Source organism: Lathyrus oleraceus, chromosome 3 (genome assembly GCF_024323335.1).
Source record: "Lathyrus oleraceus cultivar Zhongwan6 chromosome 3, CAAS_Psat_ZW6_1.0, whole genome shotgun sequence".
Lineage (NCBI taxonomy): Eukaryota > Viridiplantae > Streptophyta > Magnoliopsida > Fabales > Fabaceae > Lathyrus > Lathyrus oleraceus.
In genome coordinates this window covers 220,103,156-220,175,244 of record NC_066581.1, presented here as the reverse complement: position 1 = coordinate 220,175,244, position 72,089 = coordinate 220,103,156, and positions in this window count along the sequence as shown.

The following is a 72,089-nucleotide window of genomic DNA, read 5'->3' as shown; positions in this document are numbered from 1 at the left end:
AATGCGACAGCTGGCGACTCTGCTGGGGCTTATAGAGAAGTTGACCTCTTGCTGGTCCATCTTCCCTAAGGGAGTCTCTCCTAGCGCTCTCTAGGTTAGGGTTAGGTTGCTTTTGCTGTTTCATTTATTGCATTCATTTATTTATTGTTTGCATTTATGTTTGCATTCATTCATTTTCATCTGTTCATCTGGCTGTGCTGTGTTGTCTCTCTGTTGGGGTGGGAGTTACAAGAGGTAAAAGGCCCAATACCCAGGCTATGAGTGAACTCTAGGATACCTAGGAATAGAGTGATTCCTGGGAAGCGGGTGGTATTGCGCCACTTAGCGGAACTTGATATCACAAGCAGTTCAGATCCTGATGGGGTATTATCGTTACATACATCTGGTGTGTACATGATGATATTCCATGAAAGGGTTATTTATCTTGCGTTTCTCTTGACCTTACCCTGGCCTAGATGACACCCGTGAGTGGGGAGGGGTTGAATCATTTGCAGGTACTGATGGTGACTATGGTTCAGATGGACTTATGGATATCTATATCTGACACGCCGGAGTTCTGTCCGTGATATCTATTAGCGGGTTCCGTTTATTTCGGATCCCCGGGTTGAATTTGAGGATACTTGTTCAGAGGATCTGGTTGTCATCCGTTCAGTGGATGTTCCTGTGATGATAGTGCTATATTCCCCGGTTCCGTTTATTTCGGAACTCCCTAAGTTGGATTTATGGTTACTCGGGCCCTCAGATGATTGTAATTGGTTCAGAAACCGGTCCAGCACAGTTGATCCTCAGATGACTAGGAAGATGGCACAGTGACCTGCCTGCATGCATTTGCATCATTCCCATTTCGCATTCATCTGCATTTAACCCATGTCTATCCGTACTCAGGGTCCATTTTTTTGATTGAGATTCTGGTCGAGAGACATCCGGATGTCAGAATGTTGTTGTTGAAATATTATCCGTCTCAATGAAGCTAGAATCAAAGGACATTCCTCATACGGATAGACATTGCATGTGTGAGTCATATTAACCTGTTTGCTGTTTTGTAGGTGTCAGTATCTAACCGGTGCGCATAGCTCTTCCGTTCAGATATTTGGTCAGACTCAACAAATCCAAGCTGATGGATCCATCCAACGCCGACATTCTCGAATTGAAAGAGATGATGGGGGAGTTGTTTAAAGTCGTGCAAGGGCTCGCCTTGGGGCAGAAAGCCATGGCTGAGAGATTGGAAAGGATTGAAGGCTGGATGATAAAGGAGAGAGTTCAGGGAAAGGCTCCGTCATCCGCAGTACAGAAACCCTCTGGCAATGGTCAGCTCAAGAAGGTCGAATCAGGTGGTGTGCCTACCCGAAAGGAACACGGTAAGGATCGTTACCACCCCTATGCTGCCACTGTAACAACTCTTGTTGGTGATCCATCGGTACAACAGCAACAACCACTACCTCAACAGAAAGCACCGAAAGCTAAAGGCCAAGTGAAGAAAGGGAAGACGGATCGTCAGTTCGATAAGACGCCTGTGACTTATACCCTTCTGTTCAAAAGGTTGAGGGATCTGGGTTAGATCGGCCAAGGATATTGATTCCTGTAGAACCGCATCGGAGACCTGCAAATTACGATGAGAATGCCATGTGCGAGTTCCATTCTGGGGCACCAGGACATAATATTGAGGGTTGTAGAGCTTTTAAGCACGTCGTACAGGACATGGTGGATTCTAAGGCCATCAGCTTGGCGCTAACATTGAATGTTAACCCTAACCCCGTGCCAGGTCCCGTGGGAGTGAAAGTGGTGTCAAAAGACAAGAGGGGAATAGAAGTGACCAAGGGGGATCAGCTAAAAGCTCCCATGTCTGTGGTCCCGAAACATCTGATGAAGAGTTGAGCATTCCCTAGTGTTGATAACTGTTGTGCGGCTGTTGCCACAAACGGGTGTGTAGTGATGGGGGAAACGATCCAGAGAATGACGGAAGTAGAAATGAATGGTGGAAAATTTGAAACACCAAGTCAGGCTGTTGAAACCATCGAGGCTGAGAAAGAGAAGAAGCTGTCCATTTCTTCTTACAAATAGGCCATGGAAGTGGTGAAGAACGGAGAAGCCCTAGGCTGGGGGAAGATCATAGACATTGTGGTGAAAGAGGATATGTTCGGGGTTGGCTATCAACCAGACCCAGAGTCATCTAGACAAAGCAGAGGACGTCGTCTACCGTTCATATTCGTCAGTGCCGGAATGTTGGATCCAGGTCACGCCTATACAGTGCGTGAAGAGATTTACCATGACCGCGAGCTCGAGTCGTGGATAAGATCGTGCGTACCAGGAAACTGGAAGGCCTCCAAAAGCATCACTGTCGCTCATCCTGAAGAGTAGTATTTCTGTTTTTCAATTCTGTTTGCATGAAAGCCATACGTTTTGCCCGAAACATAATGGTCCATTGTAAGGGCCATCTCATGTGTTTCATTGTGCAACTTTTTGCATCATTAATAAATGGATGTTTTTGTGATTAAAAGCGGTGTTCCCTGTCTTTCATTTATTTTTGCAGTTTAAAAAAATAAAAATGGCAATGTTTATTTTCATTTTTCTTTCCTTTTGATTTGTATTGTTCCGACCTCAAAAGTGATTATCCTCCTGATCTCATTGATAACAATTCGGTTACACCTCTGTATGACTTCGAAAATCTGATCTATCATGCCAAAGAAGAAGGCGGAGAAGATTGTGATCTGCTGGAATTAGCCAGGTTGTTAAGACAAGAGGAGAAGGTGATTCAGCTGCACGAGGAGCGATTCAAGATTGTTATTCCAGGCACCGCAGAGGTCCGAAAGGAAGTGAAAATTGGGGCCGCTTCAGAGGCGTGTCGAGAGCAGAATGGTAGCCCTGTTAAAAGAGCATGTGGATACCTTCGCCTGGTTGTATCAGGATATGCCAGGGTCGGATACCGATGTCGTTGTGCACAAGCTACCATGGAGAGAAGACTGTCCTCTAGAGAGACAGGACGCCGGAGCCACGTATCAGAGTGACTTTGTTTCATGATATGATTCATCGTGGAATCAAATGATATGTTGATGACATGATAGCAAAGTCCCAAGCAGAAAAAGGGCATCTGGTGGATCCGGGGCAAGTCGTTTGACCGGGTTGAGACAACTGAGACTGAGGTTGAGTCCGAATCAGTGCACTTGTGGAGTGCTGTCCGGTAAACTGCTGAGGTTTATTATGAGCGGATAAGAGGAATCGAGGTCGATCCTGCTAAAAAAAATGATGAAAGAAAGAAAAGAAAGAAAAGAAAGAAAAGAAAGAAAAGAAAGAAAAAAAAAAGGAAAAAAGCGACACAAGAAATGCCTGAACCGAGAAGAAAAAAGAGGTCAAAAGGTCAGGTGGAATAAGGATTGCCAAGGGGCATTGAAAGATAAAAAAAAATAAGTTTCAGGAACCTCTGATTCTGATGCCTCCCGTGGAAGGAACAACTCTTAATCTGGTACTTGACAGCCCTCGAGGGGTCTATGAGGTGCGTATTGTGTCAGCATGACGAGTCTTGTCGAAAAGAGCATGCAATTTACCTGAGCAAAAAGTTTATCAACTGTGAAACAATACACTCACTGTTTGAGAAAACTTGCTGTACTTTGGTATATGCTGCTCGCCGACTGAGACAGTATATGCTGGTTCATACCACTTTGTGGATTTCGAGATGGATCTGATCAAGTATATGTTTGAGAAGTTAGCATCGACCGGACGGGTTGCGAGATGGAAAATAATTCTGACTAATTCGTGATATACAGTAACCCATTGAGGATTATCAACCAAGGAAGTTTGAGTTCCCTGATGAGGACATCTTGAGGTGCTCAAATCGAAAGATTGTGAGGAACCGATCCCGGAGGAGGGGCCTGACCCTGAATCCGAACGGATTCTGATGTCTGATGGGGAGGTTAATGTGGATGAGTTAGTGTCGTTTTGGTTACGCCGAAAAGATCCCACGTTCCTTTTGTTGCCCGGTTAGCATTTGAATGCACCAAAAATGGTGGCTGAGTACGAAGCTTGTATCCTGGGTATCGATCTTCGGTGCGTACGTCTACTGGGGCAACGCCGCGCTCGCTCGTGTATGGGATAGAAGTGGTATTACCTACTAAAGTCTAGATCCCATTGTGGAGAGTCCTGATGGATGAGAAATTAGAGAAGGCTGAGTGGATAAGGACTCAGTATGGCACGCTGAGCCTGATTGAGGAAAAGAGGCTGGCAGTTACTTGTCATGGGGCAGTTGTACCCAATGAATGAAGCGTATTGTTAACCGAAAAGGGTGACCTCGTGCGTACCACGTGGGAGAGCTGGTATTGAAAAGGATCCTTCCTCCTCAACGATCGTAGGGGCAAGTGGACATACAGTTATGGATCCCATTCGTGGTCAAGAAGGCGTTCTCTGACAGAGCCTTGTTGCTGACGACCATGGACGGTGAGGATTTTCCATCCCTTGTGAATACGGACGCAGTTAAAAGATACTTCGTAAAAGAGACCCGCTGGACGAAAAGAATAAAAGAGTCCAGGCAAAAATGGGCATCCCGGCGAACCAAAGAAGAAAAGAAAAGGTTCGGGCAAAAATTAGGGATAAAAGAAAAAAACTGTACACCCGGCAAGTCGAAAACCCCACAAGGGTGACTTGGGCAAAAAAGGGTATCCCGGTGGACTGAAAACCCGAAAGGGAGGTCCAGGAAAAAGAGGGAATGAAACGAACAACTGCGTCTAGCATGGTCGTTCGTGCTTCAGATATGACTTGAGTAATCCCCGACAGAGATCGATCGGAAGCGTCTTGTTCAGAAAACAGAAAGTGCGGAAAGTCTGGAGGACATATGGGGTGTAACCGAGTTGGAACTCGATGAGATCACAGTTCCACATTGCCATTAGGATAGATTTTTCCTTTTGTGCGCAATCACCTCTTTCCAAGGTTTGCTTCCTGTGTGTTGCTCGGTTCTGAGCCACCTTTTTCAGTCAATAAATGCGTGTTCAGTCAAACAATTTTGTTTTTGTCTTCATTACCGCTTTGGTTGCAAAAACATCAGTTTATTTTTTATAAGAATATTTGCATTTTGAAACATAGAGGTCCCTTCCGATGCATGCTTACAAGATTGAAATCTGGAAATCTTATTCGGAAGTTTGAGTGACCTAGGTGTTGAAATGTTGGCACGCCTGGGGCACGCTTTTATCTAACGATCTCTTGTGCAAGTGCTGTTAGATATCTTCATTCACTTGCGGGCTGTGATGTGAAGCCATTTGAACAAAAGAGATCCCCGCAGAGTCCAATCAGAGGCAAGGGATAGAAGAACGGCGAAAAGACGGCGAAAGAAGGACGACGATCCTGGAGGGTTAATCAAGAAGACTCTTCAAAATCTGAAGACTGGAAAGTTTGTATGAATCCCAGGAGTTCGATCTCCGTGGAGTACGAAAGAGTCGGGAATACAAGGTGATGAATCAGAAAAGTCCAGACGAGTCTGGGAGTTCTCAAAAGTGGAAAGTCGACACTGTGGTTGGATGATGAATGCCAGTGTTCGACGAATCGACATGTGTTCCGTGTTAAATAAGCCGTATCTCCCCAGTGGGTTTGAGAGTGTCATCTCCCTGGTAGATTCGAGATCAGTGTCTCCTCAGCAAGTCTGAAGGTTACTGTCTTCCCAGCAGAGGTTGTGTTGATGGTTTTCTCCCAGCAAGGTCCCCAAGTAGTTCGGGTTCGGTGAAAATTATCCCCAGTAGAGATAAGCATTGGTGTTTTCCCCTAGCAGGGTAATCCCCAAGCAGTTCGGGTTCGATGGAGGTCATCCCCAGCAAGGGTTGTTTTTCCCCAGCAGGGTGGAAATTGACGTGCTATGGAAATCCTCAGCATAGTTCCTGGAGCTCCCCGGTGTTGTCTCTGAAGGAGACGTGTTTTTATGCATTCATCATTTAGATAAGCATAGCATATTGCATCAGTAGTGCGTAACATTTCCATGATCATGGGGCATTGCGCTAAAAAAAAAACTCATGCATCAGCATTGCAAACATATCCATTAGCCCTAGGCCATGGTGACCATCCGAGAATGGGTTATCGGAAAGAGTTTAGCATCGCGCCATTGGATCGATTTCAGAATTGGGTTCCCCAGCATGGTTGAGAGGCTGGTGTTTTCCCAACAAGTGACTCCTTAGTTGAGTGGGTATCCCCAGCAATGCAATTCCCCACAAAACTGGTAGCATCTTGCAAGCCTGGATCAATTCCCCAAGCAGATGCGGATGTGTCTGATCTCTCCATGTAGAGTCGACCCTTTAGGCAGAAAGTGTCTACCACTTCCTTCTGCACTCCCCACTGAGATATTTCCTCGTGGATGACGGTTGTTTCCGTTCCCTCCCTGCACACATAACGGGATGGGTTTTCCCTATTGAGTTCTTTCCTCATTAGGATGAGTCTTGATTCAGTCTGCCTTTTTGGATCGATCCTAAATTGGCTTCTTATTGGCTGTCTCTTGTGCCTCCCTGTGGTATAAATGAATCGTGGCTCACTAACCGGCACTCATTCATCTTATCCTCAGCGGAAGTTGTTGGCCTCTACCTACTACCCGGTAGTTGTAAGCCCTATCTTTGCGGTTTTCTACCTACTAACCGGTAGATGTAATCCCCTCTTTGCGGTTATCATTATCCAGTTTTCGGTATTGATATTCCTTTCTCCTTTCAGATATTTGCTTTGATTGAGCAACTTTATCCCCAGCGGGTTTTCCCTTCCTTTCGGATATTTGCTCCGAGTAAGCGATTTTATCCTCAGCGGGTCCTCTTTCATTCACCGTTTGTCGGTAATGTTTGTTGTTTCCCCTTGTGATTGGTCATCTTTACATACCTAGTCTCGGTATCCCGATGCCTTTCTTTTTCGGTCGATCTATCCATTTTACAACCTACAAACCGGTTATGGATAATCTTCCATGCGAGTATATTATCTACGTTTTGACGGCTATAGATAATATATCTCATGCGCTCTTTGGTTGAACCCTTTGTTTGTTTCCCCAACTGAGTAAGATTCGTATTCCTTGTGGAATCGAATGTCCGTCCTCTAACAAGATTGCTTTTCTAGCCCTCTTCAGGATGATGAGTGTTTTGGAACAAAAACCAATTCACGTTTTGGTCGGCCACCTGTTTCATGCCTACAACCTGGTATCCTTGGTGTTCCTTCCTGTCTGCTCCCTGTCGTGACCTTGATCCCCAGTGAGCTACCTCTCCGTTGGTTTCGATAAACGTCGAGTTTTTCCTAGTTGTCCGTTGACATCTAGATGTATCTCTTTCCCTAGTAGGTTCTCCTCTCCGTTGGTGTCGATAAACGTCGAGTTTTTCCAAGTTGTCCGTTGACATCTAGTTGTATTTCCCCAGGTCATCCGTTGATGTTTGTTCACCTCTCCGTTGGTTTCGATAAACGTCGAGTTTTTCCTAGTTGTCCGTTGACATCTAGTTGTATTTTCCCCAGGTCATCCATTGATGTCTGGTCACCTCTCCGTTGGTGTCGATAAACGTCGAGCTTCTCCCGTTCGTCCGTTGACGTCTGGTCGAGTCTTCCCATTCATCCGTTGATGTCTGGTCACCTCTCCGTTGGTGTCGATAAACGTCGAGTTTTTCCTAGTTGTCCGTTGACATCTAGTTGTATTTCCCCCCACAGTTCATCCGTTGATGTCTGTTCACCTCTCCGTTGGTTTCGATAAACGTTGAGTTTTTCCCAATCGTCCATTGACGTTTGGTTGTGATTAGCTTTTCCCCAGTAGGTTTACCTCTCCGTTGGTTTCGATAAACGTCGAGTTTTTCCTATTTGTCCGTTGACATCTAGATGTATTTCTTTCCCATTCATCCGTTGATGTCTGGTCTCCTTCTCCGTTGGTGTCGATAAACGTCGAGCTTCTCCCTTTCTTCCGTTGACGTCTGGTCGAGTCTTCCCAGTCATCCGATGACGTCTAGTCTCCTTCTCCGTTAGTGTCGCTAAAAGTCGAGCTTCTCCCGTTTGTCTGTTGACGTCTGGTCGAGTCTTTCCCATTCATCCGATGATGTCTGGTCTCCTCCTCCGTTGGTGTCGATAAACGTCGAGCTTCTCCCGTTCGTCCGATGACGTCTGGTCGAGTCTTTCCCATTCATCCGTTGATGTCTGGTCACCTTTCTCCGTTGGTTTCGATAAACGTTGAGTTTTTCCTATTCGTCCGTTGACGTCTAGTTGTGATTTCTTCGTTCCCATTCATCGTCCTTCGATGTCTGGATGTGGTTTCTTTTTTCTAAAAAAAATCAATCAAAATTAAAATCCCCAGAAGTCGTTGGTGGACAGTCCTTTCTTGGATCCCCGCAGAGTGCAAATTTCTACGGTTCTTTGGTATTCAATCCCTGTGTACCCTGAAGGTCTGACATCCGTTGCTCTCATCCATTCGGGTTCCTAGTTGATTGAATAGGGGCAGCTGTAGCACCTCAAATTTGTACCTCCCATTTGTACATACATTTTCATTTTAGGTCATTAACATTTGCATTGTCCATTACATAGTTCATCAAGTCATCAGTCAAGACTGGTCAGGAGGTTCAGTTGTGCAAGCAAGCAAGTGCATTTTCCATGGAATCAAAGCCCTAGGGTTGGTTCAATGAGTTCATATGATTCAAGGATCATTTTGAAGTGGTTTGGTCAAGCATTGGATGTTCAAAGCTCATCAGTCAATGATCATCTCATCTGAAACCCTAGAAAGTCAACCAAAGTCAACTGTCAATTCAATCATGGATTTGAAGGTGTGAGATGGTTAGAGAGGCCTCATTCATGTCCATACAAGTCTCATTTGACATTTCAAACATCAACATTGAAGAATTTGAGGTCAGATGAAAACTTTCCAAAAATAGTAAGTGACCTGTAATTTGAATTTGCCAAAAATGGAAAGGTTTTCTCCTCAAGATTACATCATCAATAAAGCTTCAAATGAAATTTTGTCCAACATGAAAGTTGAAGATCTTGCTCTCCCATTTCCAAAACGTCCAAGATCATGAATTTCGCATGTATGGTTGAAGAGATATGGATCAATCATGGCCAAGTGAACATGGAATTTTAAACATGCATAACTTTCAAACCAAAAGGCCAAATGGAGTGGTTCTTTATGCAACATTCATGTATTGACATATACTATCCAAATTATGCATCACAAGCCATGCATTCTCATCACATAATCATTTGGTTTTTCATTTGAATTTTGGAGGGAATTTTCAAATTTAAAAGTGATGCATTGTTTACACATGGCAACACTTCTGTTGGCTTCCAAACAGAATTCCAAGTGGATTTAGCCCTAATTCGTGCATTGTTCCATTGCTTTTCTCATGCATAAGGTGAAATAGTAATTTTGCATCCACACTCTCATTTCCTTAATCCAATTACCAAATGGCCTAAGCATGATTAAGGGATGATTAACACATCATATATATAGTAAATCATAACTGTTTTTCTGCTAACAACATCAGAATTCAGATCTAGATCTAGTTTCTCACACTTTTGCTCTCACTTTTTTCTTCAATTTTCTCCAACCACATTGCATTGTTCTTGATTCATTCTTCACCTGGAAGCATTGTGGAGCATTATTGAAGCAAGAACCAGCAGAAATCGTGCAGTTGGAAGCAGCTTAAAGCTTGAAGCTCATCCATGGAAGTTGAGAATTCTGGAAGGATCGTGTACATCTAAGCCTCAAGCATTCATCTATTCATCCATACAAACACTTTGGAGCATTTGTTTGTGCATTTCATGGCCTGAATCAAGTTGTTCCACTTCTGCATCTTCATCAAGGTTAGAAATCGATTTCCTTAATTCATGAAATTGTTATGTGCTTGTTGTAGATCGTGCATTGCTGATTAATCTGAGCTTTAGATCATTAAATTTCATGTAGAATTGAAGTAGATATAGTGATTTAAAGATTGACATGTGAAACTTCATTTGATCGATTTGCTTGATATATGTTGATTCATGTTAAGCCATGCTTGGATTAGTGATGAGTGATGAGAGATGAACGAGTTGATGTGTTTATTTTGTGAATCTGAGAAAAATGATCATGATCCATGAAGAACACGATGAAGATGGTTGAATATTTTCCAGAAATGCATGTTTGATCCATTCAAGTGTGATATTCGCGTGCTGCATGTGTTTTTAAGATGCTGAACATGTATTGGTCCAGTTGGCGCTTACAGGGAAAATTGATTGGTCATGGTTGATGCGCCTTTCCACGTCCGTTTAGTGAAACGGTGCATTTCACTCTGAAGCGCGCCTCATTTCAAATGTTGCATCACTTCGAATCCGGCTGGCAACATAAATTCAAACGCCTTCAACATTTTTCCTTTTCCCTCCATACCACATTCATACATACTTCACATGTTTTTTTAATTTTTCTTTCACTTAATTTTCCCAACAAGTGACTCTCCCATTTTCCCTAATTTGTGCATGGCTGGAAATTAATTGGTGCTAGGGATTGTGAACATACATGTTTTTTATACCTTGCTTGCCATATTTCTTGTGAAATGATGAGTTTTAATCCAATGCCTATGAAATTTTGTATGCTTAAACTAGACTCATAGCTTGACATTTTGGTGTTGAGTTCGGATTTTTATCATTTGTGGTTGTTGAGATATGATCTTGTGAATGTAGGTGTGACAATGTGTGTCACACCTTTGCTTGTCCAACATTATTTATTTATTTGCCATGCCAAATGAATTCCAAATGCCTTGATTTTTTGTATGATGCTTCTTATGGATTTTGTGAATGCTCATGATATTTTGTGGAATTTTTGGGTTGAATTCTGATTTGATTGAGATTTTTCTTTCTGGATGGTCATTTGTGCACTTTTGAATGGTCTTGAATTTCAATTGCTTGTGAAATGCTTATGGTTTATCCTATGGATGTGAAATTTTGCAAATTGTTTCTAGACATGTTGAAGGTTGTTTTGGCTTTGGTTTGAGGTCTTTACCATGTTTCTTTCTATTTTAGACTTGTGCTAAGTTGATGTGTCATTTGGGGTCCTATTTGAGCTTGTTTTGATTGCCTTGCCTTATACAATTTGATTACCATGCCTAATCATGTCCAATTGCCCTAATTTTTTGTGTGTTGATCATGTTGTGGGTTCTATTTAGCCATGATTTTTGTGGAGATTAATTGATTCATTTTTGAATTAATGTGCATTTGTTCATTCTGTTGTCTCAATGTGCTTTCAACTTGCATACCTTGCCATGATTGGTTTATGAAATGAATTTGGTGAATGCTATTGACATGAGACCTTTTGGATTGTGTTCTTAATTGATTGAGGTTGATTCTTGTTGAATTTCATGTTCTGTTTTGAATTTTTTCTCCCTCTTTGACCCTAGGCCTTGACCTAGTGGTTTGCCTCTCATGTTTGAGCTTTGATTTCAGGTTAAGAAGCACATGGCCATAATGGGATTGATTCACTTGCTTGAGTTGATTAATTGGTTTATATTGGTTAATCTTGAGATGTTTTGTAGGTGGATTTTAGCTCATTTGAGTTGAGCTTGTGGCTTGCACCTTGTTGCATTGCTTGCTTGACTGTTTGACTATTAATGTTGACTATGGGTTGTCTGTTTGACTTTTTGACTTGTATACTGATTGAGTTAGATTGTTTTCAGGTACATAAGTTGCTTAAGTTCTTTTGAACTTGATTTTGCTTTGCTTGGTTGCTTAACCATTTGAGGTATAACTCTCTGACTTCATGTAGTCTGGAAGACCTGTCCTATTACTTGGGCAGGCACCTGTCTGAAGCCCTCCTTAAGAGGCAATGCTTGTGTTTGTTTACTTTTGTGCCAAGCAGGAAAAGAACTTTGATAAGGCAATTGGCAGATAAAAGAGATGTGTAATCCATCTCCTGCTAGTCAGTGTGTCATCCACTTTGCTCACACACCTTGTGTTGATGCATTGTGGATAATAGCCCAAGATCTATGTTGTGTCAGTCATATGTGGATAGAAGAGTTCCTACTTTCTGAACTCCCACACCTTCTATTTGAGTCAAGCTCTCCTAGGCCAGGGATAAGAGCTGTGAGGTCTTACCCTCACTTCCCATTTCATCTGCTTCACCCTAACTCTCAATGTTAGGGTTAAGAGCTAACTCCACCCGATTCCAGTTGGCTTGTGTTTCACAGCCTAACCTTGTGTGAGCCCACTTTGTTTGTATATAGTGTGTGCTAATTGTGTGGATGTTTGCTTTGCCTGTGCTATCTAGGATAGCTTGCTCCCTGTGCAAGTTAGGTAGAAACCTCAACCTAGGACCATGGTGAATTCGCATGACAACTATTAGGCTCGAGTTAGTCTCCCGTCTAGTATGTCATTTCTCAGTCTCTGGTTAGGTTAGAAGTTCTTTCCCTGCGTAGGGGAACTACGTCGCCCTGATCCTCATACCAGATGAGGTACGTAGGCAGGAGATGAGCTGATCTCTCCGGGCGCCCGTTTTCTTTTGCAACCCCTTTGTGTGTGCTGGAGTCTGACGTAAGTCCAGCGATTGGCAGTCGGTTTCCTGTGTGTGTGTGTTTGTTGGTTCGGAGTTTGACGTAAGTCCAGCGATTGGCATTCGGTTTCCATGTTTACCTGTTTGTGTTGGAGTCTGACGTAAGTCCAGCGATTGGCAGTCGGCTTCCTGTGTGGGTTTTGTTTGGCGTGCGTTAGCCGAGCTACGAGTGCTCTGATTCTTCTCTAGTCAGAGAAGATACGTATGCATAGGACACGACATCCTAGCGAGCACGTTTCCCCCTGTCCCGAACTACGTCGACTCTGATGTCTGTGCCTGACAGACTACGTAGGCCCAGGATGCGATATCCTGCCGAGTTAGTTTCTTTTGTCTTTCCTGTGTCTCTTTTCAGCCAGTGTTTGATGTTTGAGCAGTTTTAGCATCCTTTATCCTTCCTTTTGTGCGTGGATCCCGTTGAGTACGACGGATGCGTAGGGGTGCTAATACCTTCCCTTCGCATAACCGACTCCCGATCCCATCTCTCCCTGGTCGCGAGACCATGTCTTTTCCAGGTTTACTTCGAGCGTTTCCTTTCCCTCTTTTGGGATAAATAACGCAAGGTGGCGGCTCTGTTGTTTCGTTTTCCCGCCGGTTTTTCGCGTAATGCGATAGGTGGGAGTTACAAGAGGTAAAAGGCCCAATACCCAGGCTATGAGTGAACTTTAGGACACTTAGGAATAGAGTGATTCATGGGAAACGGGTGGTATGGCGCCACTTAGTGGAACATGATATCACGAGCAGTTCAGATTCTGATGGGGTATTATCGTTGCATACATCTGGTATGCATATGATGATATTCTTGAAAGGATTGTTTATCCTGCGTTTCTCTTGACCTTACCCTGGCCTAGATGACACCCGTGAGTGTGGAGGGAATGAATCATTTACAGGTACTGTTGGTGACTTGATCTGTTGGTGACTTGATCTGTTGGTGATCGTGTCCTGTTGGTGACTTCTGTTTGGTTCTTGTTGGTGACTTGGTTCAGAAATATGGGTTCCAAATGACCTTGATCTGTGGTTTCTGATGTCGAGTTCATGCCGAAGCTATCATCCCGTGCCTCGTGATACACAGCCAACCAGTCATGGTCTCATCATTTGCATCATAGCATATTTATTTTTTTTTAAAAAATAATGCAAAAAAAAAGAGAAGAAAAAGCTAACTTGCATGCATATCATTTCTCAGGTTCATTCAGGAGTCTGTTCACAGTGAGAGATGGCAGCCATTCCAGAGTTAAAGAGGAAGATTTGCACCTACAGTTTCTACCGTGAGCCGTTGACATCTTTGGAAGAATTGAGTAATCTTGTGACCGGTTGTAATCAGAAGGTGTTTGATGATTAGTATGGGGATATTCTGACATTGTTGAAGATGGTCGTTGATCCGGTACCTTTGCAGACTCTCTTACAGTTCTATGATCCGGAGCTCCGTTGCTTTACCTTTCAAGACTATCAGTTGGCTCCTACTCTTGAAGAGTATTCCATCCTTATGAATGTCCTGATCAGATACCAAGTACCTTTCCTAGATGTGCCAAAGGAGGTTGATTTCAGAGTTGTTACTAAGGCTCTCTATTTGAGTATTAAGGAGGTGAATGATAATTGGAAACCAAGTGGTGACATTGCGGGTTTGTCCTTGAAGTACCTGGTGAGGATGGCTAAGGAAGAAGCAAAGAAGGGAAATTGGGAAGCTTTCAACTCTCAGTTGGCCGTCATGATTTATGGAGTTGTTCTGTTCCCTAGTATGCCTAATTTTGTGGACCTTGCAGCGATCACTGTTTTCATTGGAGGAAACCCGGTGCCTACCTTGTTAGCTGACACTTACTATGCTATACACAGTAGGCATGGTAAGGGTGGAGCTATCAGGTGTTGTCTCCCATTGCTACTCAAATGGTTCTTGTCCTTTCTGCCAACCAGTGGACCTTTTGTGGATACTCAAAATACTCATAAGTGGACTTAGAGGATTATGTCACTCACCTCCTATGATATCAAGTGGCAAGCTTACAGGATGAATGTGCGCAATGTCATTATGAGTTGTGGAAGGTTTCGGAATGTTCCACTCATAGGAACTAAGGGTTGCATCAAGTATAACCCGATTCTTTCTCTCCGTCAGTTGGGTTTTGTCCTGAATGAAAGGCCACTAGATGCTGAAATAGTTGATAGTGTGTACTTTGAGAAGCGGAGTGACCCAGCTAGATTGGAGCAATTGGGAAAAGCTTGGGAGAGTATTGGTGTCAAGGATGGATCTGTTTTAGGGAAGAAGTTTGCAATTGCTATGCCTGCCTACATTGAGTGGGTCAAGGATAGAGTTGAGACCTTGTTGCTACCCTATGACAGGATGGAACCATTGCAAGAGCAACCACCATTATACATTCTGAGAATGTACCTGCTGAGTATTACAAACGAGCCTTAATGGAGAACCGCCAGTTGAAAGAAAAGGAACAAGAGATCCAAATGGAGCTTTACAAAGCCAAAACTGTTAAGCTGAACTTGGCTCACAAACTCAAAGGAGTGCAAGGTGAAAGTGCTAGTAGATTGGGAATCAAAAAGAGGTCCTATGATGAGATAGAGACAATGTTGAATGAAGAACACCATGAACGCTTGAGGTTGCAAAAAGCGGAAGCCAATTACCAAAAGAAGATACGAGACTTGGAAAGCCAGCTTAAGGACAAAGATGCTCAGTTGAAGAAAGAGATAGATCTAAGGCATGCATCAGAGAACCAGCTCAGAGAGGAAGTTGTGGAACTCAAAGTGCAACTGAAGGAGAAGCTCACTTCTTTACCTGAGTGTTCAGAGTGTGACCGGTTGATTGATCAGTGCCAGTACCTGAAGACTCTCATTCCTGGGGGACGACGTTCTTAGTTTGTCTTGTTGTTTATTTTGAGAATCACCTCCAGGATTGTTGGATGGGATTCCTTGTTTCTATTCTGATGAACTGAATCTTGGCTTGAACCATGTTGTATGATTCTTATTGATCATGATTATAGATGAGATTGTTGATGTTTCCCTTGTACTCATCATCTTGTGTAGGTTGCTTCTTTGATGTTTATGTTGCAGGTTGCCATTTTTCAGAAGATGGACGAGACTCTTGAATGCCTGAGAAATGAACATAGCATATGCATCATACACATATCATTCTTGCATTACAGGTGTTCTTTACAAGGTTTCTCATTCTGGTTCCTGTTTTAGGCAGGATTGCTGATCGTCGTCCGCACCGCTACGCGACAAGACTGAATCAACAGAGAAACATGGATCAATTTCAGGCTGAATTGGCAGAGATGAGGGCTAACATGGCCCAATTTATGAATATGATGTAAGGGGTTAAACAAGGGCAAGAGGAGCTCCGAGCCTTGGCCCAAAGACAGGAAGCTGTGATTCCACCTGTTAACCGTAGTTCGCCAGAGGGAGTCCCTGTTAATGACAATGTTGCTGTTACCATTCCCGTTAATAACTATGTTGTGGGTGATGAATTGAGGGGTATCAGAATCAACGGACAACCCATCGCTGCAGAGACTACTAATACCAGAGGGGCCCGTGCTCCAGCTCGCCATCCTGCTCCATTGGTTGATAGACAAGAGGATATGTTCACGCTCCTCAGTGATGACGATGAAGTGGGAAGGACTGAAGAGAGGGATAGAAAAGTTGATGCCCTGGTTGAGAAAATCCGTGCCATGGAATGTCAGAATTCCTTGGGCTTTGATGTCACGAATATGGGCTTGGTTGATGGACTGAGAATCCCTTACAAATTCAAGGCGCCATCCTTTGACAAATACAATGGCACTTCTTGTCCTCGCACCCATGTGCAGGCATATTACAGAAAGATCTCCGCATACACTGATGATGAGAAGATGTGGATATATTTTTTCCAAGACAGCTTGTCTGGAGCGTCTTTGGGCTGGTACATGGACCTGAGGAGAGAATCCATTAGAAGTTGGAGAGATTTGGGTGAAGCCTTCTTGAGGAAGTATAAGCACAATATGGATATGGCTCCGAGCAGAACCCAACTGCAGAGCTTGTGTCAGAAGACTGGTGAAAGCTTCAAAGAGTACGCCCAGAGGTGGCGTGAACTAGCTGCAAGGGTGCAACCTCCGATGTTGGAGAGAGAGCTGACTGATATGTTTATTGGAACGCTGCAGGGTGTGTTTATGGACCGTGTGGGAAGTTGCCCATTCGGTAGCTTTTCTGATGTTGTTATCTGCGGAGAGAGGACTGAGAGTCTCATCAAAGCAGGTAAGATTCAAGATTCTGGTTCTTCATCTTCAAGTTCGAAGAAACCATTTTCTGGGGCGCCCAGAAGAAGGGAGGGTGAAACAAATGTTGTGCACAGTCGGAGAAGTGTGAACAGAGGACAGTATCGCCAGGTTACCGCTGTGACTATCCCAGCACCCCAACCTCAATCTCAACAACAACATCCCAGACAACAACAACAACAGAAACACCCATTCCAACCTAGACAGAGAATGCCAGAGCATCAGTTTGACCCGTTGCCCATGACATATGCTGAGTTGCTTCCTGAACTGCTCAGGTTGAAATTTGTTGAGCTTCGCACTATGGCTCCGTTGACAAGGATACCTTCTGGGTATGATGCTAATGCCCGTTGTGACTTTCATTCCGGTGCACCGGGGCATCACATTGAGAACTGTCGGGCTTTCCATCATAAGGTCCAGGATTTGATTGATGCTAAGACAATCAACTTTGCTCCTGTTCCGAATGTTGTGAATAATCCTATGCCTCAACATGGTGGGCCGAGGGTGAACAATATGGAAGATGGGGAAGCTGTAGATTTGGTGGTTGATGTTGATGATGTTCAAACTTCGCTGCTTGTGGTGAAAGAGCGTATGTTGAAAGGGGGAGTGTTCCCGGGCTGTGATGAAGGCTGTTTAGATTGTGTTGATCAAGAGAATGGTTGTGAAGAGTTAAAAAGAGGTATCCAGGGTTTGATGGATGGTGGTTGCCTACAGTTTAGTCGGGCTGTGAAAATCGTGGGATGGTATCAACTGTCACCATTTACTTCAAACCGTCTGAGGGTCCTGGACGTGCGCCAAGAACTGTTAATGCACCCGTAACTGTTGGTACTCCGGTAACCATATATGCACCAGTGACGGTTGGTACTCCTGTCACCATTGTTGCTTCTGGTGGAAGACCTGTTGAGAACAGTAGGGCAGTTCCTTGGAAGTATGATAATGCTTTCCGCAGTAACAGAAGGTCAGAGAATCATATCAAACCGGTAAATCAGGCTCCAGTGACCATTGGCATGCCAAATAGAACTCCTGTAACTGTTGGTCCGGCTGTGGACAATGTGGGAGGACCTGGAGGGTTCACAAGGAGTGGTCGTCTATTTGCACCACAAACTCTGAGGGATAGCAATGCTGAGGCTCTTGCTAAAGCAAAAGGTAAACAAGTTGTGGTTGAAGAAGGACCTGTGCAGAAGGAAGTGCCTGAGGGTTCTTTTGAGAAAGATATAGAGGAGTTCATGAAAATCATCAAGAAAAGTGATTATAAGATTATGGATCAACTGAACCAAACTTCGTCGAAAATCTCTATTCTTTCTCTGTTGTTGTGTTCTGAGATACACCGTAATGCCTTGCTGAAAATGTTGAATTTGGCTTACGTACCTCAAGAGATTTCGGTCAACCAGCTCGAGGGTGTTATTGCAAATTTAAGTACGAAACATGGTTTGGGGTTCACAGATCTGGATCTGACGCCTGAGGGTCGCAATCACAACAGATCCCTACATATCACTATGGAGTGCAAGGGCGCGGTGTTGTCGCATGTGTTGATTGATACCGGCTCTTCCTTGAACATGTTACCCAAGAAGGCTCTGATTAAGCTTGATGTTGAAGGGGTTGTCCTCACCCCAAGTGATCTTGTGGTCCGTGCTTTCGATGGATCCAAGCGATCTGTTTTCGGGGAAGTCACATTGCCCGTGAAGATTGGCCCAGAGGTATTTGATATTATCTTCTATGTGATGGATATTCAACCAGCATATAGTTGTCTATTGGGGCATCCCTGGATACATGGGGCTGGGGCAGTTTCGTCAACTCTCCATCAAAAGCTGAAGTATGTGTGGAATGGTTAGGTCGTGACTGTGTGCGGCGAGGAGGACATTTTCGTGAGTCATCTATCCTCTTTCAAATATGTGGAGATGGATGGCGAGATTCATGAAACTCTGTGCCAAGCTTTCGAGACCATTAAGATTGAGAAGGTAGCTTTTGTCGAGCAGGAGAAGCTAAGTGCCTCAATTACGTCATACAAGCAGACTTTGGAGCTTGTCAACTCCGGTAATGCAGAAGGCTGGGGCAAGATGGTTGACATGCCCGTGAAGGAAGACAAATTTGGCATTGGCTATCAGCCTCTTCAGGCAGAGCAGGGTGTTCAGAAAGGGCCATGTACCTTCACCAGCGCTGGATTGATGAATCATGGTGACGTCTTTGCAACCGGTAGTGAAGACGATGACAGTGATTGTGATCTGGACAACTGGGTGCGCCCGTGTGCTCCAGGGGAGATGGTGAACAATTAGACAGTCAAAGAAATAGTCCAAGTTACTCTTCAGACAGAGTAATTTTCTTTTGTTTTTAATTTTGCACAAAAACCCTGCGCTTTGCCCGAGGCGTAGTGGTTCATTGTAGGGCCACATCATGTTTTGAAATAATTATCATTAATAAAGGACGTTTTGCAAACAAATTTGTGCTCACTGTCTTTCTGTCTTTATTTTCTTTTTTTTCAAACAATAAAATGGCAATGTTTTTTGTTTTTGTGACTTTCTTGAACTCTTTTCTAAAACAAAACATTAAACATCGTTCATGCAGAATCGATCTCGTGGACTCCACTAAAAACAGTTCTGTTATAGCTCAGTATGATTTCGATAATCCCATTTACCAAGCCGAAGAGGAGAGTGAGGAAGGTGAATCCCCAAAGAATTGGTCAGATTATTGAAGCAGGAGGAAAGGGTCATCCAACCTCATCAGGAAGAGTTGGAGATTGTTAACCTTGGTACTGAGGACGCCAGGAAAGAGATCAAGATCGGGGATGCTCTGAAGGAAAATGTCAAGAGAGGGCTGATTGAGATGCTGAGAGACTATGTGGAGATATTCGCATGGTCGTATCAAGATATGCCTGGTTTGAATACAGATATTGTGGTGCACAGGCTACCTCTCAGAGAAGATTGTCCTTTGGTAAAGCAGAAGCTTCGCAGAACTAGTCCTGATATGGCTGTTAAGATTAAAGAGGAGGTTCAGAAACAGTTGGATGCGGGTTTTCTGGCAGTTACCAATTATCCCCCGTGGGTGGCCAACATTTTACCCGTACCGAAGAAGGATGGTAAAGTCAGGATGTGTGTCGATTACCGGGATTTAAACAGAGCCAGTCCGAAAGATGACTTCCCATTACCTCACATTGATGTATTGGTTGATAACACTGCTCAATCCTCGGTTTTCTCTTTCATGGATGGATTTTCTGGCTATAACCAGATCAAGATGGCGCCAGAAGACATGGAAAAAACGAAATTCATTACACCTTGGGGCATGTTCTGCTATAAGGTAATGCCATTTGGGCTGAAGAATTCCGGTGCTACCTATCAGAGGGCTATGACGACTCTTTTTCATGACATGATGCACAAAGAGATTGAAGTGTACGTGGATGATATGATTGCGAAGTCTCAGACAGAAGAGGAACACTTGGTGAACTTGCAGAAGTTGTTTGAAAGGCTGAGAAAGTTCAAACTGAGGCTGAATCCAAACAAGTGTACGTTTGGAGTGAGATCCGGGAAGCTGTTAGGTTTCATTGTCAGTGAGAAGGGAATCGAGGTTGATCCAGCGAAAGTAAAAGCTATTCAAGAAATGCCTGAACCAAGGACGGAAAAGCAGGTTCCTGGGTTTTTAGGGAGGTTAAACTACATTGCGCGGTTTGTATCTCACCTAACTGTCACGTGTGAACCGATTTTCAAATTGCTAAGAAAAGATCAAGCAATCAGGTGGAACAATGATTGTCAGAAAGCTTTTGATAAGATAAAAGAATATTTGCAGAAACCTCCAATCCTTATACCTCCAGTTCCTGGGAGGCCTCTGATAATGTACCTTTCAGTGACCGAGAATTCGATGGGGTGTGTATTGGGACAGCATGACGAGTCTGGTCGAAAAGAGCATGCAATATACTACCTTAGAAAAACGTTTACCGACTGTGAAACAAGATATTCACTACTTGAGAAAACTTGCTATGCTTTGGCATGGGTTGCTCGCCGACTGAGACAGTATATGTTGAACCATACTACCTTGTTGATTTCTAAGATGGATCCAGTGAAATATATCTTTGAGAAGCCGGCTCTCACCGGGCGTGTGGCTCGTTTGCAGATGATTTTAATAGAGTATGACATCCAGTACACGTCGCAGAAGGCCATCAAAGGTAGTATTCTGTCTGACTACCTTGCCGAGCAACCGATTGATGACTATCAGCCAATGATGTTTGAATTCCCTGATGAAGACATCATGTATCTAAAGATGAAATATTGTGAAGAGCCTCTTGTCGAGGAAGGACCGGATCCTGATGACAAGTGGACACTGATGTTTGATGGGGCGGTTAATATGAATGGAAACGACGTTGGGGCAGTGCTCATCAATCCTAAAGGGGCACACTTACCTTTTTCTGCCAGATTGACGTTTGAGGTAACCAACAATTAGGCTGAGTATGAGGCTTGTATCATGGGGATTGAAGAAGCCATCGATCTAAGGATCAAAACTCTGGAAATCTATGGAGATTCCGCTCCAGTGATTAACCAAGTCAATGGAGACTGGAATACTCATCAGCAACATTTGATTCCTTATCGAGACTACACCAGAAGGATCCTGACTTTCTTTAAGACAGTGAAGTTTTATCATGTACCCCACGATGAAAATCAGATGGCTGATGCCTTGGCCACACTGTCTTCTATGATCAAAGTCCATTGGCATAATCATGTGCCACACGTTGCTGTGAATCGACTCGAGAGGCCTGCGTATGTGTTTGCAGCCGAGTCTGTTGTTGATGAGAAGCCGTGGTACTATGATATTAATAATTTCCTCAAATGCCAGGAGTATCCTGAAGGAGCGTCGAAGAATGACAAGTGTCGCATTACGCGAAAAACCGGCGGGAAAAAGAAGAAACAACAGAGCCGCCACCGTGCGTTATTTATCCCAAAAGAGGGAAAGGAAACGCTCAGAGTAAACCTGGAAAGAACATGGTCTCGCGACCAAAGAGAATGGGTTCGGGAGTCGGTTATGCGAAGGGAAGGTATTAGCACCCCTACGCATCCGTCGTACTCGACGGGATCCACGCACAAAAGGAAGGAAAAATGGTTGCTAAACACTGCTCAAACTCACACACACTGGCTGAAAAGAGACAAAAGAAACTGACTGAAACTGACTCGGCAGGATGTCGCATCCTGGGCCTACTTAGTCTATCAGGCATAAACATCAGAGTCGAAGTAGTTCGGACTGGGGAAACGACACATGCTCGCTAGGATATCGCATCTTATGCATACGTATCTTCTCGGACGAGAGAAGAATCAGAGCATTCGTAGCTCGGCTGACACGCACACAAACAAACACAGGCAAAGGCAAACGTGGAGCCTGAATGCCAATCACTGGACTTACATCAGCATCCGAACCAAAACACACGCACACTGGAACCCAAATGCCACTCGAGGGACTTACATCGGCTTCCAAGCACACAACAACACAACAAGTTAATAGGGAGTCGGGGACTCGAGCCTATAACTGTCAAGCACACACAAAAGAAAAGAAAAGGCGCCCGGAGAGATCAGCTCAATCTCCTGCCTACATACTTCATCTGGTATGAAGATCAGGGCGATGTAGTTCCCCTACGCAGGGATAAAGGATCTAGCCTAACCAGATAACAGAGGGAGATACAACTCTAGGGAGACTACGACTCGAGCCTAGATGTTGTCATGTAAAGTCAACCCTAAGTTAAGGTTTCTAGCTAAATGGCACAAGGGCCAACCTATCCTAGACATGACTTGCACAGGAAGCAAGCCACACCTAACCTAACTTGCACAGGAAGCAAGGGTCTCGATTGCAACTAGGGCAAGAGAAAGGGGAGGTCTCAATCGCAACGAGGGCGAGAGAAAAGAATTAGCGTTAGTTGTTAGTCAAACTCGACAAGACATCGCATCTCGTGCCTACGTATCTCATCTGAATATGAGAATCAGAGTTGCCGTAGTTCGGCTACGGAGGGCCAAAGGTCTCGATTGCAACTAGGGCAAGAGGAAGGGAAAGTCTCGATCGCAACGAGGGCGAGAGAAAGGAAAAGGCTCGATCGCAACGAGGGCGAGAGAAAGGAAAAGGCTCGATCGCAACGAGGGCGAGAGAACAAGGATTAGTCTAAACTAAACCTAACTTGCACAGGAAGCAAGTCAAACAAACATACAAGCACAGGTAGCACACACTATATACACACAAGGGGCTCACACAAGGGTTAGGTTTTAGTCGAGGGGTCATATCAACCTCAACAAACAAACCTCTGGAAATGGGTGATGATGCTCTTAACCTTGCCATTAAGGGGCTAAGGTGAAGCAGATGAAAGGTGAGTGAAGATAAGACTTCACAGCTCTTATCCCTGGCCTGGGAGAGCTTAAGACAAGAATGTGTGGGTTCAGAAGGTGGGAACCCTTCTACACATTTGATACTGACTCAACTGTACAATTGTACAAGATCTTGGGTTTGTATCTGCAATGCATCAACACAGTGGTGTGAGCAAAACAGAAGACACACAGAATAGCAGGGGATAGGTTGCTTATCCCTTGGTTCTGCCAATTGCCTCTTCACTTAGGAGGTCTTTGACTCTGTACAAGGACAAATTAAACATACACAAACATTGCCTCTTAAGGAGGACTTCAGACAGTTGCCTGGCCAAGTAACAGGCTAGGTCTTCCAGACTACATGAAGAAAAAGGAATTATACCTCAAGCAAGTTGCTAAATAGCAAAGCAAAGCAAGTTCAAAGAACTTAAGCAACTAATGGTACCTGAAATAGTCAAACCAATCAGTTCACAGTTCACAAACAAAACAAAAGGAAACAGACATCAATAGGTAATCAGAAGCAAAGGAATGTGCAAGGCACAAGACTTAGGCATGTGAGCCAAGTCACCTACAAAACAAACAAAGTTAAACAATGCTATTCAAGCAAGCTCAATCAAAAGAAATTGATCTCATTGGTCATTTGGTGTTCAACCTGAAAACACAAGCTCAAAAGTGAGTACCAGGACCACTAGGGCAAGCCTAGGGTCAAAAGAGAATGAAAAAGTCAAAACAGCAAATGAAAGTCAACCAAAGTCAAGTTCAAACATTTAAGAAGCAAGCTCAATTGGTCTCAAGTTTATATCATGCATCATCATCAATTCACAAGCAAAAGAAGTCAAAGCATGGCAAGGGAGGGCTCAAAGAAGTCAACAGAATGACTTGCCTCAAAAGTCAACTCAAACATTTTCAAAAATCACCAGATAAATCATGATCAATCCTAACACCTAGCATGGTAAGCATGTAAAATTTCATCACATTTGGACAAGTGGAAGGCAGTCAATGAAAATCATAAAGTCAAAGCAAATTTGAACATGCTCAATGAAGTCAACAGCAAGACTTAGCTCAAAACCAAACAGAATCAATTCCAAAAATCATCAAATAATTCATGCTCAAACAAAATCCATAACATGACATGCATATGAAATTTCAGCTCAATTGGATCATGGGAAGATGGTCAATTAAAATCAGAAAGTCAAAACCAATTCAAGCAAGCACAAAGAAGTCAAACAAACATGTATCAACTTCAAAAAATCATAACTAAATGAAACCAGATGAGAAATGAATGGGATTAACACCAATGAAAAGCTTAAGATGTCTAGTATGCACATGTGAAATTTCATGATCATCCAATAAGATATGAGCATTTCCCAAATGGAATGGCAAGATGTGTCACACAAAGTCAACATTTGACTAGACAGGGGAGAAAAATCTCAAACAATTAGGAAATGGCATAATTAATTCCAAGAAAAATCAGGTGCAAACTAGACATATAAGAGAAGGTTCATGCAAAATTTGAGGTCAATTGGAGGTCAGGAGGCATGTCATCAAAAATCAACAAATTGCACATCCATGGTGTGACACAAGTTGTCACACCCTACTTCAAAAATTCACAACTCTCAAACCACATAAGCTAAAATCATGATCTTTACATCAAAATAAACATGGATGAGTGTAGATTAAGCACAAAAAATTTCAGATCAAATGGATGTATCATCACAATTTCACAATTGAATTGGTAAGATGTACAAAATATGCATACATGAGCAAAACCCTAATGCCATTAAAAATCCAGCCATCCAAAAAATCAGAAAAAATCATGATAAAAAAGTAGACATTCATATGAACATGATGCAAAAATTTTCATGAATTTTGGATTTGAAATGCACGAGTTATGATTTTTGTAAGATGAGTAACACAATGAAATGATTATTAAAAAAAATAAATGAAATAACACATGATTAATTAAAAATATTAGGGCACGATGGCAATACTGTAATTAGGTTGCCATTTAAATGAAACGGTGAGTATTGATTTGGGGATGTGGCACGCTACAACTGGACACGGCAATGGAACAGGAACCATCTCATGCAGAACACGCAGGAAAAAACAAATTCTGGAAGAAACACAATGAACTAGGGTTTCTACAGTAAACCCTCACCCTCTTCAGCAATCGAGCAAAAAATTTCACCCAGAAACAGAAATTGATTATACCATCGTGATCATCAAACAACACACATACATATTCCGACATTCATAATCATTAAATCGAGCAAAATAACACGAATCATGCAAGAACAATAATGAACAACAAACTTTAAACTCAGATTTCTCCCAGCACAGTTAACCATTTTCAATAATTCAAGGTTCATTGGAATCATCAAAGCATAACCTATCTAAAGCATGGCATGATTTTAAAAAGTAAGAGATGCGAAAACTGACCAATATTGAAGCTCAGTGATGATTTGGATGTTGTTTGCTTGCAAATCCTCAAAACAGATGTACATGAAGCTTCTAAAAGAAGAATGGTTGGAGAGTTTTAGCTTAGCAATGCTTGAAATGGTCCGAAACGAAATCTGCCATTGTTGGAGCTTTGGATGAAACAGAACTCGAAATGTGGTTACAGCTAGTGTTTTGTGCTTGGAATGAGCTCAATATTGATGGTGGATGATGACACAACCAAGCTAGCTCGTGGTTCTTGAGGTTTTGTGGAAAAAGATTCAACAATGCACAAAATGAGGGAATGAGAGAAAGAGTTTTTCTGTGTTAGAATGTGGGCTGCTAGGGTTCAATTGATGACACAACCAAACTTGGACTTTTTGGAAATGGGAGAACACGATCTTCAACTTTCATGTTGGGCAAAAATTCATTTGAAGCTTGTATCATGATGTAAGTTTGGAATCAAGAAGTTTCCATTTTTGGCAGTTAAAATTACAGGTCCAGTTTCTATTTTTGGAAATTTTCTGATTGGCTTCAAATTCTTCAATGATGTTGATTGCCATGATATATGAGGCCTATTGGGACATGAATAAGCTCTCTCAAACCAAATCCATCCATCAAAACCATAAAATCAACCACAGTTGACCAAGTTTGACTTTCTAGGGTTTTTGACTGATTGTGCATGAACTGATGACTTCTGAACATCCAACCCTTGACTTAAACACTTCAAATGGACCCCCAAGTCATGTGAACATGATGGACCAACCCTAGGGCCTTGGCTCCTTGAGAAACACACTTGCTTGCTTGGTTGACTGATCTCCTGATCAGTTTGACCTAACTTCTTGCTTGGCTTACACTTGAGGCAACTGGGACAATGCAATGCTATGCAATGGACCATGATATGCTATGACCTAATATGAGAATGTATGTACAAAGGTAGGTGCAAATTTGAGGTGCTACAACAAGAAGACCCTGAGAAGGCTAGCTGGAAGCTTTTATTTGAATCAGGATGATGTGTTGTACAAGAGGGACTTTGACATGGTTCTGCTCAGATGCGTGGATAGACACGAAGCAGACATGTTAATGCAAGAAGTGCACGAGGGGTCTTTCGGTACCCATGCTGGTGGTCATGCAATGTCCAAGAAGTTGTTAAAAGCCGGTTATTACTGGATAACCATGGAATCCGATTGTTTCAAATACTCTCGGAAGTGCCACAAATGTCAGATCTATGCAGATAAAGTGCATGTACCACCAAGCCCTCTGAATGTCATGAATTCTCCTTGGCCATTCGCGATGTGGGGCATAGATATGATTGGGAAGATTGAACCTACTGCTTCCAATGGACATCGCTTCATCCTGGTTGCGATTGATTACTTCACCAAGTGGGTGGAAGCAGCTTCCTATGCCAATGTTACCAAGCAAGTGGTTGCCCGATTCAGCAAGAAGGAGATTATCTGTCGTTATGGGGTTCCTGAGAGAATCATTACTGACAATGGGTCAAATCTCAATAACAAGATGATGAAAGAGCTTTGTAGAGATTTCAAGATCGAACACCATAATTCTTCTCCTTACAGACCAAAGATGAATGGTGCTGTAGAGGCGGCAAACAAGAACATTAAGAAGATTGTGCAGAAGATGGTCGTGACGTACAAGGATTGGCATGAGATGTTGCCTTTCGCTTTGCATGGGTACCGTACCTCAGTACGTACGTAGACCGGGGAAACCCCTTACTCTCTTGTGTATGGTATGGAGGCAGTCCTACCTGTTGAAGTGGAGATTTTTTCTCTGAGAGTCCTGCTGGACATCAAGTTAGACGAAGCTGAGTGGATTCGGACAAGGTTCAATGAGTTGAGCCTTATCGAAGAAAAGCGGTTGGCAGCCGTGTGCCATGCGCAACTGTATTAGAGAAGGATGAAGAAAGCCTTCGATCAGAAAGTGCATCCTCGAAGCTATCAGACAGGTGATTTAGTGTTGAAGAGGATCCTTCCTCCCGATACAGATAATGGGCAAGTGGGCCCCGAATTATGAAGGTCCATATGTTGTTAAAAAGGTCTTCTCCGGTGGAGCCTTGATGCAAACAACTATGGATGGTGAAGATTTTCTGTCCCCTGTGAACTCAGATGTAGTCAAAAAATACTTTGCATAAATTGACCCGCTGGATGAAAAGAATAAAAGAGTCCAGGCAAAACGGGGCATCCCGGCGGACCGAAAAATGAAAAAAGGTTCGGGCAAAAGTTAGGGATAAAGAATAAAAAAGAATATGTACACCCGGTAAGTCGAAAACCTGCAAAGGCGGCTTAGGCAAAAATGGGTATCCCGGTGGATTGAAAACCTGAATAGGCGATCCAGGCAAAAGAGGGATTAAACGAAGACTACAGTCTGAGTCATCTATACTTCATCGCGCTTCAACGTCTACCATCTAGAAGGATATGACCGGTCCAATCATTCTTCTCAGAAAGCAGGGAATTTGGGGGAAATTGAGGATCTGTGAGTCATAACAGAATTGGAAAATAGTGGATGCCGTGTTCACATTGCCAATAGGATAGTTTATTTCCTTGTTTTGGCGCAATTACCTCTTCCTAGGAATTGCTTCCTGATGTATTTGCCTTTATAGGCCATTTTCAATCAATAAAAGTCGTTATTCAGTTAAATTGCTCTCTTGTTTTTATTTTACTGTTTTGTTTGCAAAAACGTCTGAATTTTTGATAAACATTGCATATAAAAAACATGAAGGCTAGACAATAACGTGCAGAAAGATAAAACATGTGAAAATCATTTTGAATGTTGAGTACACTTGGGTGTACTTTGTCCATACAATCCCTTGGGGCATGTATGTCTTGCTGTTTTGCAGGTTACTATCTTTGATTACTGGCTAAAGCAGATAAGCCACAGGTTGTTCAAAGGTGTTTCAGCACTGTCCAGTAGTGTGAGAAGTTGGGTTGTCCAAAGCAAGACAGGGCTTGTCTCCCCAGCAGATTCGAGAGCGATATTCCTCAGCGGCCGAGCCTGAAGATTGCTGTAACCCCCAGCAGGGTTGAGAATGTCTTTCCCCAGCAAGTCTGAGGACTGTTAGTTCCCCAGCGAGCCAGAAGATTGTTATTTCCCCAGCGGAGGTGCCCGTGGGTAATTCTTTCCTTAGCAACCAGGTCTGAAGTGTTGTAATCCCCAGCGGGGTTGATAATTTTATGTCCCTAGCACGTCTGTACGTTGTTGTTTCCCCAGCGGAGGTGCGCATTGATGTTATTTCCCCGGCAAAATCCTCAAGCGGATCGGGTTCAGTGGAGGTCGTCCCCAGTGAGGATTATCCTTTCCCCAGCAGCAGTGTTATTCCCCAATGTGATCGAGAGGTTGGTGTTTTCCCAACAAGTGTCTCCCCAGTTGAGTTGGTTTCTCTGCCGTTTCGAGAATGTCAGATCAGTGAGTATCCTCAGCAGGATTGTTGTGTCTCCCCACAGAGTTGGAAGGTCGAATCAGAGTCGTGTGCTCAGCAAGTGATCGTTCGCTTTCCCAGCGGGAGTTCCTCCCTTTGCATCTTGCATATAGTAATCATCATTTGCATTTGCATCCTCAGAATGCGTAGCATTTCGATCCAATATGGAGCATTACGCCATAGAAAACTCAAACATATGCATACATGTGTTAAACCGGATTGGACCATATCCCCAACAGAGATGGACCTTTTTTCAACATCCGTAGTGCACGTTTGTAGCGGTTACTCTTGACAGCATACAGAATTGATGATCCCCAGAGAGGTTTATTTCCTCACCCGTCCGTGGAAGGAAAGCTTGACTCCCCAGCGTAGTCCCCAGGGAGCGTCTGCCTTGTTTTGGCATATGTAGATGTCATCCTTACGATGCCAGTAGGTGTCGTGTTGATCCCCGTGTGGGTCTCCTTTCTCTTGGTGTCAATAGACATCATCTTTCGATGTCCGTAACATCGAGTCTCTTCCCATTCGTCCGTTGGCGTTTGGTCGTGGTTTCTCTTCCCATTCGTCCGTTGGCGTCTGGTCGTGGTTTCTCTTTCCCATTCGTCCGTTGGCGTCTGGTCGTGGTTTCTCTTCCCATTCATCTGTTGATGTTTGGTCGTGGTTTCTCTTCCCATTCATTTGTTGATGTTTGGTCGTGGTTTCTCTTCCCATTCGTCCGTTGGCGTCTGGTCGTGGTTTCTCTTCCCATTGATCTGTTGATGTCTGGTCGTGGTTTCTCTTCCCATTCATCTGTTGATGTCTGGTTGTGGTTTCTCTTCCCATCCGTTCGTTGGCGTCTGGTCGTGGTTTCTCTTCCCATTCATCTGTTGATGTCTGGTCGTGGTTTCTCTTCCAATTCATCTGTTAATGTCTGGTCGTGGTTTCTCTTCCCATTCGTCCGTTGGTGTCTGGTCGTGGTTTCTCTTCCCATTCGTCCATTGGCGTCTGATCGTGGTTTCTATTCCCATCATTTGTTGATGTCTGTTCCTGGTTTCTTTTCGCATTCGTCCGTTGGCGTCTGGTCGTGGTTTCTCTTCCCATTCGTCCGTTGGCGTCTGGTCGTGGTGTAAGACCCCAATTTTGGGCCCTAAGATCCCTCATGGCCCATATCATTCATATCATAACCTCAAGGATCATTGCATGCCTTTGCTTTCCTCTTAGTGGATAGATTGCCTTGTGGGTTTGTTTCTTGATCACCAAGCATGTCTTGCATTTGTATATTCTTGCTTTTCATATGTTTATCATTCAAAAAGTACAAAAATATTGTCAGTCTAACCTTGTTGCTTGCAGTTGAAGCAATCATCAGAAATTAGGTCAAACTCAGTCATTGATCAGTCAAAGCAGTGGATGGTGGCCATTCTTGTAGAATTTGGGCACCATGATCAATAATCAAAAGTTCATACAACTTGAGACATCATTTGAAAACAAGTTCTCAAGGAATTAGGGTTTGGAATTCATCAGAAGAAGTTCAGTCAGTCCAAAACCCTAGAAAAGTCAAAACTTGGTCAACTGAGGATTTAATCAGGGATTTGATGGATAGAATTGATCTGAAGGAGTTCATTCATGCTTGTATAAGCCTCATCTATCATGTCAAACCTCATCATGGAAGAAAATCAAGTGAAATCAGAAATTTTCCAGAAATAGAAAGTGGACCTGTAATTTCAACTGCCAAAAATGGAAACTTCTTGATCTTAAACTTACATCATGATACAAGCTTCAAATGAATTTTTGCCCAACATGAAAGTTGAAGATCTTGTTCTCCCATTTTCAAAAGGTCCGAGAACATCAAAATCCCATGTGTGGTTGTCAAGATATGATCAAATCATTTTCACCAATTTTTGAACTTCAACAAGCCATAACTCTCAAACCATAAGGCCAAATTTGGTGGGTTTTTTTCCTACAAACCACATTTTTCATCCTCTTTCCAAAATATAAATTTCATGACCTAAAAACTTACCATTCAAAATGGCATTTTTGGACCTTTTTCATTTAAAATCAAAGTTTGACCAAACTTTGACTTTTTGTTTCTTTGACTTTTTCTTGATTTTGCCAATTGGGAAAGGTTTAAAATCACATTTGAAACTTGCCTCAAGTCCTAATTCATGCACATTCCATCACCATACCACAATTTTGGACAAAAATGCAAAATTGACAAAATTGGCAAGAAGCTTCACATAAGTAAAACCAGTACAGCATTTTCTGTACAACCAAAAACAGCATTTGGGTGGTCCTTGACAGCCTGTTTAGAGCCCATCTGAGCCGCCTTGCACCTCCCATTTCCCACTTTGTCCATAATTAGCAACTTTGCAAATGAAGGCATTTGCACTAAACTAGCTTACCACTTGATTAACAAATGCTAAACAGACCCTTATAAGCTTTCTTCTGTCACATTTTTGCCCTAGTTTTGCAGCAGCCACACAACCAGAAAACACTCTCTCCTCTCACTCTCATATTGCATTTTTTGGCAAAAAGGAAAATTCTGCAAAACCCTCGAAAACCCTTAAGCCTTTCCATTTTGTTCCTTCATCTGAGCACCATTTGGAGCTCTTTTCAAGCAAAGAACATCAACTGTAATGGTAGCTTCATGTCCTGTTCTTCAAAGCACACAATAATGGCAGTTGGAGCTACTGAGTGTTCCAAGCATTTTTGAACCTACCTTCTTCAAGTATTCAGCATTGCAAAGCACAAGGGTCATCTTTTCAAGTATAGCAACCTCAAAATACCACTGTTTCATCCATTTCTTCATAACCAAGTAAAAATCTCGATCTCTTCTTTCTTTATGCCATGATATGCTTTAGATAGATTACATAATGCTGATTCTAATGAGTGTTCATTTGCTTGAAATGGTTGGTTATGCTGAGAGAAACATGGTTTTCATTTTTTATGCTTGAAGTTATTTTCCTTCGATTTGCTCACATGGTTGTGATTTCATGAAAACCCTTGCCATATGATGCTTGTATGTAGCTTGATGAAGCTATTGATATGCATATGGTTGATTTCTGGGCATGTTGATTTTTGGTGATTTTGCATGTTGAATGGTGTATACTGCTGTTAAACTACCTGTCCTGTCCAGATTTTTGATTGGATGTTGTATTGGTGTGTTGTTGAATGATGTTGCTATACCAATACAATGTTGTTTGTGTGGTTTGGTCGAGTCATTTTGTTTGATGTTGGTGACAACATGAGTATGCTGGCTGTTATTGTGTGATGTTGCTTATGAGCTGAACAGGTTAGCCACGCTGTTGTTTGGTTGCTTGTTGGTTGGAACTTCAATTAATGATGATTTTGATGAACACATTATGTCATGCTAATTATACCATGCTGATATGCTAAAACCCTGCTGTTATGATGCTTTGCTGTTGTTTAAACATGACCATGACCAGAATTTCCTATGGTTAATGATTGTTTTGTTGTGGTTATTGTTGCATGAGGATAGTTTGGCATGACTATTGTGTGATTGTTTATTGTGGATGCTGTTGTTATGATGAGCACATGATGATGAATACTGCTGCTGTTGTCTGTTTTAATTGCATGAGCCACTACCACTTGCTATGCCATATACCTTGCTGTTCACCATGTATTTTTTTGAATTTTCGACTGATGAAAACATGTGGATGTTGTTGTTGCTGCTGTTTGCAACCTGCCTTGCCCAGAAATTTGCATGAGTTTGTGCTTCACTTGTTTGTGCTTTGAGGTTGCATGATGTTAGTTGTTGACATGCTGTTGTGATTGTTGTTCGAAACTTATTGGATGATTGATGAACCATACTGCTAAACCATGCTGCTACAACCAAACCATGCCCATAACTTTTCCTGCTTGTGTTTGCCTTGTTGTTCATGTCATGATTAACCTTGTTACCACCTTAATGTTTGCATGATGGTTGCATGATAATGTATGGACCTACTGCAATGCCAATGTTGCTGTTATTGAACCCTGCTGCTGTCCTGTCCAGACTTTGGTTGTAATGTTGGTTGTTGGTGTTGGCTTCCATTGCCTTGCTGTTTCTAAAACCCTAGTGGCTGCCCAGATTTTTGAATGCTATGCTGCTATGTGCTTTTGTTCATGTGTTGGGTGATTTAAATAATGAACATGATGCTGCTAGTTAAACCCTGCTGTTGTTATTTAAACCAGACATCATGACCAGAAAATCCATGAAACATGTTGTTGCTGTTGTTTGTTTTGTTTGATATGATGATTGATGAACATGATGCTATGCCAGGTTGTTGTGATAAACCCTCATGTTTTTTCCAGAACTCCAATTCATGTTGTTTTGGTTGCTATTTGTCACATATGTGTATGCTGTTGTGATTGCTTAAATAAACTTGGTTTGATAATTACATGATGATGAAACTGAAGGATGAAATACTGCTACTATTGATGAACCCTGCCATGCTGTTAAACCTCAAACTGTCCAGTAATTTTTTCTTGCTGTTGGTCTGTTGGTGCATGAGTCGTGCTCATGTGATTTGTCAATGTTATGCTGTTGTTTGTTTGGTTTGATGATAATGAAGTTGAATGCTGAATACCATGGCCCTGCTGCTCGACTGTCTAGAACTCCCATGATTATGCTTGTGTATTGCTGAATGATGATGCTGTTACCATACTATGGAAATATCGATTGATTGTTGAATGTTAGTGATGATGTTGCTACTGCTGTTACATGAACTATAACTCTGCCCAAAACTTGCATGTTTATTGTGTTGGTTCGTAGATGCTTGATCATGGTTTGATGGTTATGTTGCATGCTGCTGTTAGTTGATTTTGTTTTGTTGGATTGCTTGAACATAAGTTGCCTTTGCCATGTATGCTGTAAAACCCTAAGGGTTTTATGTGAAAAAACAGAATTTGAATTCCATTGGCCAAGTTTACTGTTCTATTGGTGAGGACCAATAAGAACATTTCCCGTGTCCTGCTTAAGCTGTGTCGTTTTGTTAAGTAATGCTGAATATTACACTAATGCCATCCGTTGACTCATTGTTTGACCATTTGCCATGTCATCTTGTTCATACTTCATTCAATTATTCATCAACTTCCACAATTCATTTTAAATTCATTTTAACTCCAAAAAATTGTGAGATTTTTTGCATTAAACTCATGAATGTGTCTAGTATTTTATGGTGAATTTTAATTAATTTTTCATGTTCTGGATTTTTAATGATAAATGATTTTTCAACATGTGTGCATAAATGATACATTGTGCCATTCCTTTTGTGAAATTGTCATATTGCATCCAATGCCTTTGAAATTTTTTGTGGTGAAACTAGACACATTGATCTTCATTTCCATATAGAGTTTGTGCATTTATCATTTGTGGATTGAGAGTTATGATTTTCTGAAGTTATGTGTTACATTTGGTGCTATACCATGATCATGCATTTTCCCAATTTTTGTTCACATGCTTCCTCTCATCCAAATGACTCCAAATTTTGCATGAATGATCCCTTGTATGTCTAATTGATGTATGAATTTTCTTGGAATTAATCTTGCTGTTTTCCATTTGATTGAGAATTTTCTTCCATACTTGGTCATTTGTTGACTTTTTGTGCTATGCCTTGCCAAATCTTTTGTGAAATTCTCAAATCTTATTGTATGACCATGAAATTTCATATATGATAACTAGACATCTCAAGCTTTGCATTGGTGTTAATCTCACTCATTTCTCTTCTGTTTCCAAATTGATATGATTTTTTGAAGTTGACCCATGTTTGTTGACTTTCACCATGCTTACTTGAACTTGGCTTGACTTCATGATTTTACTTGACTGCCTTCCTCTCATCCAAATGCCATGAAATTTGACATGTTTGCTTTGTTAGATGTTAGGATTGAGTGTGATTTATTTCATAATTTTTGAGATTGCTTGAGTTGACTTTTGAATGAAGTCTTTGCTGTTGACTTTTGTATGCTTCTCTTGCCATGCTTTGCATCCTTTTGCATATGAAATGACCATGATGCATGATATAATTATGAATCCATTTGAGAATGCTTCTTGAATGTTTAGACTTAGTTTGGGTTGACTTTTCCTTGCTGCCTTGACTTTTTCTTTCATCTTTGACCCTAGGCTAGCCCTAGTGGTCTTCTAAGCTTATGTTGAGTTCATCTGTTTCAGGTTGAGCACCAATGCCCCAAAGACCTTTCATTTTTGATTGAGTTGGTTTGTTTATCATGTGCTAACATTTGTTTTGTAGGTGACTCATATGCTTGAGTCTTTGTGCCTTGCACAATTGGTCCCTCTGTGGTTGACTTTTGTTTATCAATTTGCCTTTGATTTTGACTGTTGAACTGTTTGCTAATAAGTTTGACTTTTTCAGGTACTTTAGTTGCTTAAGTTCTTTGAACTTGCTTGCTTTGCTTTTTAGCATTTGCTTTGAGGTATAATTACTTCTTCTTCATGTAGTCTGGAGACCCGGTCTGTTATTTGACCGGGCAAACTGTCTGAAGTCCTCCTTAAGAGGCAATGCCTGTGTTTGTTTATATTTGTCCCAAGCAGGAAAAGTCCTTCAAGTAAGGCAATTGGTGGAAGGTAGGGATAAGTAATCTATCCCCCACTATTCAGTGTGTCCTCTCTTTGCTCCCATTCCATGGTCGAAGCATTGAGACAAATACCCAAGATCTAATCGAGTCAATAATGTGGAGAGAGTTCCTACTTTCTGAACTCCCACACTTTCTTTGATGCTCTCTCTGATTTGAGATAGAAGCAATGAGGCACACCCCTCATCTCCTATTCATCTGCTTCACCTGAGCCCCTCAATGGCCAGGTTAAGAGCGACATTCACCCATTACAGTGGACTTTCAAAGTCAAACCCTCTTGTGTGAGCCCCCATTGTTTTGGCTATAGAGTGTGCTGTTTGATATTCATTGTTTGATTGATTGCTTCATGTGCACTTGTTTGCTTGTATGTTATGCATTCATCATCATCATCAATTGCCATTAATGCGTGATCATCTCATCTGTTTTGTGATGTTATCATTGTTGTTTGCCCATTGAGGACAATTGTAAGTCCATTGCTTTGGCATTTGCTCCTGTGATATGGAAGGATAGAGTGTAAGACCTCATTGGTCACTCATATCTTCTGTTTTATCTGTTTGTGTGAGAGGATACAGTTATAAGTCCCTGTAAGTTGGCATCTGCTTTCCTGTGATCATAGTTTGTTTCATCTGTTTGTATGAGAGGTTGCAATTATAAGTCCCTGTAAGTTGGCATTTGCATTCCTGTGATCATGTTGTTGCTTTTGTTCTTGTATGTGAGGATCCATTGTAAGTCCCTGTGATGTGGCATTGGATTTCCTGTGAGCATACTGTGAAGTTAACCTAAGTCCAGATAGATTGGCAGTTGACTTCCATATTCCATCTTTGTTTTTCTTTTGAGGAGATTAGTGTAAGTACATTGAGTGGCATCTGATATCCTGTTCTATTTTAGGAGACTGGTGTAAATCCATTTATTGGTACCCGGTATCCGCTTTTTATTTCTTTGCCTGTGGAGATTAGTGTAAGACCATTGAGTGGCTTCTGATATCCCCTTTCTGTTTTAGGAGATTGGTATAAGACCAGTGATTGGCATCCGACATCCGCTTTTGCTCGCTTTGCTTGTTTGTTATTATTAATTGCTATTCCAAAGGACACACTTGAATCATCTGCTATATGATTTCAAGAAGTGAACCTTCTAAGAAGTTTTACTATCCATCCTTCATTCATTCATCACTCATTATGTCCTAAACCTTTTCACACTTCATCTTTCAAACTTGACATAAGTGTTGTGCAAACATTTTCATGTTTTCTAATTAAAAACCTGGACTCAAGTCCTTGACTTTTTTTTAAAACTCCATTTCATAATACTTATTTGAATTGATCTTAATTATACTTTGACTCCATTTTCATAATCATAATCAGTAACTTCACCCATTCACTTGTTTTGGCTTTGTCCATTAATGCTTTCATACATGAGCTATAGGTTTGATTTATCTTAGTGGTTGATGTTAATCTCACCTTCTGTCTTTAGTGATTGAATTGTAAGTCTTCCTTGCCTATTATAGGGTTAACCCCTCTCTGGCAAGTTGAAGCTGTTCTCACATGGTGGACGTTGTTGTTTGTATAAGGTTGAGTTTTCTCCCGTGGATAACGTAAGACCTAGGGTTTGTGTTTAAAATTGAACCTAACCCACTTTTGGAAATCTTTTAGCCGAACTACGGCGTTCTGATCCTTACCTTTGATGGAAGGTACGTAGGCAACGGGTTCATCCGTTCGAACCCAATAACCCAATAATCCAATAAAAAATGTATATTCTTTTCTCATCATCCCAATCATGTTTGCACAATACTTTTGTCATAACAAATAATAATTTAGCATAACAAGTGTGAAAAGGGCTCCCTAGGAGTACCTAGGACGTAGTGGGTGCCTAACACCTTCCCATTGCGTAATTTACCCCTTACCCAGACTCTCTGATCTTTTTATTAGTTTTCTACGTGTAAAACTTCTTAGGCTTTTGTTCGCTTTTTAGCCAATCCTTTGGATAAATAAAAGTGCGGTGGCGACTCGAAATTGAATGTATCTCTTAGCTTATGGTTTAACCAATAGATCATATAGCGACGAATACACCGTCACAGAAAAGTGGCGACTCTGCTGGGGAAACCTAGAATCTCTGGTTGTATTGCCTACTTTTCACCCTTTGTTGTGCTATATTGTTATCTGTTATTTGACATATTTTTGTACAATTTGGGATGACTGTATTGATTGTAATGTGTGAATTGCTTGATATACATTTGTTGTTTGCTTTGGTGATCTGTGAGATGAGTTCTATACCCGAACTCGAGTGCTCTCTAGGATATGAGAATGGCATAGTCTTGTTGACTGGTGTGGAGTAGTCCTTAGCCAGTTGACTTGCGAGTCCATTCACTTGGTGGAGGTCATGTTGAACTAATAATGTCACACAAGTTATTTGTGGTTAGGCATTATTCTTTCAATCATGTTCCGCAGAAGCCAAGGACCTTAGTTTACCAAACCCATCCTGGCCTATTTTTAGGACCGTAGTGCGGAGGTCGTTCAGATGTCAGTTCTGATACGATTGTTACGCGATACTACACTCATAAGAGTTTCTCTTGAGAATATTCTTGGACTACGAGTATTCGTTCCTCCGATAATATTCGAAAGATGGAACGATGATTATGGGAACCTCTGATAGAACATGTCTGGCAGGTTTAAACCCTAGTACACTCCCTTTGGGTGGTTCTTAACCGAGACTCCATGCTCGTGACTCTCAACAAACCCGTGATTCGTGGTTGAGTCGTTCAAACATTGTTAATATCAATGGATCCCGGATCAGGTGTAAAACCTAAAATCCATCAAAGCGGCTGGTTGATATTAGGAATGTTTGAACCGGTTCATGTACCGTTAATATCAATGGAACTTGGGTGTCGATAAGGTGAAAACCTAAATTCACCAAAATGGATGATTGATATTAGGGATACAATGAGCTTTCCCACGACCTTTGTCTGGTGTGTCTTGCTTGATCCTTGAGTGTGCTTGTTGCATTCATGCATTCACGCATTCATCCACATTCATATCATCAGAAAAAAGAAAATTTTCAAGGAACTCAAAGGAGTTTATTTGCAAAAATTTTCAAAACATGAAAAAACCGGGAAAATTTTTTCACCTGATATATCTGATGAGATATTCTCATGTAAGATCAAAATGCTTAAATATTTCAAAGTTTGCAAATAAAACCCTCGGGTTCCTTTGATATTAAAAACAAGCATTTGCATAAACACTTCATGCATCATTTGCATAAGCAGGTGTTTCGTTCCGGTCTCCCGTCCTGTGGTCTGACCCTGTGATCTTCATTTATTTTGAAGACGCACCTCACCGGTATTATACAAGAGCCATCTCTGCCGGATTGATGGATTGTCCTGGGCAAGAGAGTTGTGAACTCAAGGAGGATTTTTCCAGAATTAGTACTGTTGATGGATTTATTCCTGTTTAATCAATCCCGGGCTGGCATTGGCTACTGTTCTGGGGCACTTAAGGAGCAAGGTTTGTTCACAAGTGGAGGATTCATCCATGCTGATCAGCCTGCAGAAGAAGAAATTGCTGCTATCTTGGAAGAGAAGATGCAGAAGATTTGAACACTTTCATCATTCCTGGTGGTGTCTGCCACAATTGGGTCGCTGTGGATGTTCCTACGGTCATTCATAAATCAGCATGATTTGTTCACTTTGTTCAAAACCCTTCTCCCATGCCAAAAGGAGAAGTGATGACATGGTTGGCAGCATTTAATACAATGATGTTTTCATTCAATTAATGCATTGTTCAACATTTGTTTTTCCATTTGTTTTCACTTTTTGCTTTTGCATGAAATCAGTGATCACAAAAAACCCTGAAAAACAAAAACAGCTTTTTCATCTGCATAACTGATTTGCTTGTTTAAATATCAAAAGCTTTTCATTATCCAGAATCATTATGCAGGGATTTCTAAACCCATTGAACATAATGATCCAACGCCATCTCCCAATCTTGAAGTCCTTGTATCTGAGGCAGAGGAGGATGATGTTGAAGGGGATTCCTGACGAGATTACCCGTCTTCTTGAGCACCAAAGAAGCTCATTCAGCTGTATCATGAGAATCAGCAAAACAGTCAAACTGGGGCATTACAAATGTAATTTTAAAAAAAAATTAATTAATTATAAAAAAAAAAAACAAAAAAAAATCAAATCAAAAAAAAAAAAAAAGAAAAAAGAAAAAGAGGGTGAAAAAAAATAAGAAAAAATCAAAAAATCAGAAAAAAAATTTTTCAAGATTTTTCAAAAGAAAAAGAAAAATTATACCCTCAAGTCCCTAGTTGACTGATGCTGAATGGATTCAGAGTCGATATGACCAGTTGAATTTGATTGAAGAGAAGAGATTAACTGCCATGTGCCATGGTCAGTTGTATCAACAGAGAATGAAGAAAGCATTCGATAAGAAGGTCAAGCCTCGTGTGTTCCGAGAAGGTGACCTTGTGCTCAAGAAAGTTTTGTCTTTCGCGCCCGATTCCAGGGGCAAGTGGACTCCAAACTACGAGGGTCCATATGTTGTTAAGAGAGCCTTTTCAGGCGGTGCTTTGATGCTTACAACAATGGATGGGGAGGATTTCACTCGTCCTGTGAATTCAGATGCAGTCAAGAGATACTTTGCCTAATAAAAAAAAGGTATATGCAAATGAATAAAAAACAAATGAAAAAAACAGAATTGCTCGCTAAGTTGAAAACCCGAAAGGGCGGCTTAGGCAAAAATGAGCGTCTCGGTGGAGAATCCGCAAGGGTGATCCAGGCAAAAATTAGAGACTTGAAAAAAGAAGAATATTTGCATCCCGCTAGATTGAGTACCTCACCCTGGGGCAATCTAGGCAAAAATTAGGGATTTGGCAAGTAACTGCATCCTGACAAGACTTTCTGGTTCATCAGTCGTCATTTCGTCAGAAGATTCTCGATTCGTCGTCAACTGAAGCTTCGGATACATCGAGATTCAAATTGGTAGAGAAAGGATCATTATGTTCAATGTAGCCCTCTTCCAATATATATCACTGATTTCAAATTTGTACAGATCTATGGAGTCTTGCCATTTGCGGACTACCATTCTATCAAATCAATTTGAACTTTTTATCCAATTATTTGCACTCTTATTTGTTTCAATCCAACAAATGTTTTTGCATGTTTTAAATTGATAAAATGTCATTGTTTTAAACAGATCAATTTTTTCAAAATTTTTGTTTTAAACAAAGTGAACATTCACAAGATTGAAAGGATACTCAAGAATATCTCAGTGCTCTCCCGAGGGTGGCATGATTCCCAACAGGTAAGACATTGGTTCATATTCCTGGTTTGGTGGTATCTTCTTTCTTCAGATCTTTGTTGAGGTCGTTCCTCAAACAGAGTTGTTGTTGGGGCTGTTCCCCAGTACAGTCGCAAGTGATTTGTTGTTGAAGACTTCGTTCTCTCCAGCAGCAGTTTTCCCCTAGCATGGGTGTTTTCTTTAGAAGTTTCGGTGGTTGATGGTTTGTTACCTTGGTGCCCCGTCACTTTCTCCAGTGGGTCGTATATCCCCGGACTTTATTTGTCTCCTCAGCGCAGTCATGAGTATAGCTGATTGATTGGTACTCCCCTCGGAGTCGCGAGTAGAGCTGTTATTAATATCCCCACCAGGGTTGCAAGTGGAGTTGTTACCGCTCTTCCCCATGCAGTGTGCCAGTAGGATTTGTCTGTTTCCTCAGCACGGTTCGTTTTCTTTTTGAAGACTAGGTAAGTCAGTGGTTTGATACCCGGTACTTTACCCTTTTCCCCGGCGAAGTCGTCTGCGGAATTGTTGCTATCTCTCCATCAGAGTTATTCTCCTCAGCAGAGCAGGATTTATTTTCCTACTCAGTGGTTGGTTTGGGTTGATATCCCCGTATTGCAACCATCTTTTCCTCAGCTCAGTCTGCAGAGTGTTCGTTGTGGCAGTTTCGCCAGTTGATACTCCTTCAATCCCCGATATGGTCGGATGATGGCTTTGGCCTCCAGTGAACGGATTTAATTTCCTGACCGCTTGTGATCCCCAGTAGAGTGGCTTATATTGCAGAATCTACTTGTTGTGATCCGTTTGCTGTATATTCTCCCCAAGTGGAGTGGTTCGTTGCAGAATATACTTGTTTGATCTGTCCTCTCTCAGTGGTTCATTCCCAAGAGAGTAGCCGACAGTTTTCCCCAATAGAGTTGCCTATGCAGTTAGATTCTATTTGGATGATATCCTTCTCCCTCAGTGGGTGGTTCCCCAGTGGAGTTGTGTGGATTTGCTTCTACAGCAGTTCGTGCTTATGCATCTTTTGATTCTCAGTTGACACTGGGATCCCCTGCAGATATACCTTTGGGACTTCTCTTGTTCCCTACAGATTTGTCTTGGTGGCCGTTTCGCCCGTTGTGACTTTCTGTATCCTGACTGGGTTGTTTCCTGATATTTTCTGATTCTCTGCTTCTTCAGCAGTACTTGCAGATCTTTGCTTTACAGCATGTGGATCTCCGCAGATTGGCTCTCCAGCTGGTTTTTCCCCTGGAAGTATAATACCGGACGTTTGGTTCCTGAACCTGTTTCTGTTAGAATTGTCTGTTTTGTCAGCATTCATCAAACATAAATCACGCATATTCATGCATATTCATAAACATTCAGATATTCATGTTGCATTCTTGCCATATATCTTTTGTTTGTCGTGTCTCCTGCTATGGTGATATAGATCTCTTTACAGATCTCCCCAAGCAGATGTTGGGTGTTTAAAATCTCTCCATATAGAGTCAACCCCATAAGCAGAAATATGTCTGTCTTTCCTTCTGCAGTTCCCCACCGAGATATATCCTCGTGGATGACGGTTTCTTCCGTTTCCTCCCAATACATATATTGGGATGGATTTTCCTATTTGAGTTATATCCTCATTAGGATGTGTCTTTATTCAGTCTGTCATTTCGGATCATTCCCGAATTGGCTATTTGTCAGATATCTTGTGCTTCCCAGTGGGTTGTCCCCCAGCAGAACGTGTTTTTTTGGGCCTCTACCCTCATACCGGTAGTTATAAGTCCTACTTTTCCTGGCTTTCTTAACAGAATTTGTGGTTATACACTTTTTATTCTCCGGCCAGAGTTTTTGGTTTTCTACCTACTACCCGGTAGTTGTAAAATCCTACTTCCCTGCTCTTCAGCAGTTTGTGGTTTGTTGTAAACCCTGTTTTTGGTTTCCCGTGCGGATTTGTGATTTGTTCTATCCCCACGCGGAGTTTTTGGTCTTCTACCCCGTATTCGGTAGATGTAAACCCTAATTTTGTGGTTATCTTCATTCAATACTTGATGTTGATTTTCCTTTGCTTGTATAAGTTGCTCAGATCAGCACTTATATCCTCAGCAAGTCTTTTGTGGATAATTGCCGTATGCTAGCAATTTTATCCCCAGTGGGTCTCTTCACCGTATGCTAGTGATTTGTTCCCCGGATCATTGATTCTTTATCAATGCATCCCCAGCTAGTCTTCTGTCGATAATTGCCGGATGCTTGCAATTTATCCTCAGCAGTTCGCCGTTCATTTACCCTTCTGTTGGTAATGTTTGTTGCTTCCTTTTGATTGGTTATCATTATATACCTAATCTGGTATCCCGATACCTTTCTTTTCGGTTGATTTATCCTTTGTTAACCCAGTAACCGGTTATGGATAATCTTCCATGCGAGTATATTATTCACGGTCTGCCGGTAATGAATAGTATATCTCATGCACTCTTCAGTCGAAGCCTTTTGCGTTTCCCCGGTCGAGTAAGATTCGTTATTTCCCTTTGTGGAGTCGAATATTCTTGTTGTTGGATAATTGCCGGATGCTTGCAATTTATCCCTTTGAGTTGTCTTTCGTTTACCCGTATGCTTGGTATCGATTGTCTCTCTTTTTGGTTAGTCACCTATTATATACCCAGTAACCGGTATCTCTGGTGTCTTTTCCTTTCGAGTGTATTATTCACGGTCTGCCGGTAATGAATAATATATCTCATGCGCTCTTTAGTTGGAATCCTTCGTTGATTTTCCCCAACTGAGCAAGATTCGTTTTCTTTATAGAATCGAATAGCCATCCTTTAACCAGTTCGTGTTTTGGATGATGAGTGTTTTGGAAGTGAAATCCAATTCACGTTTTCGGTAGATCACCTATTATATGCCCAGTAACCGGTATCTCTGGTGTTTCTTACCATGCGAGTTTATTATCTACGTTCTGACGGTAATAGATAATATATCTCATGCGAGTATCTTATCCACGGTCTGCCGGTAATGGATATTATGTCTCATGCACTCTTTGGGTTTGTGTCCCCGGTTGAGTAAGATTCGTTTTCCCGTTGTGGATTCGAATGTCCATCCTGTAAGTTGTTTTGCTTTTTCAAGCCCTCCTTTCGGATGATGAGTGTTTTGGAAGTGAAAACCAATTCACGTCTTCGGATTTTATCCTATAAACAACCCAGTAACCGGTTCAGGATAATTTTCCTTTCGAGTATATTATTCACGGTCTGCCGGTAATGAATAATATGTCTCATCTGAGTATTCTATCCACGTTCTGACGGTAATGGATATTATATCTCGTGCGCTCTTGAGTCAATCTTTTGATTGTTTTTCCCCTCAGAGTAAGATTCATTTTCCTTGTGGAATTGAATGTCCATCCTATAAACAAGTTTGCTTTTCTAGCTCCCTTCAGGATGATGAGTGTTTTGGAAGTGAAATCCGATTCACGCTTTGGTCGGTCACCTATTATATACCCAGTAACCGGTATCCTTGGTGCTCCCTCCTTTCTGCTCCCTTTTATGACCTCGGTCCCCCTGTGGAGTCAGATTTTCCTGAGTTTGTTACCCGTATGCCTGGTAACATCTCATTTCTTTGTTACTTCCCCAGTGAAGTTTTCTTTCGCTTCTCCTCCAGGAGTCAGCTTGTATCTCTCCAATGGATTTATTTTCCATTTGGAATTCTGTCCCCAGTGTGAGTTCTTCACTCCCCAGTGAGTTCTCCAGTCTGTTTTCTGTTTTCCTAATCAGAGTCGTGTCTTGTTCACGCTGTGTCAGTTTTATCTTCCCCAGTTTGGAGTCGTGTCTTGTTCACACATTTCTTTTTCTTTTATTATCCCCCATAGAGTCTATTACTCCGATGGATCGTCTTTTCTTCTGTGTGAATCATATTCCCCACAGAATTTGTGTCTTTTGCACGCATACATCTGCATCATGAGGTCTCTTAGGGACCAAAATTTGTCTCATTACTGTTATTTAAGTCCATTCTACCGCGTCGAGATGAAGATTTCTAAACTTCACTTCTCCGGCTAGAATGACCTTAAATAGGGGCATCTGTAAGACCCCAATTTCGGGCCCTAAGATCCCTCATGGCCCATATCATTCATATCATAACCTCAAGGATCATTGCATGCCTTTGCTTTCCTCTTAGTGGATAGATTGCCTTGTGGGTTTGTTTCTTGATCACCAAGCATGTCTTGCATTTGTATATTCTTTCTTTTCATATGTTTATCATTCAAAAAGTACAAAAATATTGTCAGTCTAACCTTGTTGCTTGCAGTTGAAGCAATCATCAAAAATTAGGTCAAACTCAGTCATTGATCAGTCAAAGCAGTGGATGGTGGCCATTCTTGTAGAATTTGGGCACCATGATCAATAATCAAAAGTTCATACAACTTGAGACATCATTTGAAAACAAGTTCTCAAGGAATTAGGGTTTGGAATTCATCAGAAGAAGTTCAGTCAGTCCAAAACCCTAGAAAAGTCAAAACTTGGTCAACTGAGGATTTAATCAGGGATTTGATGGATAGAATTGATCTGAAGGAGTTCATTCATGCTTGTATAAGCCTCATCTATCATGTCAAACCTCATCATGGAAGAAAATCAAGTGAAATCAGAAATTTTCCAGAAATAGAAAGTGGACCTGTAATTTCAACTGCCAAAAATGGAAACTTCTTGATCTTAAACTTACATCATGATACAAGCTTCAAATGAATTTTTGCCCAACATGAAAGTTGAAGATCTTGTTCTCCCATTTTCAAAAGGTCCGAGAACATCAAAATCCCATATGTGGTTGTCAAGATATGATCAAATCATTTTCACCAATTTTTGAACTTCAACAAGCCATAACTCTCAAACCATAAGGCCAAATTTGGTGGGGTTTTTTCCTACAAACCACATTTTTCATCCTCTTTCCAAAAATATAAATTTCATGACCTAAAAACTTACCATTCAAAATGGCATTTTTGGACCTTTTTCATTTAAAATCAAAGTTTGACCAAACTTTGACTTTTTGTTTCTTTGACTTTTTCTTGATTTTGCCAATTGGGAAAGGTTTAAAATCACATTTGAAACTTGCCTCAAGTCCTAATTCATGCACATTCCATCACCATACCACAATTTTGGACAAAAATGCAAAATTGACAAAATTGGCAAGAAGCTTCACATAAGTAAAACCAGTACAGCATTTTCTGTACAACCAAAAACAGCATTTGGGTGGTCCTTGACAGCCTGTTTAGAGCCCATCTGAGCCGCCTTGCACCTCCCATTTCCCACTTTGTCCACAATTAGCAACTTTGCAAATGAAGGCATTTGCACTAAACTAGCTTACCACTTGATTAACAAATGCTAAACAGACCCTTATAAGCTTTCTTCTGTCACATTTTTGCCCTAGTTTTGCAGCAGCCACACAACCAGAAAACACTCTCTCCTCTCACTCTCATATTGCATTTTTTGGCAAAAAGGAAAATTCTGCAAAACCCTCGAAAACCCTTAAGCCTTTCCATTTTGTTCCTTCATCTGAGCACCATTTGGAGCTCTTTTCAAGCAAAGAACATCAACTGTAATGGTAGCTTCATGTCCTGTTCTTCAAAGCACACAATAATGGCAGTTGGAGCTACTGAGTGTTCCAAGCATTTTTGAACCTACCTTCTTCAAGTATTCAGCATTGCAAAGCACAAGGGTCATCTTTTCAAGTATAGCAACCTCAAAATACCACTGTTTCATCCATTTCTTCATAACCAAGTAAAAATCTCGATCTCTTCTTTCTTTATGCCATGATATGCTTTAGATAGATTACATAATGCTGATTCTAATGAGTGTTCATTTGCTTGAAATGGTTGGTTATGCTGAGAGAAACATGGTTTTCATTTTTTATGCTTGAAGTTATTTTCCTTCGATTTGCTCACATGGTTGTGATTTCATGAAAACCCTTGCCATATGATGCTTGTATGTAGCTTGATGAAGCTATTGATATGCATATGGTTGATTTCTGGGCATGTTGATTTTTGGTGATTTTGCATGTTGAATGGTGTATACTGCTGTTAAACTACCTGTCCTGTCCAGATTTTTGATTGGATGTTGTATTGGTGTGTTGTTGAATGATGTTGCTATACCAATACAATGTTGTTTGTGTGGTTTGGTCGAGTCATTTTGTTTGATGTTGGTGACAACATGAGTATGCTGGCTGTTATTGTGTGATGTTGCTTATGAGCTGAACAGGTTAGCCACGCTGTTGTTTGGTTGCTTGTTGGTTGGAACTTCAATTAATGATGATTTTGATGAACACATTATGTCATGCTAATTATACCATGCTGATATGCTAAAACCCTGCTGTTATGATGCTTTGCTGTTGTTTAAACATGACCATGACCAGAATTTCCTATGGTTAATGATTGTTTTGTTGTGGTTATTGTTGCATGAGGATAGTTTGGCATGACTATTGTGTGATTGTTTATTGTGGATGCTGTTGTTATGATGAGCACATGATGATGAATACTGCTGCTGTTGTCTGTTTTAATTGCATGAGCCACTACCACTTGCTATGCCATATACCTTGCTGTTCACCATGTATTTTTTTGAATTTTCGACTGATGAAAACATGTGGATGTTGTTGTTGCTGCTGTTTGCAACCTGCCTTGCCCAGAAATTTGCATGAGTTTGTGCTTCACTTGTTTGTGCTTTGAGGTTGCATGATGTTAGTTGTTGACATGCTGTTGTGATTGTTGTTCGAAACTTATTGGATGATTGATGAACCATACTGCTAAACCATGCTGCTACAACCAAACCATGCCCATAACTTTTCCTGCTTGTGTTTGCCTTGTTGTTCATGTCATGATTAACCTTGTTACCACCTTAATGTTTGCATGATGGTTGCATGATAATGTATGGACCTACTGCAATGCCAATGTTGCTGTTATTGAACCCTGCTGCTGTCCTGTCCAGACTTTGGTTGTAATGTTGGTTGTTGGTGTTGGCTTCCATTGCCTTGCTGTTTCTAAAACCCTAGTGGCTGCCCAGATTTTTGAATGCTATGCTGCTATGTGCTTTTGTTCATGTGTTGGGTGATTTAAATAATGAACATGATGCTGCTAGTTAAACCCTGCTGTTGTTATTTAAACCAGACATCATGACCAGAAAATCCATGAAACATGTTGTTGCTGTTGTTTGTTTTGTTTGATATGATGATTGATGAACATGATGCTATGCCAGGTTGTTGTGATAAACCCTCATGTTTTTTCCAGAACTCCAATTCATGTTGTTTTGGTTGCTATTTGTCACATATGTGTATGCTGTTGTGATTGCTTAAATAAACTTGGTTTGATAATTACATGATGATGAAACTGAAGGATGAAATACTGCTACTATTGATGAACCCTGCCATGCTGTTAAACCTCAAACTGTCCAGTAATTTTTTCTTGCTGTTGGTCTGTTGGTGCATGAGTCGTGCTCATGTGATTTGTCAATGTTATGCTGTTGTTTGTTTGGTTTGATGATAATGAAGTTGAATGCTGAATACCATGGCCCTGCTGCTCGACTGTCTAGAACTCCCATGATTATGCTTGTGTATTGCTGAATGATGATGCTGTTACCATACTATGGAAATATCGATTGATTGTTGAATGTTAGTGATGATGTTGCTACTGCTGTTACATGAACTATAACTCTGCCCAAAACTTGCATGTTTATTGTGTTGGTTCGTAGATGCTTGATCATGGTTTGATGGTTATGTTGCATGCTGCTGTTAGTTGATTTTGTTTTGTTGGATTGCTTGAACATAAGTTGCCTTTGCCATGTATGCTGTAAAACCCTAAGGGTTTTATGTGAAAAAACAGAATTTGAATTCCATTGGCCAAGTTTACTGTTCTATTGGTGAGGACCAATAAGAACATTTCCCGTGTCCTGCTTAAGCTGTGTCGTTTTGTTAAGTAATGCTGAATATTACACTAATGCCATCCGTTGACTCATTGTTTGACCATTTGCCATGTCATCTTGTTCATACTTCATTCAATTATTCATCAACTTCCACAATTCATTTTAAATTCATTTTAACTCCAAAAAATTGTGAGATTTTTTGCATTAAACTCATGAATGTGTCTAGTATTTTATGGTGAATTTTAATTAATTTTTCATGTTCTGGATTTTTAATGATAAATGATTTTTCAACATGTGTGCATAAATGATACATTGTGCCATTCCTTTTGTGAAATTGTCATATTGCATCCAATGCCTTTGAAATTTTTGTGGTGAAACTAGACACATTGATCTTCATTTCCATATAGAGTTTGTGCATTTATCATTTGTGGATTGAGAGTTATGATTTTCTGAAGTTATGTGTTACATTTGGTGCTATACCATGATCATGCATTTTCCCAATTTTTGTTCACATGCTTCCTCTCATCCAAATGACTCCAAATTTTGCATGAATGATCCCTTGTATGTCTAATTGATGTATGAATTTTCTTGGAATTAATCTTGCTGTTTTCCATTTGATTGAGAATTTTCTTCCATACTTGGTCATTTGTTGACTTTTTGTGCTATGCCTTGCCAAATCTTTTGTGAAATTCTCAAATCTTATTGTATGACCATGAAATTTCATATATGATAACTAGACATCTCAAGCTTTGCATTGGTGTTAATCTCACTCATTTCTCTTCTGTTTCCAAATTGATATGATTTTTTGAAGTTGACCCATGTTTGTTGACTTTCACCATGCTTACTTGAACTTGGCTTGACTTCATGATTTTACTTGACTGCCTTCCTCTCATCCAAATGCCATGAAATTTGACATGTTTGCTTTGTTAGATGTTAGGATTGAGTGTGATTTATTTCATAATTTTTGAGATTGCTTGAGTTGACTTTTGAATGAAGTCTTTGCTGTTGACTTTTGTATGCTTCTCTTGCCATGCTTTGCATCCTTTTGCATATGAAATGACCATGATGCATGATATAATTATGAATCCATTTGAGAATGCTTCTTGAATGTTTAGACTTAGTTTGGGTTGACTTTTCCTTGCTGCCTTGACTTTTTCTTTCATCTTTGACCCTAGGCTAGCCCTAGTGGTCTTCTAAGCTTATGTTGAGTTCATCTGTTTCAGGTTGAGCACCAATGCCCCAAAGACCTTTCATTTTGATTGAGTTGGTTTGTTTATCATGTGCTAACATTTGTTTTGTAGGTGACTCATATGCTTGAGTCTTTGTGCCTTGCACAATTGGTCCCTCTGTGGTTGACTTTTGTTTATCAATTTGCCTTTGATTTTGACTGTTGAACTGTTTGCTAATAAGTTTGACTTTTTCAGGTACTTTAGTTGCTTAAGTTCTTTGAACTTGCTTGCTTTGCTTTTTAGCATTTGCTTTGAGGTATAATTACTTCTTCTTCATGTAGTCTGGAGACCCGGTCTGTTATTTGACCGGGCAAACTGTCTGAAGTCCTCCTTAAGAGGCAATGCCTGTGTTTGTTTATATTTGTCCCAAGCAGGAAAAGTCCTTCAAGTAAGGCAATTGGTGGAAGGTAGGGATAAGTAATCTATCCCCCACTATTCAGTGTGTCCTCTCTTTGCTCCCATTCCATGGTCGAAGCATTGAGACAAATACCCAAGATCTAATCGAGTCAATAATGTGGAGAGAGTTCCTACTTTCTGAACTCCCACACTTTCTTTGATGCTCTCTCTGATTTGAGATAGAAGCAATGAGGCACACCCCTCATCTCCTATTCATCTGCTTCACCTGAGCCCCTCAATGGCCAGGTTAAGAGCGACATTCACCCATTACAGTGGACTTTCAAAGTCAAACCCTCTTGTGTGAGCCCCCATTGTTTTGGCTATAGAGTGTGCTGTTTGATATTCATTGTTTGATTGATTGCTTCATGTGCACTTGTTTGCTTGTATGTTATGCATTCATCATCATCATCAATTGCCATTAATGCGTGATCATCTCATCTGTTTTGTGATGTTATCATTGTTGTTTGCCCATTGAGGACAATTGTAAGTCCATTGCTTTGGCATTTGCTCCTGTGATATGGAAGGATAGAGTGTAAGACCTCATTGGTCACTCATATCTTCTGTTTTATCTGTTTGTGTGAGAGGATACAGTTATAAGTCCCTGTAAGTTGGCATCTGCTTTCCTGTGATCATAGTTTGTTTCATCTGTTTGTATGAGAGGTTGCAATTATAAGTCCCTGTAAGTTGGCATTTGCATTCCTGTGATCATGTTGTTGCTTTTGTTCTTGTATGTGAGGATCCATTGTAAGTCCCTGTGATGTGGCATTGGATTTCCTGTGAGCATACTGTGAAGTTAACCTAAGTCCAGATAGATTGGCAGTTGACTTCCATATTCCATCTTTGTTTTTCTTTTGAGGAGATTAGTGTAAGTCCATTGAGTGGCATCTGATATCCTGTTCTATTTTAGGAGACTGGTGTAAATCCATTTATTGGTACCCGGTATCCGCTTTTTATTTCTTTGCCTGTGGAGATTAGTGTAAGACCATTGAGTGGCTTCTGATATCCCCTTTCTGTTTTAGGAGATTGGTATAAGACCAGTGATTGGCATCCGACATCCGCTTTTGCTCGCTTTGCTTGTTTGTTATTATTAATTGCTATTCCAAAGGACACACTTGAATCATCTGCTATATGATTTCAAGAAGTGAACCTTCTAAGAAGTTTTACTATCCATCCTTCATTCATTCATCACTCATTATGTCCTAAACCTTTTCACACTTCATCTTTCAAACTTGACATAAGTGTTGTGCAAACATTTTCATGTTTTCTAATTAAAAACCTGGACTCAAGTCCTTGACTTTTTTTAAAACTCCATTTCATAATACTTATTTGAATTGATCTTAATTATACTTTGACTCCATTTTCATAATCATAATCAGTAACTTCACCCATTCACTTGTTTTGGCTTTGTCCATTAATGCTTTCATACATGAGCTATAGGTTTGATTTATCTTAGTGGTTGATGTTAATCTCACCTTCTGTCTTTAGTGATTGAATTGTAAGTCTTCCTTGCCTATTATAGGGTTAACCCCTCTCTGGCAAGTTGAAGCTGTTCTCACATGGTGGACGTTGTTGTTTGTATAAGGTTGAGTTTTCTCCCGTGGATAACGTAAGACCTAGGGTTTGTGTTTAAAATTGAACCTAACCCACTTTTGGAAATCTTTTAGCCGAACTACGGCGTTCTGATCCTTACCTTTGATGGAAGGTACGTAGGCAACGGGTTCATCCGTTCGAACCCAATAACCCAATAATCCAATAAAAAATGTATATTCTTTTCTCATCATCCCAATCATGTTTGCACAATACTTTTGTCATAACAAATAATAATTTAGCATAACAAGTGTGAAAAGGGCTCCCTAGGAGTACCTAGGACGTAGTGGGTGCCTAACACCTTCCCATTGCGTAATTTACCCCTTACCCAGACTCTCTGATCTTTTTATTAGTTTTCTACGTGTAAAACTTCTTAGGCTTTTGTTCGCTTTTTAGCCAATCCTTTGGATAAATAAAAGTGCGGTGGCGACTCGAAATTGAATGTATCTCTTAGCTTATGGTTTAACCAATAGATCATATAGCGACGAATACACCGCTACACGTGGTTTCTCTTCCCATTCATCTGTTGATGTCTGGTTGTGGTTTCTCTTCCCATTCATCCGTTGGCGTATGGTCGTGGTTTCTCTTCCCATTCATCTGTTGATGTCTGGTCGTGGTTTCTCTTCCCATTCATCTGTTGATGTCTGGTCGTGGTTTCTCTTCCCATTCATCCGTTGATGTCTGGTCATGGTTTCTCTTCCAATTCATCCGTTGATGTCTGGTCGTGGTTTCTCTTCCCATTCGTCCGTTGACGTCTGGTCGTGGTTCTTTTCGTCGATAAGTATAAAAATCCCCAGTAGAGTCATCGGTAAACGTCTTGTCTGGTCCAGTGATAAATATCAAATCCCCAGTGGAAGCTGCCATTGGTGAACATTCTTTTCTTTGATCATCCCCCGCAGAGTGCAAATTCTAGGTTCTTTCGGTATTCAATCCCTATTTACCTTGAAGGTCTGACAGCCGCTGCTCTCATCCGTTCAGGTTCCCAGTTGATGGAATAAGGGCAGCTGTAGCACCTCAAATTTGCACCCCCCATTCATGCATGCATTTCATTTTTTAGGTCATTTATCATTACATCTTGCATTGCATCATTGCATTCAGAACTGGCATCAGGAGAATTCCTTAGTGAAAAGGAGCAAGGTTTTTTCTTGAGATAAAGGCCCTATGGTTATTCTAGAGAGCTTATATGAATCAAGGTTCATTTTGAAGCTATTGTACCAAGTGTTGGAGGCTCAAAAGTCATCAGTACATTGTCAAGTCATTTGGGGCCCATAAAAGTCAACTGAAAGTCAACTGAGGGCTAGGAGGTGGAGAATGGTTAGAGACACTTCATTCATGTCCAAGAGAGGCTTATTCATCATGTCAAACACTTATCTTGAAGGATTTGAAGCCAGATCAAAAGTTTCTAAAAATGGAAAGTGACCTGTAATTTCAAGTTTCCAAAAATGGCAAGTGTTTAGATCACTTTCAACTTGACTTTCCAACATCAAAGAAGCTTCAAATTAATCTTTGTCCAGCATGAAAGTTGAAGATCTTGCTCTCCCATTTCCAAAAAGTCCAAGATCATGAGTATCTGATGAATGGTTAAGGAGTTATGATCCAATCATTGCCAAGTGTGCATGAAACTTCAAAGTGCCATAACTTTTGAACCAAAACTCCAATTTAGGCCGCTCTTTTTGCAAATTGCATGTCATGACCTATATTTTCCAAATCATTTGTTGCATTGTATGAAATTTGTTCACATGATCATTTTGCCATACATGTGTTATTTGGAGGGAAAATCATCAATTTGAATTTGGTGCATGCTACAAGTTTTTTTACCATTCCATCATGTTCATAAGCTCATTTTAAAGGAAAATACACCATGCATGCTACTGTTCACGTTCATATTGCCATGCATAGGGTGAATTTTCCAATTTTTCCTTACACCTCATGTTGCATTAAAATTTCATTAGCCAAGTGTCGCAACCTGAAAAATACAGTGCGAAAAAAAACAACCGGCGAAAGAAAAAGACAGAAGAGTCGCCACCGTGCGTTATTTATCCCAAGGGAGGGAAAGGAAACGCTCGAAGTAAACCTGAAAAAGGAAAGGACAAGACGGGGTCTCGCAACCAAATCTTGGGTTCGGGAGTCGGTTATGCGAAGGGAAGGTATTAGCACCCCTACGCATCCGTAGTACTCTACGGGATCCACTTTTGTAGTTCTTGTCTAAAGGGTGTGGGTTTATCTTGTGCTGTTTACCAAAAAAAAAGGGTTAAATGAAAATGACTCGCGCGGATGTCGCATCCACTGCATACGTATCTCATCTGAATATGAGAATCAGAGTCTTCGTAGCTCGGCTGACCTATGGGTTGGGGGGATGTGTGATTGCTAAGACATCACGTCTTATGCCTACGTATCTCATCTGGCCTGAGAATCAGAGCAAAACGTAGTTCGGCTAACTACGGGGTTATGGATTGGGTTTTGGACGAACGACGTCACTACGCAATCTACCCGATGCTCGACCTTTGGAGACTTACTCGCCTGTAGTAGAAGGAGTAAACGTGTTGCTTTGGGTTTTAGGGTTTGGGATGCTCGAGGGAAAAAGGGAAGTCCTTGACGAAGGAACCGCGCTACCTGCAGGGATATGAATACAAAACACAAAACATGTATCTCAAAGTAAAATGCCACCAAGGGGCTCAAACGTTGCCTCCTATCGAGGTCTTCCAGCTAGGAAAGCAGTAAAATGCAGGAAAAATGTAAAAGTACCACGCGGATAAAGATCCGAAGTAACAGCAATTAGAGGAATGGGAAACCCTGAGATACTTCCAAGCTAATGCCATCAAAGAAAAGTGAGTCAGTACAGGTAATCGGAATGAACCTCCAGGGGTTATCCCACAAATAAAGTGGGAAACCACGCAAGTTATCCCTGCAAAAGTCATGTGAGCCCTCACAAAAATTCAACAAAAGGGTTAGTGAAACATCATAAGCATTTTTTTCATGAATAACAGTATGGTTTCAGAAACCTCAAACCTTGTGGCATACACTCAAAAATTAAACGGTTAAACATTCAAGGCATTGTTTATACATTCATATACATATTAAACCCATTGGGCAAAGGTAATGGGAATAATGGCAAACCTGATTGGAGAGCTTGATTGAAATTGAGTTGCACCCGTGAGGTTTACAAAACAATCTTCAGGGTTTATGTGAGGCAGAGGTGATTCTGTGTAGTTGAGTTTCCTTCGGGGTTTGGAGGCTGCTCTGAACTCCATTAGGTCTTCTCTCACTATCTTTTTCCTCAGGGTTTTGTTCCAAGGAAACCTCAGAGTATTTTGCTTCTCTTCAAAATCCCCCTTTGTTCTATGTTCTCTCAAGTGAAGCCTTGGTATTTATAGACTGAATTTCATGGTTTTGTGGGCTCAAATGAGAGAGACCCAAGTCCAAAATTTTTTTATTATATTTTATTTATTTAATTATTTAATTAATTAATTAAAAAAAAATTATTATTATTTTTTTTTTTTTTGTAAAAAATTATATATATATTTTTTTTTTTCGTTTTTTTTTTTTTTTTTTTTTGGATCTAATTCTGATTGACATGATGAAATGCAATATGAAATGCTAAATGAATGCATGAATGAGGAGGGCAAATTTTGGGGTGTTACAACTACCCCTATTCAATCATCAGCTAAACCGAGTAGGATGAAAGCGAACAGCTTATCAGACAAACAGGGTGAACTGTGATTGAATACCAAAGATAAACCGAAAATTTGTGCTCCGAGAATACCACAAAAACGCGGAAATACACCGCGCTGTTTATCTTTCTTCCGATCCTCTAGCTTAATCTGGAGTTTCGATCCTCTGGCTGAACCTATACTCAATTTAGTCCTCTGGTTGGATATTAATTTTGATCCTCGGGCTGAATACGATTTTGATCTTCTGGCTAGATCTTCTTCGTTTCAATTCTCTGGCTGAATCTATTTCCTTTGATTCTCTGGCTGAATCCATTTTCGGTCTTCGGGCTAGACCTGACTTTGATCTTCTGGCTAGATCTGGAGTGTCGATCCTCTGGCTGAATCTGAACTTAATTTGATTCTCTGGCTGAATCTACTTCGATCTTCTGGCTAGATCTGAATTGTTTCAATTCTCTGGCTGAATCTATTTCCGGTCTTCGGGCTAGACCTGACTTCGATCTTCTGGCTAGATCTTCTTCGATCTTCTGGCTAGATCTCCTTTGTTTCGATTCTCTGGCCGAATCTATTTCGATCTTCTGGCTAGATCTGGATTGTTTTGATGATAAATTCCCATCATTAGGATCCCGCATCTGAGGCATGCGCTGGTTGACCCTCTTTTGAAATCTACACCCAACCTTCATATTAGATATGCAGCTTCGAGCATATTCCACTTTTGGGCTTCGTACATATTCTTCGGGCTAGAACATGTTGTAACGACTCCTCAATTAGACTTGCTGGGGAAATAAAGCTTGTAGGCGACTTCACTGGGGAATCTTCAAATTGAGCCTCAAGCTGACTCTTGGGAAAACGTTTCTCAGGCTGAATCTTCAAAAATGACCCTCATGCTGGATCACGGGAAAACGATTCTCAGGTTGAATCCTCGAAATGACCCTCAGGCTGGATCACGGGAAAACGATTCTCAGACTGAATCTTCAAAATGACCCTCAGGCTGGATCATTGGAACACGATTCTCAGGCTGAATCTTCGAAATGACCCTCAGGCTGGATCACTCACGCTTGATCCTCTGGCTGGATCTCATGACCTTGGTTGTAAAGTAATTCTTCAGTCTGCTTGGAAGAACCTGTTTATCAGCTTATGTGTATGCTTGATATGATATGCATGCAAGTGCAAATGTTATGCATGGTGTAAAAAGAAATCTGCTTGGGGAAGCAAACTCCGGTAGGGAACAGATCGCTGTATCAATCCTTGAATGCTCTGTGGGGAATGATTCGTCTGCCGGGACCAATGAGCCACCAAAAATAAATTGGCTGCTTGAAAATTCGACCTTGCGGGGGGAGTATCAACTATGGAAACTTGGTTCGGCGAGGCTCTGTGAGGAGAGTCTGTGGGGAAAACACTTCCTGGGGAAATGTCGTAGGAAACGGCCTTTGCTGAGGATATGAACTTGCTAATCACCCTCAAGCTGGGGATTAGAACAAATCTGCTAGAAATAATCTGCTGGGGATGAGATGAACACTGGGAACACCACCCTCTTGTCCGTTGGGTATGCAACCACTCCGCTGTTGCTAGGAAGATACAGTCTGACACTGTCAACTCCGCTGGGGATATATAGTCTGGATACTGTCAACTCTACTGGGTATAGACAGTCTGGATACTATCAACTCTGTTGGGGAACATCCTCTGATGAGGAGAGACTTTGTCAACCGCTTGGGGATGAGGATTCATGACTTGGCATCCGGTTCCTGTGACCTGCAACCAAAAATACACGTATGCCTCGGGGGAATTACTCGGTTTGAATTCACCGTCCGGGATTAAGCACATTCAAAGCAATTTTAAATGTTTTCCTGTGCAAATCATCTGCAAAAGCCACCATTATGTTCATATGCAATATGTTTTATCAAATATTCGGACATTTTTGCAAACAAACTGATAAATGAAAAATAAAGAGGCTCTTTAACTGAATTATTCGACTCTTAATGGGGAGAAAATTTGTGCCAGGAATAGGCGAGGGTATCAGGAAGCTGATCCCTGAAAAGAGGTGATCGCTATAAAAAAGAGAACTATCCTAATGGCAATGTGGAAACGGGGTCCCACTGAGTTTCGACTCTGCTATGGTTCGTATGTCCTCAAGACGCTCTGCTCATCTTGCTTTCTGAAGTGGATGATTAGTCGATCTTTAACCTTCGAAGATTGTCGGATTGAATGAAACGGTGATATAACACTGATGAACTCAGATCATAGTCATTCGCTTATTCCCTAACTTTTGCCTGGATCGCCCCCTTTTCGGGTTTTCAATCCACCGGGATACCCATTTTTGCCTGAGCCGCCCTTTTGGGTTTTCGACTCACCGGGTGTACTCTTTTTTTTTTATATATCCCTAATTTTTGCTTGAACCTCTTTATTCTTTTTTTTGGTTCGTCGGGATGCCCCTTTTTTGCCTGGACTATTCTTTTTACTGTCCAGCGGGTCTATTTTATGCAAAGTATTTTTTAACCGCGTCTGAGTTAATAGGGGACGGGAATCCTTCGCCCTCCATGGTTGTTAGCATCAAAGCTCCGCCATAGAAAATCCTTTTAACCACGTACGGACCCTCATAGTTCGGTGTCCATTTGCCCCTGTGATCTGTGTTGGGAGGAAGAATTCTTTTGAGTACCAATTCACCGACTCGATACTCCCGAGAGCGCACTTTCTGACCAAATGCTTTCTTCATTCGTCTCTGACCGAGATACGTCAATTCTGGGCACGTAGTTCCAGCATAACACCATTTCCCGTTGGTTTGATTGATGACCAAAGCTGAGTCCCCGTATACATCCAGGGATTTAATCTGTATTTTGACGGCTTCCTCAAGTCTTAGGATACAAGCTTCGTATTCGGCTTCATTGTTGGTGCAGGGAAAAGTTATTCTGGCACCAAATGGCATATGAACCCCCTTCCGGTGTGATCAACACTATACCAACTCCGCGACCATTGACGTGGACCGCCCCATCAAACATCATAACCCATTTGGATTCAGGGTCAGGCCCCTCCTCCGGGGGTGGTTCCTCTCAATCTTTCGATTTGAGAAACATGATGTCCTCATCTGGAAAGTCAAATCTCATAGGTTGGTAATCATCAATCGGTTGCTCTGCAAGATAGTCTGACAAGACACTTCCCTTGATGGCTTTTTGTGAAGTGTATTGGATGTCATACTCTGTCAGTATCATTTGTCACCTAGTAACCTTTCCAGTAAGTGATGGCTTTTCAAAAATATACTTGACTGAATCCATTTTTGATATCAATAGAGTCGTGTGAGTCAACATATACTGTCTTAGTCGGCGAGCAGCCCATGCCAAAGCGCGGCAAGTTTTCTCGAGCAATGAGTATCTTTGTTCACAGTCGGTAAACTTTTGCTAAGGTAGTATATTGCATGCTCTTTTCGACCTGACTCGTCATGGTGACCGAGCACACAACCCATTGACCTTTCTAACACAGTCAAGTACATGATCAACGGTCTTTCCTCTCGGCCTATAGACTGACCCCGATCTTGATCTCTTTCTTGTCGTCTTTGGTACCAACGTTGATGGTCTCAACCACCTCCTGATAAGGTGTAATAGCTCGGTCCTTCTGTTTCAACCATCTGGCTAACCCTTCAGGCAATTCACAATCTTCCTCAGCCCCTTCTTCGGCTTGATAAATAGGATTGTCGAAGTCATACTTGGCCATAGCAGTGTCGTTAGCAGTGAGATCCGGGTGGTCGGCTCTGCATGATGGAGGATCATGCTTTACCTTAGAATGAGAGATTTTTTTTTTGAAAGAAAGGAAAAACGAAAAAAAGAAACATTGCCATTTTTTTTGTAAAAAGTAAAAAAAACTGAAAGAAAGAGAACACAAAATTGTTTGCAAAAGTCGTCCTTTATTGATGATAAAAATAATTGCGAAACGTAACTAAATGGATGGCCCTACAAATGAGCCGTTACACCTTGGGCAAAGTGTAAGACTTTATTATGCATGTAATAAAGGAAAACAATAAAAATCACTCTTTCAGTAGAGTAACCCGGACGGTTTTTTCAGACGACCAATTGTCGAGCTTTTCTCCCGGGACACACGAGCGAATCCAGCTATCTAACTCACAGTCGCTGTCAGCCTTGTCTTCATCTGCAGCATTGACGATGTGGGGAGAAACCAAACCTCCGCTGGAGAAAGTACCTGCTTCATTCTTCTGAGATCCCGGAGCATACCCCAATCCAAACTTGTCTTCTTTGATGACTGGCTCCACAAATTTGCCCCAACCCTGGGCATTATCAGCCTTGACCACTTCAACAACATTAATCCCCTGCCCGCCGTGAGCCGGCATCGGGTTTTGGATAACATTAGGCACCGGAGCAAAATTGATAGCCTGGGCATCTCTCAAATCTTGTACCTTTAACTGGAGAGCCTTGCAATTATCTGTAGTATGGCCAGGTGCGTTGGAGTGAAAAGCACATCTGGCGTTGACATCATAACCTCTAGGCAAATTATTGGGATCGATTGGTGGGGCCAGAGTTCTCAACGTAACCAGATTCATGTCAATCAGTTTGGGAAGTAATACTGAATAAGGCATTGGGATTGGCTTGATGACCCGGTCCGTTTTCCTTGGACGTTGTTGATAGTGTCTCTGCTGACCCGGATTACCTCCTTGTTGTTGATTGTTGTACCTGGGTTGTTGTTGCGGATGACATTGCGGTTGAGGAACAGGTGTTGGAATAGTGACTGCGGCCACTTTATCTTGATAATAATTAGGGCGTCCTCTACCCCTGCCTCTGCCGGCATACACATCGCTTGTCTCGCCTTCTTTTCTTCGCTGACCGTTACCAGCAAACGGTCTCTTGGGACCTGATGAGTTGGAAGCACTATTGTCTTGAATTCGGCCCATCTTCAACAGACTCTCGATTCTTTCTCCAGCAATTACTATCTCTGCAAAGCTGATTGACGGGCAAGCAGCCAATCTCTCAATATAATTGCCTTGAAGGGTGTTCATGAACATGTCCGCCATCTCCCTTTCAGACATAGGGGGTTGGACGGACGCAGCAATCTGTCTCCAACGCTGAGCATACTCTCTAAAGGTTTCCTTGGCAGTCTGAGACATACCTTGCAACAAGGTCCGATTTGGAACCATGTCCAAGTTGTATTGATATTGCTTGATAAAAGCCTCTGCCAAGTCTTTCCAGCTCTTGATGGTAGTACGAGACAAGTGAGAATACCATTCACGAGAAGCTCCAGTTAGACTGTCTTCAAAATAGTACATCCATAGCTTTTCATCTTCCGTGTGAGCTCCCAACCTTCCCAAATAAGATTGGAGATGAGTGTGTGGGCAAGAAGCCCCGTTGTATTTCTCAAAAGTAGGGGGTTTGAACTTGTGAGGAATCCTTACTCCCTGAACCAGACCAAGATTTGTGACATCAAAGCCTAAGGAATTTTGAGACTCCAAAGATTTGAGCTTCTCAGCAAGCTCATCCATATGGCGAGTGGTCTCGAGGGCCTCGTCGTGCAAAGAAAATTGATCACACTGATAATCTTCAGTAACGGGGTGCCCGTTAATCCGAATTCCTTGATTCACATTGTACCTTCCGCCAATACCATTTCCAACATTCCCTGTGTTGCCAACATTACCCGGGTTTCCATCAGCATTTGCGTTACCCGCGTTACCAGTGTTCACAGGGTTATCAGTGTTCCCAAGGTTACCAGGGTTTCCCTCAGCATTTGGCATCTCCAAATCTGGATTGGGCCTCGGTTGCTCAACCAATTCCCTCAGCTTTTCTTGGCCTGCTGCCATACTAGTCATCAATGTCATGAACTGATCCATCCTTTCACGCATATCAGCCAGCTCTTTCTGTACTTGGTCCATCGCTAGTTGTGGACGATTTTCCTTTGTCGGGTACCTGTGGACTCGCTTGGGACCAATAACTGCCTGATACAGGGAACAAACATTAGACACTGCGGTGACACCTGCAAAACAGACAAGGGTTAATATGCATGGTATGCGATGCATTGCTTGTTCAGTTTTAAGGCACCCCCGTTTTGAAAGGGAATACCCTGCAAATGAATAAGCATGAGATGTTGGATGCAAATATGCAGATGATGTTATGCAATGCAAAGGCATGTCAATCAGAATTGATGGATCCGCTTGAACATCTGTCAGGTTGCACTGTCTGGAGAGAAATTAAGAGCACACCAAACAAAGGTCATGGGATGGATCATGTTATCCTTAATATCAACCACCCATTTTGGTGGATTATGGTTTACACCTTATCAACACCCGAGTTTCATTGATATTAAGGATACCTGATCGGATTAACCATGAATCAAGGGTTTGTTGCAAGTCACGAGCATGGAGTTTAGGTTAAGAACCACGACAAAAGGAGTGTACTAAGGTTTAAACCTGCCAAACATGTTCTACAAAAGGTTCCCATAGTCATAATCCCATCTTTCGGATATTATCAGAGGAACGACTACTCGTATTCCAACAATATTCTCAAGAGAGACTCTTATGAGTGTAGTATCGCGTAACAATCGTATCAAATCTTACATTTGAACGACTTTCGCACTACGTCCTACGAATAGGCCAAGATGGGTTTGGTAAACTAAGGTCCTCGGCTTCTTAGGTCTATATTGGAACAAGTAATGTCTAACCACAACTTACTTATGTGACATTATTGATCTCAACATGACCTCCACCAAGTGAATGGGCTAGCAAGTCAACTCGCTAAGGAATAACTCCACACAAGTCGACAGGACTATGCCATTCACCTATCCTAAGTGCACTGGAGTTCGGGTATAGAACTCATCTCACAAAGATCACCAAGCAACCAACCAACAGAAATAGCAATGATATATACACAATGCAATAAGGTAAAGCAGGTAAATAAATAACTGCACAAAAGCATGAACACCCAATAAACAAACAAACTACAAAAGCTAGGAGGGACTCGCTTAGGGAAACCGGGTCCCCAGCAGAGTCGCCAGCTGTCGCAACCTGAAAAATACAGTGCGAAAAAAAACAACCGGCGAAAGAAAAAGACAGAAGAGTCGCCACCGTGCGTTATTTATCCCAAGGGAGGGAAAGGAAACGCTCGAAGTAAACTTGAAAAAGGAAAGGACAAGACGGGGTCTCGCAACCAAATCTTGGGTTCGGGAGTCGGTTATGCGAAGGGAAGGTATTAGCACCCCTACGCATCCGTAGTACTCTACGGGATCCACTTTTGTAGTTCTTGTCTAAAGGGTGTGGGTTTATCTTGTGCTGTTTACCAAAAAAAAGGGTTAAATGAAAATGACTCACGCGGATGTCGCATCCACTGCATACGTATCTCATCTGAATATGAGAATCAGAGTCTTCGTAGCTCGGCTGACCTATGGGTTGGGGGGATGTGTGCTCGCTAAGACATCACGTCTTATGCCTACGTATCTCATCTGGCCTGAGAATCAGAGCAAAACGTAGTTCGGCTAACTATGGGGTTATGGATTGGGTTTTGGACGAACGACGTCACTACGCAATCTACCGGATGCTCGACCTTTGGAGACTTACTCGCCTGTAGTAGAAGGAGTAAACGTGTTGCTTTGGGTTTTAGGGTTTGGGATGCTCGAGGGAAAAAGGGCAGTCCTTGACGAAGGAACCGCGCTACCTGTAGGGATATGAATACAAAACACAAAACATGTATCTCAAAGTAAAATGCCACCAAGGGGCTCAAACGTTGCCTCCTATCGAGGTCTTCCAGCTAGGAAAGCAGTAAAATGCGGGAAAAATGTAAAAGTACCACGCGGATAAAGATCCGAAGTAACAACAATTAGAGGAATGGGAAACCCTGAGATCCTTCCAAGCTAATGCCATCAAAGAAAAGTGAGTCAGTACAGGTAATCGGAATGAACCTCCAGGGGTTATCCCACAAATAAAGTGGGAAACCACGCAAGTTATCCCTGCAAAAGTCATGTGAGCCCTCACAAAAATTCAACAAAAGGGTTAGTGAAACATCATAAGCATTTTTTTCATGAATAACAGTATGGTTTCAGAAACCTCAAACCTTGTGGCATACACTCAAAAATTAAACGGTTAAACATTCAAGGCATTGTTTATACATTCATATACATATTAAACCCATTGGGCGAAGGTAAAGGGAATAATGGCAAACCTGATTGGAGAGCTTGATTGAAATTGAGTTGCACCCGTGAGGTTTACAAAACAATCTTCAGGGTTTATGTGAGGCAGAGGTGATTCTGTGTGTAGCGGTGTATTCGTCGCTATATGATCTATCGATTAAATCATAAGCTAAGAGATACATCGCTACAGAAAAGTGGCGACTCTGCTGGGGAAGATAAAACTGACATAACGTGAACAAAACACGACTCTGATTAGGAAAACAGAAAACAGACAGGAGAACTCACTGGGGAGTGAAGAACTCACACTGGGGAAAAGAATTCCAAATGGAAAATAAATCCATTGGAGAGACACAAGCTGACTCCTGGAGAAGCAACAAAAAAACTTCACTGGGGAAGCAACAAACAAATGAGATGTTACCAGGCATACGGGTAACAAACTCAGGAAAATCTGACTCCACAGGGGGACCGAGGTCATAATAGGGAGCAGAAAGGAGGGAACACCAAAGATACCGGTTACTGGGTATATAATAGGTGACCGACCAAAGCGTGAATTGGATTTCACTTCCAAAACACTCATCATCCTGAAGAGAGCTAGAAAAGCAAACTTGTTTAAAGGATGGACATTCAATTCCACAAAGAAAATGAATCTTACTCTGAGGGGAAAACAATCAAAAGATTGACTCAAGAGCGAACGAGATATAATATCCATTACCGTCAGAACGTGGATAGAATACTCAAATGAGACATATTATTCATTACCGGCAGACCGTGAATAATATACTCGAAAAGAAAATTATCCTGAACCGGTTACTGGGTTGTTTATAGGATAAAATCCGAAGACGTGAATTGGTTTTCACTTCCAAAACACTCATCATCCGAAAGGAGGGCTTGAAAAAAGCAAAACAACTTACAGGATGGGCATTCGAATCCACAACGGGAAAACGAATCTTACTCAAATGAGGACACAAACCCAAAGAGTGCATGAGATATACTATCCATTACCGGCAGACCGTGGATAAGATACTCGCATGAGATATATTATCTATTACCGTCAGAACGTAGATAATAAACTCGCATGGTAAGAAACACCAGAGATACCGGTTACTGGGTATATAATAGGTGATCTACCGAAAACGTGAATTGGTTTTCACTGCCAAAACACTCATCATCCAAAACACAAACTGTTTAAAGGATGGCCATTCGATTCTACAAAGAATACGAATCTTGCTCAGTTGGGGAAAATCAACAAAGGATTCCAACTAAAGAGCGCATGAGAAATACTATTCATTACCGGCAGACCGTGAATAATACACTCGAAAGGAAAAGACACCAGAGATACCGGTTACTGGGTATATAATAGGTGACTAACCAAAAAGAGAGACAATCGATACCAAGCATCCGGGTAAACGAAAGACAACTCAAAGGGATAAATTGCAAGCATCCGGCAATTATCCAACAACAAAGAAATATTCGACTCCGCAAAGGGAAATAACGAATCTTACTCGACTGGGGAAACACAAAAGGCTTCGACTGAAGAGTGCATGAGATATACTATTCATTACCGGCAGACCGTGAATAATATACTCGCATGGAAGACTATCCACAACCGGTTACTGGGTTAACAAAGGATAAATCAACCGAACAGAAAGGCATCGGGATACCAAATTAGGTATATAATGATAACCAGTCAAAAGGAGCAACAGACATTACCAACAAAGGGTAAATGAAAGGCGAACTGCTGAGGATAAATTGCAAGCATCCGGCAATTATCGACAGAAGACTAGCTGGGGATATATTGGTAAACAACCAATGATCCAGGGAACAAATCACTAGCATACGGTGAAAAGACCCACTGGGGATAAAATTGCTAGCATACGGCAATTATCCACAAAAGACTTGCTGAGGATATAAGTGCTAATCTAAGCAACTTACACAAGCAAAGGAAAATCATCATCAAGTATTGAATGAAGACAACCACAAAATTAGGATTTACATCTACCGAATACGGGGTAGAAGACCAACAACTCCGCGTGGGGATAGAACAAGTCACAAATCCGCACGGGAAACCAAAAATAGGGTTTATAACAAACCACAAACTGCTGAAGAGCAGGAAAAATAGGATTTACAACTACCGGGTAGTAGGTAGAAAACCAAAACTCTGGCTGGAGAATAAAAGGTGTGTAACCACAAATTCTGTTAAGAAAGCCAGGAAAAGATAGGACTTACAACTGCTGGTTTGTAGGCAGAGGCCCAAAAACATTCCGCTGGGGAACAACCCACTGGGAAGTACAAGACATTTGACAAATAGCCAATTCGGGAACGATCCGAAAAGACAGACTGAATAAAGACACGTCCTAATGAGGATATAGCTCAAATAGGAACATCCATCCCAATATATGTGTTGGGAGGAAACGGAAGAAACCGTCATCCACGAGGATATATCTCAGTGGGGAACTGCAGAACGAAAGACAAACTTTTTCTGCTTATGGGGTTGACTCTATATGGAGAGATTTATAAACACCCGACATCTGCTTGGGGAGATCTGTAAAGAAGATCTGTATCACCATAGCAGGAGACACGACAAACAAAAGATATATGGCAACAAATGCGACATGAATATCTGAATGTTTATGAATATGCATGAGTATGCTGATTTATGTTTGATGAATGCTGACAAAACAGACAATTCTAACACAAACAGGTTCAAGAACAAACGTCCGGTATTATACTTCCAGGGGAAAAACCAGCTGGAGAGCCAATCTGCGGAGATCTACATGCTGTAAAGCAAAGATCTGCAGGTACTGCTGAAGAAACAGAGAATCAGAAATATCAGGAAACAACCCAATCAAGGTACAGAAAGTCACAACGGGCAAAACAGCCACCGAGACGAATCTGTAGGGGAACAAGAGAAGTCCCAAAGCATCTGCAGGGGATCCCAGTGTCAACTGAGAAACAAAAAAGGTGCGTTGCACAAGCACAAACTGCTGTAGAAGCAAAACCACACAACTCCGCTGGGGAACAACCCACTGAGGGAGAATGAAATCATCCAAATAGAATCCAACTGCATAAGCAATTCTACTGGGAAAACTGTCGGCTACTCTCTTGGGAACAAACCACTGAGGGAGGACAGATCAAACAAGTAGATTCTGCAACAAACCACTCCACTTGGGGAGAATACACAGCAAACTGATCACAACAAGTAGATTCTGCAATACAAGCCACTCTACTGGGGATCACAAACAGTCAGGGAATTAATCCGTTCACTGGAGGCTGAAGCCATCATCCGACCATATCGGGGATTGAAGGAGTATTCAAACAGGCGAAACTGCCACAACAAACAATCTGCAGACCATGCCGAGGAACAGATGGTTGTAAAACTGGGATGTCAACCCAAATCAAAACTGCTCAGGAAAATAAATCCTGCTCTGCTGGAGAGAATAACTCTGATGGAGAGAATAACTCTGATGGAGAGATAGCAACAATTCCGCAGACGACTTCGCCGGGGAAAGGTAAAGTGCCGGGTATCAAACCACTGACTTACCAAGTCTTCAAAAAGAAAAGCGATCACACTGAGGAGACAGACAGTTCCTGCTGGCAACACTGCATGGGGAAGAGTGGTCACAACTCCACTTGCAACCCTGGTGGGGATATCAATAACAGCTATACTCGCGACTCCGAGGGGAGTATCAGACAATCAGTTATGCTCATGACTGTGCTGAGGAGACAAATAAAGTCTGGGGTATACGACCCACTAGAGAAAGTGACGGGGCACCAGGATGATAGACCATCAACCGCCGAAACTTCTCAAGAAAACACCCATGCTAGGGAAAACTGCTGCTGGAGAGCACGAAGTCTTCAATCAACACTCTGCTTGCGACTGTACTGGGGAACAGCCCCAACAACAACTCTGCTTGAGGAACAACCTCAACAAAGATCTGAAGAAAGAAGATACCACCAAACCAGGAATACGAACAAATGTCTTACCTGTTGGGAATCATGCCACCCTCGGGAGAGCACTGAGATATTCTTGAGTATCCTTTCAATCTTGTGAATGTTCACTTTGTTTAAAACAAAAATTTTGAAAAATTTGATTTGTTTAAAACAATGACATTTTATCAATTTAAAACATGCAAAACATTTGTTGAATTGAAACAAATAAGAGTGCAAATAATTGGATAAAAAGCTCAAATTGATTTGATAGAATGGTAGTCTACAAATGGCAAGACTCCATAGATCTGTACAAATTTGAAATCAGTGATATATATTGGAAGAGGGCTACATTGAACATAATGATCCTTTCTCTACCAATTCGAATCTCGATGTATCCGAAGCTTCAGTTGACGACGAATCGAGAATCTTCTGACGAAATGACGACTGATGAACAGGAAGTCTTGTCAGGATGAAGTTACTTGCCAAAATCCCTAATTTTTGCCTAGATTGCCCCAGAGTGAGGTACTCAATCTAGCGGGATGCAAATATATCTCTTTTTTCAAGTCTCTAATTTTTGCCTGAATTACCCTTGCGGGTTCTCCACCGAGACGCTCATTTTTGCCTAAGCCGCCCTTTCGGGTTTTCAACTTAGCGAGCTATTCTGTTTTTTCATTTTTTTCTTTTTTCATTTGCATATACTTTTTTTTTAGGCAAAGTATCTCTTAACTGCATCTGAATTCACAGGACGAGTGAAATCCTCCCCATCCATTGTTGTAAGCATCAAAGCTCCGCCTGAAAAGGCTCTCTTAACAACATATGGACCCTCGTAGTTTGGAGTCCACTTGCCCCTGGAATCGGGCGCGAAAGACAAAACTTTCTTGAGCACAAGATCACCTTCTCGGAACACACGAGGCTTGACCTTCTTGTCGAATGCTTTCTTCATTCTTTGCTGATATAACTGACCATGGCACATGGCAGTTAAACGCTTCTCTTCAATTAAATTCAATTGGTCATAACGACTCTGAATCCATTCAGCGTCTGTCAACTTGGCTTCCATCAAGACTCGCATTGATGGGATCTCCACTTCTACTGGGAGAACGGCTTCCATGCCATAAACAAGAGAGAAAGGGGTTGCCCCTGTTGAAGTGCGTACAGACGTACGATATCCATGCAAAGCAAATGGCAGCATCTCATGCCAATCTTTGTACGTAACAGTCATCTTCTGGATAATTCTCTTGATATTCTTGTTAGCAGCTTCAACAGCCCCATTCATCTTGGGTCTGTAAGGAGAGGAATTATGGTGTGCAATCTTAAATTCAGCGCACAACTCATCCATCATCTTGTTGTTCAGGTTGGATCCATTATCAGTAATGATCCTCTCTGGCACACCATAACGGCAAATCAGCTGGTTCTTGATAAACTTCACAACCACCTGTCTGGTTACGTTCGCGTACGAAGCGGCTTCAACCCATTTGGTGAAGTAATCAATTGCTACGAGAATAAACCGATGTCCGTTGGACGCTTTCGGCTCAATCATACCGATCATGTCGATTCCCCACATAGAGAAAGGCCATGGTGAGGAAATCACATTCAGGAGTGTCGGAGGAATATGAATCTTATCCGCATAAATTTGACACTTGTGACATTTCTTCACATACTTGCAACAGTCAGACTCCATTGTCAGCCAATAGTAGCCTGCTCTCAACATCTTCTTAGCCATGGCATGTCCATTGGAATGAGTACCAAATGAACCCTCATGGACCTCAGTCATTAATAGGTTTGCTTCGTGTCTATCCACGCATCTGAGCAAAACCATATCAAAATTTCTCTTGTACAACACTTCTCCACTGAGGTAGAAACTGCCTGACAACCTTCTCAAAGTTTTCCTATCTTTGTTTGATGCCCCAGGCGGGTAGACCTGGTTCTGGAGGAAATTCTTGATATCAAAATACCAAGGCTTGTCATCTTTCACGTCTTCAATTGCAAATATGTGAGCGGGTCTGTCCAAGCGCATCACAGTAATATTGGGAACGTCATTCCACCATCTGACAACGATCATGGAAGCAAGCGTAGCAAGGGCATCTGCCATCCGATTATCCTCTCGAGGAATATGATAAAATTCAACTTCTGTAAAGAAAGTTGAAATTCTCCTTGCGTAATCTCTGTATGGGATGAGACCTGGTTAATTTGTCTCCCATTCACCTTTGATCTGATTGACAACCAAAGCTGAATCACCATAGACATCAAGATATTTGATTCTCAAATCAATGCATTCTTCAAGTCCCATAATACAGGCTTCATACTCCGCCATATTATTCGTGCATTTGAAAGTTAGCCTTGCTGTAAATGGAATGTGAGGAAAGGATCACAGGTTTCTTGGGTGCTTTGATGATTTGTCCAATTCGAGCCAAAATGCAAAAATGCAAGAGAGAGGAGAATGTGTATTTTCTGTGTGGTAGGCTGCAGAACTAGGGTTTGTTTGGACAGAAAAACCTTTATATATCAACTGTTTAACATCACTTAATTAAATGGTAAGCTGGTTTTGTTCAAAATGGGTGATTTGCATTTTTGCTAATTGGCCTAAAAGTGAGTATGGGAGGGTGTATGCTGCACGATTATGGGCTTGGACAGGCTGCAAATGACCACTACCAATGCTGTTTTTGATCTGCTGCAGAATTGTTGTACCTTGCTTTCATTTAATGACCAATTGTACAATTTGTCCACTTTGCCTTTTTGTCCAAAATGGTGGCATAATGATGATATGAACATGGTTTAAAGCTTGGAACAAGTCACAAATGATGTATGGAACATTTTCCAATTGGTAAAAATGAGAAAAAGTCAAAAACTCAAAAAGTCAAAGTTTGGTCAAACTTTGAATTTAAATGGGAAAGGTCCAAAAGTGCCATTTTGATTGGTAAGGTTTTAGGTCATGAAATTTATATTTTTGGAAAGAGGATGAAAAATGTGGTTTGTAGGAAAAAACCCCACCAAATTTGGCCTTATGGTTTGAGAGATATGGCTTGTTGAAGTTCAAAAATTTCTGAAAATGATTTGATCATATCTTGACAACCACACATGGGATTTGGGTGTTCTTGGACTTTTTGAAAATGGGAGAACAAGATCTTCAACTTTCATGTTGGGCAAAAATTCATTTGGAGCTTGTATCATGATGTAAGTTTGAGATCAAGAAGTTTCCATTTTTGGCAGTTAAAATTACAGGTCCACTTTCTATTTCTGGAAAATTTCTGATTGGCTTGATTTTCTTCCATGATGAGGTTGAACATGATAGATGAGGCTTATACAAGCATGAATGAACTTCTTCAGATCAATTCTATCCATCAAATCATTGATTAAATCAACTGTTGACCAAGTTTGACTTTTCTAGGGTTTTGAGTGACTGGACCACTTCTGATGAATTCCAAACCCTAATTCCTTGAGAACTTGACTTCAAATGATGTCTCAAGTTGTATGAACCTTTGATTATTGACCATGGTGCCCAAATTCTGCAAGAATGGCCACCATCCATTGCTTTGACTGATCAATGACTGACTTTGACCTAATTTCTGATGATTGCTTCAACTGCAAGCAACAAGGTTAGACTGACAATATTTTTGTACTTTTTGAATAATAAACATATGAAAGGCAAAGATATACAAATGCAAAGTATGCTTGGTGATCAAGAAACAAACCTACAAGGCAATCTACCCACTAGGAGGGGACAAAGGCATGCAATGATCCTTGAGGCCATGATATGATATGATATGGGCCATGAGGGATCTTAGGGCCCAAAATTGGGGTCTTACACTGTGTAGTTGAGTTTCCTTCGGGGTTTGGAGGCTGCTCGGAACTCCGTTAGGTCTTCTCTCACTATCTTTTTCCTCAGGGTTTTGTTCCAAGGAAACCTCAGAGTATTTTGCTTCTCTTCAAAATCTCCCTTTGTTCTGTGTTCTCTCAAGTGAAGCCTTGGTATTTATAGACTGAATTTCATGGTTTTGTGGGCTCAAATGAGAGAGACCCAAGTCCAAAATTATTTTATTATATTTTATTTATTTAATTATTTAATTAATTAATTAATTAAAAAAAAATTTATTATTTTTTTGTAAAAATTATATATATATATATATATATATATATATATATATATATATATATATATATATATATATATATATATATATATATATATTTTTTTTTTTTTTTTTTTTTTTTCGTTTTTTTTATTTTTTTGGATCTAATTCTGATTGACATGATGAAATGCAATATGAAATGCTAAATGAATGCATGAATGAGGAGGGCAAATTTTGGGGTGTTACACCAAGCCTAATCAACATTAGCATGGTAATTAACACAGCATATAAAAGGCTAATCCTAACAGAATTTTCATTCTAACACATTCTAGATCTAGATTTGAGTTTTCCCTCCAAAAATTTATCTCATTCCAAATTCAAAAATTCTTCACATAACACATGATTTTTATTGCATAATCTTGTTCCTGGATCATCATATAGTAGGAATTGAGTGCTGGATTGAAGAATTTCACCAAGATTCAAGCACATT